Raw genomic sequence first — 72,089 nt, forward strand, 5'->3', positions numbered from 1 at the left:
TTCAGATAGTTAACTGCTCCATCTTTCACTTCCATCACAATGCTGTAATAGTAATGATTTTTGAAGCATATTTTTACATTGGTGTATACTTCTACACTGAGCTGAGCTGTGCGGACAAGCACAGCTCAGTGCTTAGAAACTTATCCAGATTCTGAGTATTTCAGATTAAAAACTTGTTACATTTCAATATTGAATGACTAGCTTTAGGATCCCCACACAGATCTCTGAAGCCAAAGAGGCTCTTTGGCTTCAGAGATCATTTCATCTCTAACATTTTGCCTTTTTCTTGTAGAACAATCTCCATTTATTTCCAGTCAGCACATGAATAAAACTTGAAATTAAGCGGCCAATGGATTCTAAGGCAATGGAAAACTGCATTTGAACTAATGATTAAATGTTAAACATATTTTATAAAAGCTACAGCTTTTTTTCGAGATGATAAACACCATTTAGGCTTGGTTTTGTTTCCATTTTTTTATTAAAATAAAGAAATTTAGTTTTTTATGATAGAACAGCACAAAACTTTTAAGATTAGGGTTTTAGTATATCCTTCAAAAACTCTTGTATTGCATTCTGTAACAGCAGAAAGAGCACATTTTCGCAGTTAGTTTACATATTATACACTTAGGAATTAATCTTAATGCAACAAAACCGCAAATTATGACAAACTCATTAATAGATCAAAGACCTTAGTAAATTCGCCGCCGAGATGCTATAGTGGTTAAAGGGCCCTACTGCGGTACCAAAGAGCCCGAGTTCGAATCCCAGAAAAGGCATGGTTGTAACTGTCCATTCCTTCATAGCAGGCAACGGTGGCCGCACTATTAAATGCCTCCACAAAAAAATGGCCACCACTTCTGGAGGTGTGGCCAATGTCTAATAGGTTGGGGGACCCTACTGTGGTACCAAAATTCCTGCGTTCGAATTCCGGAGAAGGCATGGTGGTAACTGTCCGCCCCTTATAGCAGGCAACGGTGGCCGCACTATTAAGTACCTCCACAAAAACATGGCCACCACTTCTGGCCTTAGGAGTGGCCAATGTGGAATAGGCAAGAGCCATTAGATTAAAAAAAGAAAAAAAAAAGAAGAAAAAAAAAAGGAAAAAAACCACTTCAGTAAATTCAATGTTGATTCATTTCCAGAGAAAGTTTTCGCAGAATTCACATAACTAACCCTAATCTTCGAATACCGACATAGAAGACAAAATTATTTATTAACTTGCTTTGTGAAAATGGCAAATTTTGATTCAATCCGAAAAAATACTTCAGGGTGTTTTCAAATATAAAATAACATCTTTTGCAAACACATTCTACTTTTTTCTAGTTTTGTAAAAAGTCTTAAGCCACTGTAACATTTCTTGTCATTATTTTGAACACGATTGTAGGGTTACCGATTTTAATAATATAGTTAATAGAAATTCTATTACATATCGCAGTAAATTTTAGTTACTCTGATAACTTCAGTTGTACAGTACATCAAATAACAAGATTTCAGATCCAAAATCAACAGCTTAAAACTTTTATTAAGCCAACCTGTTGTGAATAAAATACTTGCTAATCATCACATATCCTTTTTCATAATGAAGCAAAAGTTGATATTACTGAGGTCCAGAAACAATTCTGATTTTGCTTCATTAAAAAACCATTTTTATACTAAAAAATAATTCAAATCAATAATGTATACCCCATTTTCTCCATGACCATATGCCATCTTCCAGAGCGCTTCATAATTTCACTGTCATAGAACTTCTAATTTTCTCCTGGAGGGGGAGGGGTATCTAAAAGCGGTTCAGATTTTAACGTCGTACCAGGGGGTTCATACTTCGTTGAGCTCGCAGTTTACCTGTCTGCTCTTGAACTCACTCCTACTCACATGAATTTCTTTTAAACTTTTATTAATATTTTCTTCGCATACAATAAAATCACAAAATTTTGAAAAACATCCTATCTTTAGAATTCCCGATACAGATGAGATACTGCTAGATTTTTTAAAACAGAAGGGCTTATTATACCTATTACCTGAACTTTTACGTCGAATTACTACTTTTGATCACTGTTTCACTTTTCAAATAAATAACCGATGCCATGGCCAGGCGCCTAAAATTTATTATAAATAGTAAAAAATATATAATGCTTTTAATAAATCTAACCAGTCTAATTTCACAAATCCACCTGGTAATTAATAAGAAATCTAGAGAACTGCATTTATAACTTTAAAATCGCTTATTTTGTATTCAATAACAGGCAGATCAAATTTGAAAGAAAAATTAAATATCTTAGCTTCGCTAAATGGCAACAAACTGACGTGTGGAAGTTACAAAAGTGATGTATATTGACTCCGGATTGAAATGGTGCAGTCACCATTCTTGTAATTTTTTTTTCCCAATTATGTAAATTCAAAGAATGTCTATCATGGGGTGTCCGTTAAATTTAAAAAAAAGAAAAAGAAAAATAGAAGTTTCACAGAGTAGGCGTAAGTTATAAAAGCAAGGAAAACGACTCTAAATTGCTGAATTTAGACCACATTTACATTACAGATCACCCTGGAGAATTTTAGATTACAAACATAATGTATATTGTTGCCTTTCTACAGGTTCGTGGATTTGCAGTGATTAACGACAACACTTGTTGAAGAATGAAAACACATAGTTTATTAATCAGTATTACTCAGGACAGTTTCAAAAACACGTACAGTTGTCGAAAAACTAAGACAAGACCGCTGAAACAATCAGGAACACAGTCTTGAGGCTATAACGGTGAAGACTTCACAGCAAAGCACTAGAGTACAACTCCCAAATTCGTTTGGTCGTTCTCAGATCTCAACGTACTCTCAAGACACTCCACGCTACAACTCATGATGCACTCGATAGCCTCAACAATGCATCAGATCGTGATACACTCAAACACTAGACTGGCGATACTCATTCCTACTAAATTTACAGGCAGGGTTTATATAGCTTTTGGCCTGCCTTCGAGAACATTCTGGACAAAACCAGTAAGAATTCATTCTAGAATGTTCTTCATCCATCTATGGCTTATCGTCAATTTTGTGTCCGAATGGGTGATATTGTGGCAAATCTGGCAACCCCGCCTTCCCTTGCCATTTCTGGCAACCCTAAACATGCCTTGCGGGGGAAATTTTGTAACAATATTATAATCATGATCGCTAATACTTTTATTATTAATTAAGGAAAGTTTTTCAAACAATTTTTTGACTAGCTTACAGTATATACTTCTAAGCTGCCCAACATTTAATTCTTCATGTATTTTATTGTTATAATCATACTAAGATGCATTGCATATCTGTTGAAGAACAATATTTTGTGCAGTCTCTAATTGCTTCGAATTAGTGTTTCGCACATGCCCACGCAGGGAAGTTATAAGAAAACATGATATGCAAGATGGCTTTGGAAGGGGTAGTTTGTTAGAATGCTGTATCAGCAATTAGAAGGATAAGTGTTTGCTTTACGTGCTCAATACTTCCGAAAAATGGATGCAATGTATGGGGTCTATGTGAGAGTATTAGCAACGATCACCTCCAGATAAGACATTTTATATCAGATACCTTCAGAATTTCCAATAGCGTGTTAAATGTTGCCATATATTTTTTAGTATTCCCTATATTACTTCTTTAAAAATAATAAATGATAATATTTGGTGACAGAGTTCTTTTATATGTGTTGCCATACATTGTTTTATTCTTGTAATGTTATTTCTTGATAAATAATACATAAGCACAAAACAAATATTCTAATGGTTCAATTTTAAGGTATTGCACTATAACAGATATAACAACACAACCATGCTGCAGTAAATTGCAACTAAAGATTTCTGTGGTTTGCCATTATATTACAAACTACATTCATTTTCACAGTAACTAATTTATTTGTGATCAACAGTTATGAACCATTTTAAAAATGATCCTCAAAAGCAAATTAAGACATCTTATGGCAAATGAATTCCTTTAAGTTAACATGGGATCCAAATACCATTTTTTTTTTTTAAATTTGTTTGCAATGAAACTTTTTCAAATAATTTTTAGTGACCATCATGGATGAATTTAGACTATCAGAAAGCTTATATGGAGATATGATAATAGGCTTCAACTAGCACTTTTAATTTACGATCAAGAATCTTAGTCGATCACCACTAGAATGAAATTTTGCAAATGATTATGATGTGTGTACTCCTTTACTGCAACCTCACCCTGCACAACACATAATATTTTCATATCAATCTGCAACTCTTTCACATTTGTGAAAATAAATTTTAAAAAAAAAAATGACAAAAAGACTGATTTTTAAAATCCATCTTTCAACACAAACAACTACAAAAATGTTCCACAATTTTGTTACATTTTATGTAAAACACATAATATCTTATTCCTCACACATAATGATGTCACATTCCATGCGCTGCACCGAAGAATTGGGAGGACCTCTGACCACTGTTGAGGTTACCCGCAATCTGCACTAGATGAGATCGATATTTCAATCACTGTACTCCAGATTATAGAGAGATCCATTGAAGAAAGCAACTTTTTGCTACAGAGCAAGCCACGCACTCTGTTGCCATGTCCACTGAAGTCAGAGGTGTCTTTGATTCAGTGACAAAGAAATCCTGCAAAGAGGAGTCCTTGCATGCAGTTTATGCGACAGCAGATGGTGACGAAACGTGGACCTAGACAACAAAACACCTGTAACTTCGTTCCAATGTTGTGGTAACACGTGAGAGGATGCTGAACGATCCACCACAGCCGTGTGAACGAGGTGTCTGTTGTTCCATGCCGTTGTGCTATTTCTCGTTGTGTGTGTTTGGAAGAAATGGACCTTCCAAACACACATCAGTGTTGTGGCATTACTATGCACCCCTGTCCATTTCTTCCAAACATGCATCACTGTTGTGGCATTACACTGCATGTGGGCTCCAATTGCTCAATTTGAAAGTCCACGCTCTTGCATACCGATGATGCAGTCTCGTTCAAACTGTTAGTTGTTGGTATGGCACCCTCTGCAGTTGACAAAGCATACTTACCAATAATTAAACATTCACTGCACATAGAGGATGATAAACAGATTTTAATGCAAAGGTACAATCCTTTATATTAGCAACCAGGTCTCATCCCACGCATGCGCAATTGCGTTGTACTTCTAATCATTTGCATGTCTTACCTCACTTTACATTTCCTGTAAGTTTGGTTCAATTTCCATAATTCCTTCATGATGCTGCAATTTTCACAAACATTAGAGTAGATTAAAACAACATTATCATCTAACAAAGTTCTGAAAAGAAATTTGTTATATTTTTAATTATTAGAAATGTCAATGCTGCCCTCGATTCTGTAAACCTGTACAATTTACAAAAATTCCTTACATGAAAATATTCTAGCAAATTTATATCTTATTTATATCTTATCTGTAATTTAATCTATATCTTTATTTATATCTTATTATCAAAAGTAAAATTACTGTTTTCTCATGAAGCTAATATAAAGCAACAAAGTATTTTCATCATTTTCCCTTGCACAATTCTGCTTATCTAAAGTTTTGTAAAAGTATTATTAGAATCTAGTTTTAGTATCTATATTAACTTATGCTATTATATCTACGGATTTTCATTTTTTTTTTTTTTTTTTTTTGCTGTTTTTATTTGTTTTCAATGCATCTTCCTTGAAATAAAAATTTTGCAGATTTGTGGTTTGAACAAATAAGATTTTCGAGATAAAAAGAATAACTTAAGGTCATGTGCATATTCATTCAGTTTCAGAAATAAAATAAATAAATAATTGTATCACTTTAAAGCTAAAAGTAAATATCTTTCAAAGAACAAACAGCAAGTATTTTAAGAAACATTGTTGAAAAATTTCATTAACATACAAAGCACAACTAACAATTATAAACATTTCTCAGTTCGAAAAAAAGAAATATAACCATTTGTTCTCATACCCACATAAAGCATGGCTGGAAATGAAACTTAAATATTACATATTAAGTTGGATATATTAAATAACAAACAAAACCAATTTTTTAATCAAAAGATAAAATTATTTAAATAAATAAATAATTTGCTACATAAAATTGCATTAGATATACCAACAACCTATATTTCTATTGAGTAACAGCTGCAAAAATTAAAAGAAAAGATTTTGTAATGTAAGACCCTGGGCAAATTTGAATGCTTTTATTCATTTTTCCAATAAAACTGTTCTTGTGTATTTAAATTTGATGTCACTCAATCATTGTTGAAAGGGGAAAAAATTTATTTGCCTGACAGATAAACTTAGATGACAATCATTCCTTTCCCTTTCAAGTGACATAATCATACTTATTTACAATATTAAAATGCAATATTACAAAGAAGTAAAAATGCAATAATGCTAAACAGGAAAAAAAAATTTCTTGGAAAAAAATCAAGAAATTTTACATTAGGCTTTTAAAAAATCAAGACCTCAGAATTTGTTTAGTTTTGAATGATATCAAACTACTTGGACAACTATATAACTATATTTAAAAAGGAGTAAAATAATATTACATCTGAATTTTTAGCTCAAATAATTATACTAATAATTGAAACTTATATAACACTTTATTTTGATAGAAATATACAAAAGCAAGAAATAATATAAAAGATAATATTAATGATTTTTAAATAATTTAATTCCCATTAAACAAATGTTCTAAATAAATATCTACAAGCTTGAGAATATTTATTCTGCAAGCAAGTTATAACTGATCAGAACAAATGAACTTGTTAAAGTTAATGCAAAATACATATATCTTTACATTCATTAAAAACTTCATATAAAATACATAAATACAAATGTTTTATACGTACATATAAATGTTACAACATTTAGAAGTTACTTCATACATTTAACTAATTATCCCACTTTCTGCATAAAACTGTAACAATCGAAAATTTTGAGGAGATTTATTAAAAATATTTTCTGACTCAAATTTAAGAGAATTATCATCTAGGAGTTTAAATTGATATATAAGAACAAAATCAGTTAAAATGTTAATGAAGAGTATTAAAGCTGCATTGATTTAAAAAAAAGTGTAACATTTCATCTGGTGTTAAATTAACAGATGTACTTCAGCAATACATAAATTCTTAATTAGTACATTTATTTATATAATTAGACAGTTTTTGTGAATATGCATACACAATACATCTACATACACCTACAATATATGCAAAATACATAACAAGTTCCATACAAGTAATACTTTACAAATGGAAACTTTCAGAGTTCTCTGAACTAAATTTCAGTTCTTTCCATTATGCCTTTCATTATCCTGTTTTCGTTCATCTAATTTGTTCAGATATTTTTTCCACAATAATAAATAATTTCTTCTGAAGATTTTTCATTTGTCATTTAGGAACAGAAAAATAACAATTTCAATGAAAATAACACAAACATGAAAAAATATATTTAATTTATAAATGGCACATTGTAAATATTGTGCACCAACCTATATAATTAAACAGGAATTAAAAAACTATTTGCTGTGTATACTAAATTTTTATTAGTGAAAACAAATTTAATTTCAAAAACCCATTTTAAATATCTGACGCTTGTTGATTATTCTGCACATCCCCATTCACAATAATTCTTGCAAATTTGAGCAACCATAGAAACAATCGGATTCTTCTGTTTCCTTTTACTTTGTTTCCTTGTTAATGTTCTCTTTCTGTGGTTTTCTTTTGGCTACAAGACAATGGGTACAATCATTTTTTCTCCCTAATGTCAAGTTTGATTCCAAGAATGGCATCCATATGCAAACAATAAAATATAATTGGAAGATAGAAGAAAAGTGGTCACATGGTAGATCAGACTTCACACAGTGTTGGAAACAAGCTGCAGAGAATAATCTGTTTGATACCAATTTAAATATGATTACTACCCCCCCAAACAAAAACTGGAGGGGGAGGGGTTTCATTACCAGATGGCACTAATAGATTGTTCACTGTGCAGCAGTGAGTGCTGAATAACTAACAGGTAAAAATACTCTTTAAAAATTTAAGATTAGTCAACAGATGAAAATGGAAAACATAATATTATTTGAATTAACTATGTAAATAACTTATTTGTCATAATATTTTATTAAATTTAAATATTCAGAATATATGACTAGAATATTTCAGAAAATATTTTCTTTACATAAGTGTAAAGCCATACACACTTAGTATCTTGGAACTTTCCCTAAAACAAATATTAGCTCTGATGTAGCAGAAAGAAATATACCCAGAAGTTTTAAATTATTGAATATTCACAAAAAATTTCAAGTACCTAATGTTAAAAGAAATGTAGTGCAAATTTTATGAGATGGAAATTTTAAATACCCAATGACAAGATAAATGTCATCATACAATATATAAAAATACCTATTTGTACTTTAAATTAACAAATTCACTCTTAATCACAGAGTTTACCTGTTTCACACAATACATTTTGTCTTATCAGAAAAGGGTATGTATTTTGATAATGTTATTCAGAACATTTCTTGTCTTCACTATTTGTAGCCTCATCAAATGGTTTAGAAGGATTTTTGGAAGTAACTGGAAATTTTGCATTTCCAGAGGATATGGGACTCTGAGATGATTGCTCAGGGTTCGATGACAGCCATTTTGATAATGTCTCATCTTCGGTCACAGACAGATTTCTTACTGTAAAAGTATTAGCTGCAGATGAAGAATGATTTCCATTTGATGAAAATGATGCCAAATAATTAGCGGGAATGAGACCGGCTTCTTTATTTTTGTTGCAAGCAAGCAGCCATCCTCTTGCAACTGATGTCCTAATACCTGTTTCAAAAAAAAAAAGTGTTAAATTTGTAAATATTTACATTGCCAATTACCACTGAATACTGTTGTTGCAAATTTGTACATGTCTACATTTTGGATATAAGCACTCATTTGTTGTGTATTTGCATGGATTTAGTACATAAAATTTTATATGTATTTAACAGGCTTTGTGGTATTCTCTAAGTGCATAATTAGAAAGTATACCTAACCAATTGCAGCCTATAAATAATTCAGGAAAACTATATCTTTCAATTTAATGGACTTGATAACTTTCTATGGTGTGCAGTGTAAACACTGTGGGGAAAACAATGCACGAAGAAAACTTCAGCATACATCATAGAAAAAAGAAAACAAGAAAAAAACATCACAATTCTAAAACATACCGGTAGAAAAAAAAAAAGGGTTAAAAAACATTGCAGTTTTAAAATAAATGTATAAAACACTGCACATACAAATCATTGCATGTTGATAATATGACAGACATGTACTTAATAAATTAAAATTAGGCTTTAACTTTTAAATACCTGTTCACATAATGATATGTGAGCACAAAACGAAATGAAAAATATTTTTACCTCTATATTTCATATTTTTGAAAAAACTAACAAATTTTTACTTAAGAAGTAAGAAGGAAACTTAAGCACTTGAAATCTAAAAACGTGTAGAAATTAAAGTATACAGCAATTAATAGAATATTAAACTTATATAATTAACTATTAAAAGTAATTATTTGATTAATCTCTCTTACAAAGTTGTATTTTTAGATTTTCATAAAACATATATCATAAAATTGATTAGAAAAAGGGAAGTTGAATTACTGTAGGACTTTACCTATACTAAAACTGTTTAATTATCAAATTATCTAATATTATCATCCAACGATTCGTATGCCTTTATTTTTAATTATGATGTATTTTATGGAACCATGTTTTAAAACTATAAACTTTTTAATTGCTTTACTTTCTACAACAATGCTTTAAAACATGGGTGTTTAAAGTGCGGCCCAAATGCAAATTATGAAAGTATTTAAATTTACACATTTTTATTAAAAAAATAAATGTTTGAATTTGATTCATACATAATCGATTCATTGGCATTTACTTTAAAATAAAAATATCTTAGTATGCCATGATGGTCTTAACTGCAAAGTGACATTCAACTGAAAGAAAAATCTGAAAATGTTTCTTTACTGGAGTTTTATAAAGATTACCTACCCCCCACCCCCGATAAATATCCTAATTTTCACAATCATGCTTTATTAATGTCTTCAGCTTTTGGCAGTACCTATATTTGTGAACAATTATTTTCAAGAATGAAGCATACAAAAAGCAAAAATAGGACAAAGATCACTGACAAACATCTTGAAAATGCATTAAGAATTGCAACTTCGTCTATTGACCCTGATATCAATTTGCTTGTTCAACAAAAGCAAATTCATCCACCTCATTAATTTGAATTTTTTCAACTTTAACAAATTCAAACTTTTACAAATTAATAATAAATATGTACCTATACATATCTAATTCAAATTTAAAAAATGAATAATAAAAAGAAGTTAATTTATTTTAATAAAACAACATAAAGCTAATTTTTATTTCAATTTGATAAAAAATATTGTATGTGTGGCCCCACAAATATGTTTTCTTTGAAATTCTGCCTCGAAAATATTTTTCCTTTGCAATGCGGCCCCAAACGGTCATAGTTTAGACCCCCATGCTGTAAAATATGATGTTTTTTCATTGCTTTCTTTTCTCCCAGGATGTTTTGTATAATCATGTTTTCTTTGAATTCTTTTCTCCAAGACATTTTTGTCCTCATGTTATATAAGGATTAAAATCATGGCTTTTGATCAAAGCTCAATGAAACAATTTGCAGTTTTATTGCATATTTTGCCAAGTTGCATTTTTTGCATTGCATTCCAGAAAATTATAGAATTTATATTTGATGGGAATGTTTCATTAATACTGTTAGTATTTTTGAAGTTATATTCTTTATTAATTACACTTAGCATAGTAGTTTTCGGTTGAGTTTAAGGTCCTTACCACAATACTATTTATATGGCAATAAAACAGGCAACTACCATGCAATAATAAATTAATGAAATTTTGACTTGAAAAATATATATTTCAGCAATTTCTGAAATGAACTAATGTAATGGGAATTAATTTCATAAAGAACAAACAATATAAGCTAAAGTAAATGATAGATCAAACATTTAGAAAAATTCTACATTCTGATCCAAATTTTGAATAAACATGAATTTTATATACAAGAAACAATTTTACAAATGAAATAAAAATTCAATTTTAATTTTAGTCTCATTAATCTCATTTTTTTACTAAGAATTCTTCTTTCCATGTTTCTTCTATGTTTAGCATTTATAATATGCTGTTTTATTTCAGTCAAAATGAGCTGTGCAGCCATTAATTGGTGGCTTCTGGAAAATAATTAGTTATTAAAAATATTTTTAACATCAGCATCTCTCCTTAACAGTCTGGCTTTTAATGACAGAAATCCTAGACATAATGCCTTGATAGTAATCTTGGTTTCAGTGTAATATGCATGAAGTCTTGTGAAATCATCAAAAGACTTCATATTTTGGTGAAATGCATGCAAAGTGTATCGATGATCTTCATTAGTAGCTTGTCGCATGTTCTTAATGTTTTCCTCTCCATAGAATTCAAGTCAAGACAAACTCCATACGACATTCTTTCCATTTTTTAAACTGGAAAATCTCTCTTACACTTGTAGTTTACTCAAAGAATCATCTTTAAAGGTTTGCAAAGCACAATAATGCTCTCAGCTGCAGTTTTCTTCAATAAGAAATGAAATTTCACGCACACTCTTTGCTCTTTGTGATCACGTATCACAAAAATGGTTGAGCATTACCTAAGAAATTACACCTAAAATGAAGTCCGCCAGTCAAATTGGCACCACTTAGCAAATACATTTGAGAAATTCTAAGTTATTAAGTCCCACCAGTAATGTTTTACGTCCCAGCAGTACTGTTCACAATTATGAAATATCTACCTACAATACTCTCAATTTCAGCTATATTTCCATGCCCTAGGTACACTTTCCCAATTGTTGCAATAATTATATACCCAAAATCTACTTAAACATATACTCAAGTGTGTGTATTTGTAAGAACTGTCCACACTGCTGATCAAAAAGTAAAAGCATATTATTTTTTATAACCATGTACTTACTACCAGCAAAGAGAATAGTAACTACGTACTTACTTGGCTGATGAAAAAAAAGTTAGACTGATCAGAAGAAGGGGGAAAAAAAAGACAAAGAAATAAAAGGGAAAAAAACTGATTGTAAAGCAATCTAAATTTAAGGTACAAAGCATAGGCGGATAACCCTTAATGACAGTATTGAAATTTAAAACACACAAATATTAAAATATACATTTGAACATCTGTAGCTATTCTTTGCTAAAAAAATATGAAACATTAGTTAGTTTAAACTATAAGATTAACATGCTGTATATTGACTTAAAGTAAATTTTAAAAAATCTGATGTGGGCACCAAATAACTTCCTTGTACGGCCACACACATTATTAGCCAGCGGGCAGGATGACAGATTTTTTGGTACACAAGTTTGATAGCTTACTTTTGGTCCCACAAGGCAAAAAGGCACTGAAGTTAGTGCACAGACTTAAAATTCACTTTCCTTCTAGCAGCTTCAAATGTCAACAAAAGGCAGCTTCATTACATTTAATTCCACTTAACAACTTTAGATTAACTAAAGGCATAAAAATCTTAACTATACAACAAAAAACACTTAGTATTTTTTGCAGTTAAATGAAAGAAAATAACTTTACATATTGCTATTATTTTAAAATTTATACAACTGTAATTACAGTATAAAAACATTTAACATATAAATCTAGTACATAAGAAAATGCAGAAAAGCAATTTACATTGAAATTTCAAAATGATAATAGGATAAAAACACAAACACCTTACTTAATATTCTGAGCTGTACAACTACTTTTATCCATCCAAGAGGGTTCTTTTCAATTATTTTACATTACCTTGGCATTTAAAATAAATGGTTTTCTCGCTTTCTTTAATGATCTAATAAATCTCATCATAATGAATGGAATGTTATAAAAACAAAGAATAAAACAATGAATTAATTATTTAAATCTAGCTAATAAATGTTAGTTGAACACATACTTCATTAACAATAGAAAAAGCCATATCATTCAAAAGTTAAAAAAATATAGACTTGACAGCTAATGTATAAATGCAGTGATTCATTGAAAAAAAAATATGATTAAGAAAGGAGAAAATATCTAACCTTTAGGAGCTAAATATAATTTTTCTCCAGCAGAGAAAGATAATTCACCAGGTCTAGTTGCAGTGAAATCATATGCAGTCACTGCAAAAGCCAACTTGCCATCTTTAACCCAAGTACTTGGATCTGCAATTTAGTAAATACTCTTAGTGCATAAGGTATACATATATATCAAAATACAAATAAGATTCATGAAGCACCATTCCAGTCTATAATGTACACCCATAATTCCAAACTATATTTAAATTTTTTTTAGTATATTTGTCATATAATGCACACCTTTCTCTATATAAAGAAACTTGAAAGGTTTATCTGTGATGCTCTTATCTTTTGAAGTCATTCATTCTAAGATTTTCCCCAGGCTTTCAAACAATGGTATACTGAATTGACAAGTGATAAAGGGAACAATATGCACTTGGGGGGAATCCTTGAGGGAGTACAAAATTCTACCATGAGGGAGCATTATATTCAATGTAGGCATGCACAAGAACATTATTCTATGGTTTCAAGAAAAGGGGGACATAATTTGGGATAAGAATGCATTTCTGATACAAATGAATTTGTGGAATTGGGAGTCAGATGTTTTCTCTTTTTGTAGTCATTTGAAGCGTGATTTTTAAGTGAACATCAAAGGCTCATGTAAAGCAAAGTCATTCAATTTGGGGGAAAAATGGAAATTGTGCTGCGGTAAGGACGTTTGGTGTTGGTGAAAGCTCCATACATGAGTGGAAGAAAAATGAAATCACAATAACATGCCATAGAATAAATATGCTCTGTGTAAAGATGGGTTACACTAGAAGAAAATGCTGCAAACTGGATCCTAGAGAATCGTCAAAATGGAATTATTGTAGCAAGAAACTGTGTTCGTTTATTTGCTTTAAAGTGGGCAAAAAAGAATGTAAACAAAATTGAAAACATTAAACCACCTTCGAGTTGCTTCAGTTGATTTATAGCATGGATTAATTTAGTTCTATGAGAAAAAACAAAAGTTCCACAAATGCTTTTGGCAGATTAGGACACTAAACTGATAAGTTTCCAGAAGTAAGTTTATTGACCTATGAAGGCAAAAAATTACATACTATCCCATATTGGAAATATGGATGAAACTCTAGTAATGTTTCATATGACAGGAAATAAAACTATTGATGTGAAAGAAACAAAAACAATTCACATAATAATAGGTCACGAAAAATCTCACTTCACCATAGTGCTTTATTGCTTAGCAGATGGTAAAAATTTAAATGTATGGTTATTTTTAAAAGAAAGATTATGTTGAATGCAATTTTCCAAATGGTGTTTTTATTCATGCTCAAGAGAAAGGATGGATGGATGAATGTGGTATGAAGTGTTTGGCAAAAGCATCTTAAGAAACTGTTGAAAGAGTGTAATACAGACATAGCAGTTATTCCAGGCAGATTAACACTTAGTTCAGCTTAGAGGTAAGAATAAAAAAAAAAACAGTCAAAGAAAATTCAAAACGGCAGTGAAACGTTTCTTTCAAAAACTAAACGGCAGAATGTTAGAACATGAAAAAAAAATTTCAAACATACAAAAGGAGGCCAAATGCATCATTCCAAGCTAGATGAAATGGAAGATGATTATTTATTTATGGATCAAGGTAACAGTGATGGTGAATTTGATGGTATGCTTGAAGATATAACAGAAGACAAATATAACAAACGTTTCATGTTATGTGATAATGAAAATCTTAAAGTTCACAAGGTATGTCATTTCTTTTAAACACAGCATTTAGGTACATCTAGAAATCTAATTTTTGTATTCTCATCTCTTCCTTATTTTTAATCTATCATTTTTATATACGGTGTATAACGCATACCCATAAATTTGGGTTTTATTTTTTATCTTTGTTTGTTTAAAAAGGTACATTATATGCTGGGATATATGGTAATTACATCATCAATGTTTTTCCACTGCCAGAATTAAATCACAGAAGAGTTTGATGACACAAAAGGGTTATTTTTCCCTCAAAAGCTCGTTTTACATTTATATAAGACTATGACAAAATTATATGAAATACTTACTGCATGTAATACTGAAAAAGAACTTGCATACCAAATTCAAAAAGATATTTCGAACATGTTGAAAAATAAAATAAAATAAAATTAACTTATCAGCTTAAATATTAAAGACTATTTTTAAATAATATAAGAATACAATGTAATATTATTTTTGAAAGCAAAATTTATGTAATTCTGCACAAACTATATAAGTGTGTTTTAATTAGATGAGGTTACATTATAAAAAAAGTTCTGAAAAATAATTTTCTCCTCTTTTCCTAATACAGTTATTATAAAAAGAAATATATGTATACAATGATTATTTTAATGTGGCCAGTTGGTATAATTTCATAAAAATATTCAATGTTTTTAATTAGGTATAATATGAAATACCTGTAGTTTTAATTAAATCATTTAGATAAAATTTTTTTTTAAATATGATTAGGAACTGCATTTATTGCTTTCAAATTGCTTAGTTCATTATTCAATAATAGTTGGATCAAATTTTAAAATGGAAATGGAGTATGGTAAAATATATATACAATACAAAGCCCAAGAACCAGACGTCCAATATCCGGAATGATCTAAAATCCCGACCTAAAATCACCAACAACCTTTTTTTTAATCCCCCCATAATAAAACATGTGGAGAATCTTGATTCTTAATTTCACTTCCGCACTAAATAAATTTCTTATAAATATCTTGTTATTGAAGAAACAATAATTTAATATAAATTTGTATAAAAGATTTGGCTTGGTATCTGCGCATCTGCTTAGCATACATCTCAAACCAAAACATTCTACATAAAAATAATATTTTATATTCCTGACATCAACCTGGCAAATAAATTATTTATTACATTTTGCTTTCATCATCACATGACAACTTGAGTTATGACTCATTCAGTGATACGCAAACAATTTTTTTATATTAGTAATTTAATAACAAAGGGTACGGTAACCTTTTATGTCAACATTACGCTTTTGGAAAGCACTGGGATCCAAAATTTAGGGACAAAAATTTAGAACTCAGGCACTTGGTAGCAGAATTTAGGACCCACAGAGACTGCATCAGTTGGTAGGATATCTAGCACTGGACCTCGATGAGCCTTAAGTATATGTTGAAATTTATTCAGGACTCAGATAAGCCTTAAGCATGTGTAAGAAATAGATATAAGTATAATAAATAACTAATGCAATTCAGGCTTAACTGTCTCAGCACGCGATAGAAGCAAGACCAAATTTAGCTGAACAACTTGTCTTTTGGCACCAGTCTCATGACACATAGAAAATAATGTACAGCAGACACCATTAACCCTTTCAGGACGGGCGTCCCATATACGCATTCCCTAAGAACGTCTCTTACAGCCGGGCGTCCCATCCACGCATCCCTAGAGACTGCATTCAGAGGAGGGGTGATGCGTATATGCATTTTAAGCTGGAACGTTTTTCTGAAGGCCACTAGATGGCATTCTATGTCCATTACGTTTGAAATGAACACAGTTTTAGGTTCCTGACCATGAGTTTGATATATTCTGTCTGACTTTGGTATTTTACTCATCAACTGTTGTGAGGGTGGGGGGGAGCAAAAGCGTAAACAGAGGTGGGCTCTTTAATACCTCGCGTGCTAATGTAAACATTCGCGTGTCTGATTTATATCCAATTACTTTTTTAATTCTATTTTTTCCTCTACTATACACAGTCTTTTAGGGTTACTAGACAGCCCAGTCAGTTTTGCATTGACTTCAGATATATTCCCGTTTTTCCTCTTTTTATTTCTGGAAGTCTCGCTTCTTGTCTATTATGGGGCGAAGGCGCTATTTATCAGAGGAAGAATACCTTCGTATGGTTAATGAACCATTTACTAATGCAGATGAGAGTGATGATTCTTTTTCTAAAGATTTAAAAAGTGATACTTTTTCTAAGAGTTAGAAAGTGATACTACGATTTTGAGATTTACCACAGTCTTCATTTTAAATTTTGTTACTTCTTACTGCAAATAGACTTTATTGTGTTTTTTTATTAATTTTAGACTTTATTGATGGATTTTATCAATTAAAACTTTGGAATAATTTGAATAGTGCTTCCGAAAATTATTTTACAAGACAAGGAAATTTTTAAGTATATTTTCACGTAGAATAAAGAAAAAAACGTTATTAAGTGCTAATTTTAACATATATAAGACCGCAAGTAATAATCTAAAATGATACCAAAAATTACGAGGCTAGAAGCGAAATTTCTTTTTTTCTGATTTTTTTTATAAAATTAGGCTTAGCGATGCAAAACCTCCATCCTGTACGGTGACTGCATTCGATTCCCTTCAGTCCCGCAGGAGCATCTTAAACAAAGGTGCGCCGTCGTGAAAAGGTTAAGCTACGCTAAAATTATACTTTACTTTTTATTTCCAAAAAAATTTCAGTCAATATAGCAGTTTGTGCTGTTCCTTGTGCTGTTAATTTTCTGATTTCATCTAGCTTATTATTTTTTTGCAGACTGTTTTCATTACAGCAGTTTAAAAATTAAATTTAACTTTTGATTATGTCAAAAGAGTTTCTAATTCTAGAACTGCAACATGATCTACAAAGCAAAAGCATGTTTCGATGTCCATTAAACAAAAAGCGGAATTGCTGCAAAAAATGGATGAAGGCATATCTGTCGTCTCAAAATCATGCGAGGAGTATGGCATTGGAAAGTCAACTGTGTTTGACAGAAGAAAACAGAAAAAGGAACTTTTTGAATTTTTTGTGGATTTCAACACCCCACTTGCAATGAATAACAGAAAAATTATTCGTTATGCTAAAAGTGAAGATCATGACAAAGTGATGACTGAATGGGTCAGACAGTGTCTCAGCAAAGATGTGAAATTGACAGGTCCAATGCTAATGGCTCAAGCCAAAATATATCATGAAGAAATGAACTTAAAAACTAAGTGCACATATTCGACTGGTTGGTTAACCAAATTTGAAAATCGAAATAAGGCAATTAAAAGTTTCAGGTGAAAAAGCTTCAACTGATACTGAAGCTGATGAATTATTTTCAGATGAATTCACTGAACTCATTAACAGTGAAAAGTTATCTCCAAAACAAATTTATGATGCTGATGAAATTGGAATTTTCTGGCAATATGTAAGCAAAATACCTTGGCAATCTTTACAATAAAAGCTCCAACTGGTGTCAAAGGTTCCAAAACAAAAATAACAATTTTAGCAAATGCAAATGCTGCAGGAATGCACAAGTGTAAATATTTCGTAATCGGAAAAAATACACAACCTCAAGCACTTAAAGTTGTAAAGATATTCCCCGTTATATATCATGCAAATAAAACAGCATGGATGACACAAGTGTTACTGAATGATTGGTTTGAAAATCATTTCATACTCGAGGCTCGGACGAATTCGGTTGGTTTACTTGATGACACAAAAACTATCCCGATTGCAGACAACTGTTCGGCTCATACTTCACTTAAAGCTTTAATGAAGTATTATGTATCTGTATCCTTTCCTCCAAACTGTAAGTCTAAATCAGCCAGCCTATGGATATCAGAATAGTGTGCACATTGAAGTGCAAATATAAAGTAGAATTTTTTAAATCCATGTTAAATTTTTTGAATAATGACAAGAGTATTCAAGAATTGTTGAAATATTTTACCATAAAATCTGCTGTGTGGAGCATTGCAAGATCGTGGGAGGATGTATCTCCAGATACTTTAAAAAATACTTGGCATAATTTATGGCCAACTACCATATTTCATGGTGAGGAGGGCGAATATGATTGCCCCGAACTTGAAGGTTTTCAGATAGCGCAAACCAAAAGGGAAATTTTCCGGTTAATCGATTTTGCATAGAAATGTGGTGAACGGATAATAAATTATGATATAACTGAAGTTTTTCATTGCGGTCACAATGCCCCAATCATCAATCAATCACTGGACCACGAAATCTGTAGTATGGTTCTAGATCCAGAAAATACTGTTACCGATAATGAAAAGTGACAAAAAGGTTACTGAAAAAGAAAGCAATTACAGGACTTGAACAATGGAACTTTGTAAATGAACATGAAATTATGTCAGTCTACCATATTAAAGAGAAAATATTAGCACAAAAAAAGCAACTTAAACAACTTACATTGAAAGAAAAGTTTAATAAAGTAAATAAATAAATATTAAGCTTTTTTTGTAAATTTTGATACTCTTTAGATCAAGAATGTTCATTATTTCATTAATCATGATTTCATATTTTTAATTTTATAATTTCTACATGCCACCTTTTAACAGTTTTAAATTGTTAATCTAATATCCGGAAAAATCCGAAATCTGGAATCGCTGAAGTCCCGACGAGTCTGGATCCCGGACTTTGTACTGTATATATATTGGACAGTAACAATACATTTCTTTATCACTGAATCTTTTGATTAAATCTGAATGATAAATATTGACTTTGCCAAGTGACAATATATTTCTTTTAAATTTTTTAAGTTTTCTAATTAAATTTGAAGCATAAAAATCTTACACTTTATCGAATGGCAATACATTTTTATTACATAGCCAAGTTTGTTAATAATAATTCATAAAATTTACACAAAGTATGAAATAAATAGGAAACTAATTTTAAATTCAAAATTCACACTTTGAAGTGCATATGTTCAGGTGATGTGTGTTCAAAATTTGGTAGTTCTAATCTGATGGCTCTCATTTTCTACAATATAATGAGCATGCATACACACATCTAAAAATTCTTTATTATTTAACAATAGAGATAAAACACAATTCCATTTCTTGAATACTAGTAAGGAGCTAAAATTTCTAATTCCCAGCAAGAACACTGAATCAAGAAAATGGTATACTTCATGTAACAAGCAGATATACATAAAAAAAAGACAAAATTAACTCTTCTGAATCCACGATGATACAAAAACACAAATCCCATAAGACCACATTCTTACTACTGTGATATAGATGCAGTCTTTTTTTAGCTCTACTACCTAAGCAAATTTCTAAAAAATGTAACAAGACAAAGTATCAGATTTTTGTAAACTTTTAATTAGTTCACTCTTGGTCTTTGTTATTATAATCAAAAGTACAGCAAGTTCCTGATATGCTATCGAGTTTACATTTTGCACATAAACTGTATACATTGTAAGTAACGATTTAACGTGGTGAATTAATTTTTTAAAGCGAATGTTAGAATTATTATTAAGCATATCTTCATTTAATAAACAAAATTAAAATTTCATAAATTTACTGTATGCACCATCGAATAAAGTAGGAAAAATTCTTTTAAATAAAATTTGTATGATATTTATAATGTGATCTGATTTTTCGATTAATTTTCAAAAATTGTCCAGGATTTAAAAATTTTCAGCTCTTAAAAATGTATTGGTTACACAGTTTTGAAATTTCTGCAGATGATAAAACACACTCTTCACCCTCTTTTAAACAAAGTTGGGTGAATTTCTACATTTTTTTTTTTTTTTTGGTCAGGGGGGGAGAGATTTTCTACAATACTTTTTTATTAAGTATGCTACAATATGAAACAGGAAGGGAAATACTGGTTCTTGAATTTAAAGATTATGTTATTATATCATAAATTTTCTTGCTCTTACACAGAATTTTCTAAAATTCTGTCTATTTATTTATACATCAATTTCACTGTCTTTGCTGCACAGAATTACTTGTAAATAAATTAAGGTTACTTTAGAAGTCTTTAGATATTTTGATAAATACTGTATCTCTGCCCTTTTCTTACAGACAGATTTTGTATTTACGTTTCCTTTCATTTAATTAATCTAAAAAAACAACAGGACTGATTAGCATTTAAAATTATTTGCAATACATCATTTTACATTTTCCGTAACTTAATGTATATTTTTCTCAATATTTCTTTTTAAAAGCCGAATTTCTTAATTTTATTGTGATATATAATATTATATTTTTTAAGTGCCTTCAAAATTATAACATCCAAAAATACCTTTGTTATAAAGATTTAAAATTTTCAGGGTTATAAAGCAAACTCTTTAACCCCTTTTAAAACAAGAATAATAAATCAAGAATGATATTAATTATGTGACTTTCTAGAACTTTTTAAAATTAGTCTAATTTTAAGCTTTTATTTAACCTCCTGATGGTCATTAATGAGCTCAGCTCGCATTCCAGTTACACACTGCAGTGGACACAAACAACAAACCTCACTTTACAAATCTGGCGACTGACAGATAGCTTATGTATTGTAAAGAAACAGTTGCTTAATCTCGCAACCAACTCACTCATGGTATTTTTGTAAGTACAGTCAAAACTTTGTCTGAACTTAAAATTTTGCTTGCACACACTCATTGTGGATTATTATACAATGCAGCAACTTTTTCAAAATTTGATTTAGATTTTTAAAAATTTAATGCTTAAATGATTTTTCACACATATCTTCCTTTAATAAACAAGCTAAAACTCTGAGAATTTTACTGTTTGCACCTTCAGATACAGCAGAAAATATCTTTTAAATGAAGTTTACATATGAGATTTTACAATAAATTATGATTTTTTGATAAAACTGCTAGATTTTTTTGATCGAATCATTTGACTGATAATGTGTCATTGAGAGACTAAAAAGCTAATTAAAAAAAAAGTTTATAAGCTTTTATTTAAAATTCATAAAATCATTAACAAATTAAAAAGGAAAATGAATTTATCATACACTTTAATGGGAACAAGAAAATAATTATCTTTACAAAATTCATCAACAATTTTACATTGCAGATGAATTTTGTGAAGTAAATTATTTAATCTTTTCTTTGTATTATTATTCAAACTTATTTTCCCATTATTGCATGAATTTAGTTTTGATTAACTTACATTTCATTCTACATCTGAATAGGCTATATTGATTAAACTGCAAAAAATTAAGCAAATTATTTAATCTCTTCTTCATATTATTATTCAAACTTATTTTCACATTATTGTATGAACTCAGTTTTGATTAACTTATATTTCATTCTACATTTGAGTATGTTATATTCATTAAAACTATACAAAACATTATTGAATTGATTTCAAAACAAATCTACTATATATTACACTGCCAAAATATTAGAAGCAACCTTTTTTTTTTAATATAGACCTATCTGCCAATGACATTCAATAATATAACAGCCAGAAATTGCTTTATACGTTCTGCATTATATTAACACATATTATTAAATCGTAACAGAAGAAAAGATTACCATAGAATTTTACACTAAATTTATATTACTTTATACAAAATTTTAAGATTATAAAAAGCTCTTTCAAATAAATACTCACCAAAAGACTTTTTGGTAATACTCTTGGAGAGTAACTTGAACATAAGCCATGGAGCACCAACAACTAAGCCAATAAAAAACAGAAAAGGCCATGCACTTTTGTTTGTACCCTCAGTAAAAGGTGATGAATTGGAAACTGCTTCTGTTGCTGATCGCCAGGCAGCATCAACAGAGGGATTATCTTTTTTCAGTTCTAAAATGTGTTAAATTATATCACCATATTAAAGAAAAGTAAAATTTAAATTGAAGAATAATAATGTAGTAAAACAGTTTGCAAAATACACAATATTTTCAATCACGAAATTATAGAATGAATATAATGTAACAAATATTTAAAAAAAACTCACTGGCACGTGGATAAGAAAAACTGGCTTCAATGGATATTTGATCAACCAGATGAACAAAAATATATTCTAAAGACTGATGAAAAGTGTAAAATCACCATATAAATCAAACATTCTACACTATAACAAATGCATACTTACATTGGCAATTTCGTACTAATAACTCATCTGCTCAAACACCAACGCAAGGACAAAATTCTGGACTAGATGATCACGTGTGATGAAAAGTGGATTTACTTCAGCAACACACGCCAAAAAGGGATTGGGCTGCACTCAATGAGCCTGTTGGCAACATCGCAAAGTACAATTTGACTAACAAAAATATCATGCTTTGTTCCTGGTGGGATTGCCATGGTATTACCCACAAAGAGTATCTAGAAAAAGGTAAAACCCTCGACAGTAACGTGTACAGCGAGATGCTAGTCCGTGTTGACGCTGCTATCAAGGAAAAATGTTGAGCTGAGCTCTGAAGCAAAAAAGGTAATGTTCCATCAAGATCACGTGTCTGCATTCACCTGCTGGACTCTGCACACTCGATTGGGATCTTTTGCAACACCCATCATGTAGCCCCCCCTCCCACTGCTCCTTTGGACTTCTACATTTTGACACATTTGCAGCTACATTTTGCTGGTGCTATCTTCCATTCTGCATAGGACATCTGAAATGAGGTTTAATCTGTTTTTGGACTCGCAGCCACCACATTTCTGAACCAAAGGCTTTAAAAGACTACCAAAACGTTGGCAGAAAATCTTAGATTTGGGTGGTGACTATTACCTGCACTAAAGGTACTGCTGTATGATTTGGAACGAAAAGGAAAAAGTGCATTAATTGACTGGTTTGTAAATGAAGGTTTATTTAGTAGCAATTATAAGTGTCCTGTTTGTAGGAAGGAAATGCGTATGGTTGAACGTCGGAGGATATGTTTTACTCTTATTTTTGTGAATTTATGCGACGCCACCAATATACACAGATAGTCTTAGGAAGTTTTTGAATGCTGTTAAGGAATTTTGTGTGCCACAGTTTGAAGGACTCTGAAATTTCTAAATTTCTAATGAAGGTACGTGGATATTTGCTTTGTGTAGTGCTTAGATGCATAAGATGAATTTCCTTTTTTATGTTATTTTATTGTTTGATTTTAAATGCAGTTTATTGAGATTATGTATTTTTTGTTTGGCTCTACTGTAGAACTGGGTGCTACTTTGACTTAAGTGAAAATACCCCTTGACTTCGATGCATAAGAAATCAAGGAAGTGCAAAATGCCAAGTTTTTGCAATTCTCTGTTTTTTTTTTTTTTTTTTTTTTTTTTAAGTGAAAATAGGTCGATGTGTACATGGATAAAGAGAGTGCTCAATGCCAAGTTTGTGCAATTCTCTGATTTTTTTTTAAGTGAAAATAGGTCGATGTATACATGGATACTGGAGCTTGTGCAATTCTTTGATTTGTTATTTTGTCTTTGTGTAGCAGTGATTTTTGGCACAAAAATCGGTGCTACACGAAGCCAAAATAACAAGTTAAAGAATTGCACAAAGTCATTATCCATGTGTTGCCAAAAATCGCCAATTTTTGCTAAGGGGCACCCGTAAATATATTTTTATGGAAAGCTAAGATTACACATCTTTATAGGAGGCAATGGTGGCCGCCTATTAGGTGCTTCCATAATGAAATGCCCACCACTTTCGGCACCTGTAGTAATGCAAGGGTAATGGCTATTAAATAAAGTGTCTGGCCATAAAAAAAAAGGGAAAAAAAATCTGAACGCTTTCAGATTACACCTAAAGAGGTGTTTTTGGATGTTTTGTACGTTACCTTTACTTATTAAGCATCATATTCTTTGGACTTGAACCATAAAATTAAGTTTAATAGCATTATCACAAAATATTTAAAAGAACACATCTTTAGAATTTCCAATACACAGTCTTGTGTTCTGGAGATAAAGATTTCCCCCCCCCTGTACTGTTTTGCCTTTGCTCGCTTTGTTATGTATGAGTTAGTAATAAAAAATTCTTTAATGTTTGACAAAATATGAAATAGATAATAAAACAAATTCCAAATTTGAGCTTCCAGATGTTCATATTTGAACGAAGAACTACGCTATTCAAAATTGATTTTTCTATGTATCGTTGGTTTTTCACTGTGCGAGTAAAGTACACATATTCATGCAAATTCTTCATTATTTAATTTCTTTAAACATAATGGAATTTTATATTAACATACTTGCCAACTTATGACATTAAAAAATCGGAAGAATTCTTTTTAAGAAATCAGGAGATTTTTCACAATGTTAAAAAGACTTTTTAAATTAAACTATAGATCTTAATAATGAATTAACTTTAAATAGTTACTAATTTTTAAATGCAAACAACACAAAAATACCTTATATATAAAAAACATTTTTATTACTTGCATCATTTAAGAAAACAAACAAACAAAAACAAAAAAAGACACTTTAATAAGTTTTCATACAAATGTTATGAACAGTGGCAGATTTTGCTTTCATTACAAAAGAAACTTCATAGTTTTGTTCACAGCAACTGCCACATAGGCCTGCTTTCACTAATAAAAGTTTTTCTAATGTGTCATCACTAATATTAGATCTAAATTTAGTCCTCGTTTTCGCAACAACACTGAAAATCCTCACACTCTGCATTACTATGGGGAACTGTCCAGATGGCCAACATAAATTGCGACTGCAATATATCAGTGGCAACGTCAATATCATCATCTTTCATGACTAAATGAAGAAACACAGGAAATCTGTTCAAAAAGTACCTTATATCAGAAAAAGATGCATTTGCTAGAGCAGAACCATCAGCAACTTTAGCATGCAAAATCACTTCAACGTTGACTGGAAATGTATGTAGTATGTAATCACATACTCGACAGAAGTAACTTTTAACATTAAGATAAAACTTATTTTTGTCTTCTTCTGAAAGTTCTTCAACTACTTTTGTCGTTGCAGTTCCTATTACCAAATCTTCATCTTTCTTCTGTTTTTCTATTTCACCATAAATCACATCATGTATAGAATTACAAGACAAAACACAGACTGGTTTTACAAACTTTGATAAAATGTCTTTAAACATATCATAAATCATTGATTGCAAAACATGAATTAATGGCATTCTGCTTTGTAGAACTGTGTTAAGAACATCGAATGATGGCAAAATGAATTGTAAAAAAAAAGCAAAAAGCTTTGCTAAGGTCCGAAGAAAAAAAACATAAATATTCGTTCTTCACAAGATAAACTTGCAGTAATCGGAAAATGTTTCATGTGTTGAGCAATTTTTTTATTTTGAGAGAAATTTGTATCAGCTTTACGCTTATATTTTGCAGTATTATTTTGAGAACTGCCAGTTGAATTGCTGAATGGTGCAGAAATTACTTCATTTTTCTCAAACCTATTTTTAACAATGGAAATAGAAACTACATCTCCATTTACTTTATTTATTCATCTCCATTTAGGTATTTTATAACTTTCAATAGAGCCTTTTATTTTAACTCTCGAAGCATTTACTTCTTTAAAAAATGCAAGAAATGGGTTCCATTGATCGAGGATTCTAAATACAGGGTTGCCACTCAAACAGGAGAATGAAATTCCCTGACTTTTCCAGGTTTTCCAGGTATGTTTCGAGAAAATTCCAGTCTATCCGCATAATGTACGTTGGCTGTGCTAAGAGGTAAATTAATTATGGTATTACTTGTACTGTGTAGCAAATTCACTTAATTATTCAATAAATCCCAGAGAACATTTATTCTTAATTATTTTTGGTACACTTTGTTTGATAATTTTGTTTACTTTTCCGCTTAAAAAACTTAATAAAATTTAAGATATATACATTGGATAACAACTGTACGTTTTATTTAATTATTACTCATGATCATCCCCAGTTCAACACAAGGCTAATCCGGTTCTTATAAATCACAACGCAATGCTGTTAGGTTAGATTTTAGGTAAATTTAATTTGTGTGAGGTGTATTCTTAAAAGGCACCTTAACACTTGAAAACACAAATATAATTATAATAGGAATTGTTTTCTCCACTGAAGATTGAGATTAGAATCTGCCCAATCTGGAATAAAATAAGGCTTTTTTTGCAGACATTCTGCAGCTAAACGAAAGAAAGAAATCTATTTAATGATATTTTTTTACTAAATTGAGGTATTTTATATTTATTTTGCAGCATATATAAGGAAAAAATATGTGCATTCAATTTCGAGATGTCATCATACTGCTAGAATTAATTTCAGGATTATGCCAGAGAAAAAAATTTCCTGAAATTTGGAAATATTATTTACTAATGATAAATAAATTTAGAGGGAAGAAGCAACATTAAATGATATGAATAACATAAAAATAAAGATAATTACTTAAAAATTTAATTAGAATAATCAACATTATTTTAGCGAATATAGTTATATTACATGGTTATCCTACATGATTGATTACTATTTTTTTATTTTACTGCAAAATGACAAGGTATTTATTAAAAAGAAAAGAAAAAAAAAATTGTGGTAAAATCCTAGTACAGTCAAAAGTCGTTAATCCGGACTCGTCGGGACTTCGGCGATTCCGGATTATCGATTTTTCCGGATTATAGATCATCAGTTTAAATCTCGTAAGATGGCATGCAGAAATTATAAAAGTAAAAATATGAAACCATAATTTATGAAATAAAGAACAATTATGATCTAAAGGGTATCAAAATTTACAAAAAAAAAAGCTTAATATATATTTGTTTACTTTATTAAACATTTCTTTCAATGTAAGTTGTTTCAGTTGCTTTGTTTTTTATGTGATAATACATTCTCTTTAATTCTATAAACAGATATAATTTCTTGTCCAGTTACAAAGTTCCGCTGTTCAAGTCCTATAATTGCTGTGTCGAGAATACCGACTAATTTGTCAATCAAAATTTTTTTCGTTTTCAATAACCTATGTCACTTTCTTCGCTATCGAAAGCGAATTATAATGACGAGGCATTTGATTTAAATCGTATCAAAGACGGAGTACATCGAGATGAAATACTACATTGAGTAAGCAATTATAAGTCAAATAAAATAAAAACATCTGCCCTTAAGATAAGGGTAGTGCCGACAAATCAACTTCCAATTCATTGCACGCCGCCGGGGCGTTAAAGATAAACAAAGTTTAGATAAACAAACGTTAAAGTTTAGATAAACAAAGAATATGCCTTTATCCATTTTTTGCAGCAATTCCATTTTTGTTTAATGGACTCCGAAAGATACTTTCGCTTTGTATATCCTTTACATATTAGTAAATATGTATCGGAAATTCTATTTGACATAATTGAAAGTTCAAGCTTACTTTTATAAAATTGCTCTTACAGTCTGCAAAAAATAATAAGCCGGATCCAATTCGAAAATTAAGGAACAACGCAATCATCAACATTAACTGAAATAGATAATTAGACAATTTTAGCTTATACGTCCATTATAATAAAACGCGCATGCGAAAACGTATTCTGCACTTGCGCACACTCATATGCGCAGTTGTAAAGGGTCTTACGCACACGCGTAAACGCCTATGCGCATGTGTCAACACGGCGCATGCGCAGAAAGTTTTTAGTTTTGATGTCCGGATTATAGATCATTCCGAATTATGGGTGTCCGAATTAACGACTTTTGACTGTATACGATACGACCTTCGCATGATTTTGAAAATTGTCGCCAAGAACAAAATGACCCGTTTACTGCTCATCATCATTTTGCCAAATCCCACTGTACCATACATGGTGATTATTCTAACCAAAGAACGTCTATGTAAAAAGCGGAGGGAAAATTTGCTAAGGGATTTGGCGACGGAACCTGGCGGCCAGAATTTCCCTCTCCGCGATGTGTACAGGAAATTGAGAAACACGTGTTAAGAAGAAACGTTCTTTGACAAAAAAGAAAACTACGAAATTTTTTTTAAAAATTATTGCGAAAAATCCTAGAAGAAACGTTTTATCAAAGAACGTTTTTTCTTGGATTTTTCGCAATAATTTTAAAAACGGATTTTCGTAGATTTTTCCTTCCCCTAAAAATAACTAATCCATGAATTAATTTACCTGAGCCAAAAAATATTTTCTTTTTCTTTAGAGTTTAAAGAAATTTTAAACGATATTCATTTTATGAACTCTTGATAACGTGACCTTCGAACTTGACACCGGTTTCAAGCTTTGGCTACAGATATATCGCGCATGCACAGCTGTTTCCCGCTATGATGGAACAGAGCCACGTCTGTTGCAGAGAGGTTTTTCTTCTTTACACTACATATTTTTTTATTCTAACCTTCATGGTACCGTATACTAGGATTAAACCCATTTTGTTTTATACGAGAACATATAATTTCTTTAGTTCATGCACTGCACATGCGATTCTCAAGGTTACTGGAAACCAAAAGTTGCGGGAAACTTGCTTTGCCTTTCTTAAAAAGACAATCAAATTGGAGCTGCGAAAATTGGCTCTATGCCAGCTGCCCGAATGACACTCACGTGATACACAATTCGCCAAAAAAGTGATCTCTTCTGACGTCGGCGCAAAACTCGCCTTTTTTGGCGGGATCGTTAAATGAAATTCCCCGACTTTTCCAGATTTTGACTAAAACACTTAAAATTCCCTGACTTTTCCTTGAATTTTTTTGGTCAATTTCCGAATTCCCTGACTTTTTCCGGTTTTCCAGGTAGCGTGGCAACCCTGTAAATAGGCATTTCTTTAAAGACGGCCATCGTGTACACACGTTTGAAAATTTTTCATTTTTATTATGCAGCTGTTGGAACTGTTTCAAATTTTCCTTCCTTTTAGAACTCCTTTCAAGATAATAATAAATAATGGAAGTAGAAACTACATCTCCATTTACTTCATGCACTGCACATGCGATTCTCAAGGTTACTGGAAACCAAAAGTTGCGGGAAACTTGCTTTGCCTTTCTTAAAAAGACAATCAAATTGGAGCTGCGAAAATTGGCTCTATGCCAGCTGCCCGAATGACACTCACGTGATACACAATTCGCCAAAAAAGTGATCTCTTCTGACGTCGACGCAAAACTCGCCTTTTTTGGCGGGATCGTTAAATGAAATTCCCCGACTTTTCCAGATTTTGACTAAAACACTTAAAATTCCCTGACTTTTCCTTGAATTTTTTTGGTCAATTTCCGAATTCCCCGACTTTTTCCGGTTTTCCAGGTAGCGTAGCAACCCTGTAAATAAGCATTTCTTTAAAGATGGCCATCGTGTACACACGTTTGAAAATTTTTCATTTTTATTATGCAGCTGTTGGAACTGTTTCAAATTTTCCTTCCTTTTAGAACTCCTTTCAAGATAATAATAAATAATGGAAGTAGAAACTACATCTCCATTTACTTTAGGTATTTTATAACTTTCAATAAAGCCTTTTATCTTAACTCTCGAAGCATTTACTTCTTTAAAAAATGCAAGAAATGGGTTCCATGAATCGAGGATTCTAGATAAGCATTTCTTTAAAGACGGCCATCGTATACACAAGTTTGAAAATTTTTCTTTTCAGTATTATGCAGCTGTTGGAACTGTTTCAAATTTTCCTTCCTTTTAGAACTCCTTTCAAGATAATAATAAATATCAACAATGTGTTCATACACATTTATTGGTAAAGAAGCTGCTCCTTTTCCAGCTGCTAAATTTAAGAGGTGACAGGTGCACCTCATAATCTGCAAATCTGAATTTTCTTTTCTTAAGATGCCTGCAACACCAGTCTTCAAGCCTACCATTACTGGTGCATTATTGGCACCAAGTGCTAAGCAATTATCCAGAGGGATTGCATTTTCTTTTAAAGTTTTAATAATTAGCTGTGCTATATTAAAGCCTGTCGAATGTCTTTCTAAAGTGGGGACAGAAAGAAAACTGTACTCAATTTCTGAAGACTTTGGATTAAAGAAACAACAATTGGACGCAGTTTTGAATCGGTATTATTGCTTCCATCCGTAGAGAGGCAGAACGGAGCTGTTTCAATGCAATGAATAACTGAAGATTTATTTTTCAAACCCATTTCTTTAACAACTGCACCTGTTTTGGTCCTTGCACTTGAGTATTTCTTAGCGATTTCACAATCAGGAAACATTTTTCGAAATAAAGCTGCAGCGTGATCCGATGCATTCAGTGGCAGGTTGTGCTCCAGTAAAAAGGCAGAGAACAGACATTCTGCATTAATAACTTTGTTGGTCTTTTGTTTCCGAAGAAAATTTTAATTTTTCGTTTTTTCAAAACAACACATGTTGTCCTTGTGTTTTTGTGTACGCACGCTCATGTTTGGGAACATCCGCCCTTCCACCATGCGAAATCAAAAAATCGCAATGACAGACGGTACATATCGCAAATTTATTACATTTCCTTGTGGAAATAATGGAAGAAAATTCAACTGTGTATGATTTTTGAAACGTACATGAGTATTTCACCTTTCTCGCAGACATAACAAAAGATAATTTCTAAAACTATTTCCCGAAGGCAAATGTACTCACACTACTCAGGACAAGATGAACGAAATAACTAAAGAACATCCAAATAACAGCCTTGAGCTTGCTTTGTGCTCATTGTCTAATACATGCCAGATAACATACAGTGGAGCTCGATGCCCACTGGAGAACTGGAGAAAGACATTTCTGGATACATATGCTCTCACTCACAAAGCAAAAATTCTCATCTGATTCGCAACATTTTGTTTTAGATATAATCTAGAGAAAATTATATACTTTCAGACGTCCGAAATCACTTTTTTTTTTTTTTTTTTTTTTTTTTTTTGTGTGTGTTCATATAACGAAGTATTAAGCCAAGTTTCATAAAAATCATGAGAAATTTTAAGAATAAGAAAAAGTCGGGAGAAATATATTGTTAATCGAGTTGGCGGGAAAGCGGACGAAAATCGGGAGTCTCCCACCAAAATTGCGCGAGTTGGCAACTCTGTATTAATTATTAATATTTGGTGGTAACAATCTGAAAAGTGAACTAACATTTATTGTGAATCAACGCAAAATGCCAAAACAAAATTAATAGCTCTTCTGGGCAAACTGTCCCTTTGGGCTTAAAAAAAAAAAATATATCTTCATGCTATGGTGGCTTGAAAATCACAACTCCCCTTCCCTCTGACAAGTGCAGCAAAGTTTAAATTCAAAATTTGGAGGATGAGAACAATGTCTCTCTGAACATTTCAACTTCAAAATTAAGTGAGAAAATTTTAGTTTTCAGGTTTGTTACAATGTTTCATATCTCCCTGTTGCCACTATTTATTTCTTTTATTATATTTATTTCTTTTTAAGAAACTATGTTTAATTTCCCATCAAATTAAATCTTTATCATTTGAGGTGAGTAAAAGAATGAAGGTCTGTACCTGAAGGTATAATGCTATCATCTCGAAGTTTATTTATCACAACTAATTTTACAAGGAAGCACTAAATATAATAAACAATGCAGCATTTTCACGGTAATTTTGTAAAGAATTAACTTTACATAGTTAAAACACAATACTAAAAGTTTAAACAAATAAAACAAAAGTGGGTCACAATTATTACAGGATTCTTTATAATAAGCCACAAATATTTTCTCTCCGTTCTCACATTTTATAACATTTGCACATCCCTTCTCCTAGGAATAGTTTGTACATGACACAGAAAAAACATATAGTTAAATCTCATACATTTATATAAAGATAAATAGAAGATCTACACAGGTTTAAATATAGCTCAGAGATTTAAAGAGTATAAAATTGAAAAAAACTTACTCAAAATATAAAGTATTTTTAAACAAAGCCAACGCAAAGCCCGAAGCAAAGCCATCATGGATAACACTTCAGCCAAGCGATCTTTCAGTCGAGAAAACTGATCTACAACTCCAAGTATTGCACTGTAGGAACTGTGTACTGCAAAATAACATGACTCCAACATCATACTGATGGAACTCACCACTTCTACCAAAGATTCAACAGATTCAAAAGCTGGTCTAGTACTTTCTTCTGCTAATTGTATGAAACTGTTAGATGAATTGTCAATGGCACCGTATCGGCTATAAGGATATTGATGATATCCTCCAAAACCAGAATACAATCCTGAAGAGTATCGTGAAAAGGGACTATGGTAACTGCCATATCCTGACAGACCACCATACCTGGGTGAATATACAGGATCAGATCTCGGAGGAAGAGGTGGCGGCATACTTGAAAATTGATTGTTTGATCCTGTTGGATTCAAATAATGAGATGATAAAGGAACAGACTGATTTCTTCTTGTATGATTTATTGAAGACAAATTTCCAAGGGCATTAAGATTTCTCACTCCATCATTTGTAATATTACTCCTGAAATTAAATTTTAAAATTTTAACCACTTCTTTATATAAATAAAACAACAACATAAAGAAAAAGAACTTGAAACATAAAATAATTATAAGCTGAATATTCTCAAAATAAATACACACAAATAAATGAATTTCACATATAATATAATAATTTCATTTAAGGCTCTTCTACCATGACCTTTATCAAACCATCATCAAAGTTCTTCCAGATCGATGGCATATACTATAAAATAAGATAGTTGTACAAAGAAGTAGCATTGTTAATCGCTTTTACATAAATAATCATCAAAATTGTAAAATTTCCTGTGGTTTAAAAGTCAGTCAATGTACGTGTCAATGCATTAGTGGGCTTCATTCAATATTTTTGACAATTAGTTCTTACCTGGCCAGCTTATTTTAATACAAAAATAAGCTAAAACTTTTGTCACTAGAAAAGTTGCCACCTTAATGAACTTTATAAAACAATATTTGATTTCCATGCAAGCCTTGAAAAAGAGGTCTGCTATTGCATTCTGTTGCTTTTCCTTCCTTCCCAGGCTTTTATTCCAAAGCCTTTAACTTAAAAAAAAAATAAATAAATAAAAAAAATAAAAAACTTTTCTCTAACAAATTTCATTTAAATTCTATACAGTCAAAAGTCTTTAATTCGGACTCGTCGGGACTTCGACGATTCCGGATTATCGATTTTTCCGGATTATAGATCATAAGTTTAAATCTGGTAAGATGGCATGCAGAAATTATAAAATTAAAAATATGAAACTGTAATTTATAAAATAATGAGCAATTATGATCTAAAGGGTATCAAAATTTACAAAAAAAAGAAGCTTAATATTTATTTGTTTACTTTATTAAACATTTCTTTCAACGTGCGCATGCGTAAAGCATACCCTACGCATAGCCGGAATTAGAAAATTGCAACCAGAAAACTATTTGATTTGTATTCGTGATATTTATAATGACGAGAAATTTGATTTAAATCATATCAAAGACGGAGTACATCGAGATTAAATACTACATTTAATAAGGAATTATAAGCCGAATAAAATAAAAACATCTGCCCTAAAGATAACGATAGTGCTGACAGATCAACTTCCAGTTCATAGTGCGCCGCGAAACAAAGAATATGCCTTTATCCATTTTTTATAGCAATTCGTTTTTTTTTTTTTTTTTTTTTGATGGACATCGAAGCATACTTTCGTTTTATAGATCCTTTGGGAGCTCCAGCATCCTAAATTCTATTTGACAACAACGAAAGTTCAAGCTTACTTTTATAAAATTGCTCTTACAGTCTGCAAAAAATAATAAGCCGGATCCAATTCGAAGATTAAGGAACAACACAATCATCAACATTAACTGAAATAGATAATTAGATAATTTTAGCTTATACCGTTCGTTTTACATTAAACGCGCAAGCGAAAACGTATTCTGCGCTTGCGCAGACACATATACGCAGTCGTAAATGTCTTGCGCGCACGCCTAAAACGCTTATGCGCATGCGTCAACGCGGCGCCTGCGCAGAAAGATTTTAGCTTTGAGGTCCGGATTATAGATCATTCCGGATTATGGGTGTCCGAATTAACGACTTTTGACTGTATAACTATTGAGGATTTTAAAGTGAAGAGTGAGAGAGAGAGTACCTATCAAAAATAAATGAGGAAAACTGAAGATGAAAGTTCTAAGTACTATTCAGATTATCTGAATTCCCCTCTTACCAGCGAACATTCCTATCCTAACGCAGAAGCGCAAATAACCTAATTCAAAAATCAGAAACTTATTTTTTAGAAATCAGGACAATTTGCAACAATTTCACATACATACATCTTAGCAATTTTTACATTTAGTATGGAATTATAAGCCAAATAAAATAAAAACATCTGCCCTGAAGATAAGGATAGTGCTGACAGAATTCATAGCGTGCTGCGACGTTCGCCCCCCCCCCCAGAGCAGCGTGAAATTGATAAACAGATTTCGGAATGGTTAGAGAAACAATGGATATACCTTTATCCATTTTTTGCAGCAATTCCACTTTATGTTTGATGAACATCGAAACATGGTAGATCCTTTGTTAGCTCCAGCATCGGAAATTATATTTGACATAATCGAAAGTTCAAGCTTACTTTTATAAAATTGCTCTAACAGTCTTCAAAAAATAATAAGCCAGATCCAATTCTAAAGATTAAGGAACAACACAATCTGCAACATTAACTGAAATAGATAATTAGATAATTTTAGCTTAGCTTATACCATCCGTTATACATTAAACGTGCATGCGTAAACGTATTATATGCATGCGCATGCGCAAAAGTATTACGCTCATGCGTAAACGCCTATGCGCATGCATGAACGCATTATGTGTTGACGCATGCGCAAAAAGTTTGCAGCTTTGAGGTCCGGATTAACGACTTTTGACTGTATACTCTTCTGTTATCAGGACTGGATTAAGAAATGTATATATGTATGAATGTATACAGGGTGTATCAGTACAGCGGTGACACACTTTCAGGAGAAATCGAGTACATCCAGACGATGGGAAATTACATAGCAATGCATTGTTGGAAATGCTTTCCTGGCGCGGTAGTGACAACACGAAACGCAAAAAAAGAAAGCCACAAACATGTTTTGGTAAAATTTTACAGTTGAGTGCCCCTAGTTTTTTTGGCAAGTCTTTTTTGACAGCAAGATAGGTGGCAGGAAGGAACGATTTCAAGATGTCTGCTACACAAAACCAAAATAAGAAGTCAAAGAATTCAATAAACTCGGTGTCAATGCACACAATGATCTATTTTCACTTAAAAAAACGGCTAATCTTTGGAATATGGTAACAGGTAGTTTGGTGACATTTTGGTAAGGCGATAAAGGTTACTAGCTAGGACTTTAGCAGTGTACATACATGGATAAAGACAAGAGTGTGCGCAATGCCTTTTTTGTGCAATTCTGGGATTTTTTTTAAGTGAAAATACGTCGACATATACATGGATGGCACCATGTATGTGCAATTCTTAAAAACACGGGCAAGCAGTGGGCGATTCTGCATTTTCTCCCAATTTTGCACCTAATCTTCGTCATGATTAAGCACTTTTGTTCCATAAAAGTTCTAGCATAAGCGTAATTCGGCTGGCAGATTGTTAGGAAAAATGTTGAGTTAAAAAAAAAAAAAAATGCCTTTACTTCGTGAAAACAAAATGGCATCCAAAAAAAACTAGCAGGTTGCTGTAGCAGGGTTGGTCACCAACTTTTTGCCAAAAAATCGCCAAGTTACCATAATCCGAAGATTAACCAAAAAAACATTAGAGAATTGCACAAACTAGGAACTGTCCATTGCTTTAACTATGCCCATGTACACATCAATCTATTTTCATTTTAAAAAAATTAGGAAGCTAAAGCAAAGTTAAATCTATCATGGTAACTAGAAATGGGGTACTTCGGCAAAATGAACAAAATTTGTCACTTATCAAAGGGGCACCTAATTCTACAACAGAACCCCCATTTTATCATGTTTAGTACAGCTGAAACCTCCAAATAAGGGCAAAAACAAACGATTGTCATTAAAGAAGGTGTTCGAAATTACGACCCCCCGATCATGATGCAAGCCTCATTTCTCTGGAGCATGGAAGATGCATGACGCACGTTTCCTGCATCCTGGTTCAAGACGTAATTTCAAACACTTTCTTTGATGATGATTGTTGTATCTTATGTTGTTTTTTCTTTGTTTTTATTGTACTCCCAATAATAAACATGTTTTCTCATTCCTTCCGTGTCCTTCCTTTCTTGAGTTTTGTGTCCATCACTACAGTGCCAGGAAAGCGTTTCCGACCATGCATTCCTATGCGATTTCCTATCATCTAAGTGTATTCTATCTCTTCTGAAAGTTTGTCACTGATGTACTGATACACCCTGTATATGGATGTATGCATGTATGTATGTATGTGTATATATATATATATATATATATATTTCCTAAACAGTATTGATTAATTGATTATATTATCTCCTAAGTTTAATTAAAGTAGAATTATTTTAAAAGTGTGCATCCATACTGGTAAGTTATATTTTGAAAGATGTTTTGAAGTAATTTGAAAGCAAAATGTTAATAATGTTTTAACGGGGACTGGAGTTAAATCATCACAAAGAATAATATTTCAATTGTAAAAGGAAAAATTCAAACATGTAATTATTGTCATTGATCGGAAATTAGTTGACTTTTCAAGGGGAACAAACCAACTCCCGTTCAATGAACAATAATTGATAAAAATACGTAAATACGAAAGTGTTTCGTCTTTACTCGAGTTATAAGTTAAAGCCAAACCGGCAATTCTAGTCAGGCCAAATATTTCCGTGAATAGTAGGAATTATGAACCAATGCTGATACTCAAAGAACTTATTCTCATGAAGCATTTTAGTCAATTCAATTTGGAGTAAAAATCAATTACTGTAGAGAAATCCTGTAAAACTCGAGTAATCGTCCCCGACACTTTCATCTTTATGCATTTGATTACTATATTATTTGTAGAAATTAAACATTGGAAATTGTCATTATGAAATCGAATTCAAAGTAAAGTCGAAATAAACATAGAAGATTATAAAAAAGATAAATAATGCAAACTTTGTAAAAACAAATCAAAGAAAATACAAAAATAATATAAAAATAATATAGAAAATAATATAAATAAGATCAGTGAATGTACATGAAGATATAAAGGCCAGAAAGGCCTAAATGGTGGATTTAAGATCATACAACATTATATATATATATGTACATACATATGGTATGTGTGTGTACATATATATGCACATACATACAAACATTTCTAATTACGGTCCGGAAATAACAGAAGAATACCTACCTAAGGTACTTACATATTACCCCATTGCAGTCATTACTATGGAATCCTAAAGAATACAGTCATAACTGGTGCTAAATCGCACTATTTGGTGGGTCGATAGGCTAATACATAAGTACCCTACCGATAATAACTATTGGTATTTTTAGGGCAGCATGAAAAATAACAACTAAAAATGGCACTTAAGAAGCTATTATGAATTAAAGTTAGAATTTTATCTTATACAGTCCTTATCTTACACACATGCCTCCTTTTTGGGGGTCACACTTTTTTTTTTTTTGTGTGTGTGTGTGTGTGTGTGTGTGTGTGAGACCAAGTGGGTCTAAGTGTAACCCCAATGTATTACATATGCCTCCTTTAAGAAAGTGGAGGGGGCTTGTTAAAAGCATTAAAACATAAAATAAAACGGAAAACTTAAACAATGAAAATTACAAATTAAAACGGAAATATAATTTCCAAAAGTTGTTGTTTCTTATGGCTTTCTTCAGAAATCAATCCATTTACATCGGACCACTTGTCGCCGTCCCTCCAAAAGAAAACAATAAATTTCAAATTGCATCATGCAAATGTTAAAAACACTTAAGAATCACAACACTAAAATCTTTAAAATACCAAAAAAATTAAGACAAAAATTTCACAATTAAAATCTTAAAAAGTCTTCAGTGATTACATTACAGATGAAGGCCGATCTTTACTGTACGGTACCCCTTGCTTTTTGTCTGAAAACATCGCCAAGTGGTATTGGTTGATCGTGAAATCCGGAAGCCTGCTGCATGAAACAGGTTTTTCGGTAATACTAATGTTGATAATGTTGACGAAACTAGCCTTGGGAAAAAATGGTCCCCCCCCCCATTAAAAAGGGTTTATTTCTGCTAATATCGCCAAATGTGCAATGATAAATTTAGATTTCGGCTATTTTAAGTAATAGTAACTCTTTCGTATGGACCCAGGTTTTTGGTTCTTATTATTCTTTTCATTTGCTATATTTGGTTGCACGTACGTGGCATGGTCTTGTATTTTGAAGTTGCTATTGTTTTGCTGTGGATACCATCATTTTAGTATTGTCTGAGGTGACTAAGAGAATGAATGTTGATGGGTTGGATTATAATAAAATTGTGAATTTGAGTTTTTGTATGTGTTGAATGATGGACGAAACACGTTTAATTTTTGTATGAAAGCTGGTTCAATTGGTGACAGATAAGAATGAGCCAATACGACAAAAAATTTATTTGAATTGCTTACCTGAAGGATGGAGGAGATGGTGGGAAGCCTAAACGTATGCATGTGAAAAAAAGGTATGTTAAAAAAAATTGACATTTCATTTACTTATTTGTCTCTGTGTGTTATTTTTTTTTAAAGATTTAATGTTTTTATGTTGTGAAATATGTATTTTTGGTTATTTATTCCTCTCTGTTAGTGTATTTTTGGTTATTTGTTCGTGTCTATATGTTAAGACAGCGGAGAATTTTTTCTGGTTTTCATGATAGTTGTTAACTTCATTTTAGCTTCCTGACTTTGTTTAAGTGAAAAGAGATCGATGTGTACATGTACAAAGTAAGACAGTGTGCAATGCCTAGTTTGTTCAATTTTCTGATTTTTTTAAGTTACAATAGGTCGATGCATACATGGACACTGAGTTTGTATAAGCCTTTTACTTCTTATCTTGGTTTTGTGTAACGGCCATCTTGAAATTGGTGCGAATCCTTCTTGGCACGCAGTGACGTAGCTAGGGTGGGGCAAATGGGGGCATCCGTCCTCGGGCGCAGCATCCAGGGGCGCCAAATTGATGATACACATTACAGAATGAAATGTTTTGCATTCTTGGAACACAGAAAAGGGTATAAAATCTTTAGATGTCCCCGGGTGCTGAAAACCTTAGCTACGCCACTGCTGGCACGAAAACAGAAATGAATTGCCAAGAAGTACCGTAAATTTTTAACGAGACGAAAGTAACCCTGTGCTTGGGACATAAGATCCCTGGCCATCTAATACAACTGCAGAGCATCACCATTATTTTTTCTAAAAGTATGAAATAAAATTTTGAGCATTATATTTTCTAAGAACAAACACAGTTCTTAAGAGTTCCCAGCATAATTTCAAGCGTCAGTACAATTAAGTAAGTCCTCATTTGTTCAAATCACTTAAACCAATAGGATTTCATCTTAATTATAGAGATTTCTTAGAATTCTTCTTTCTTTCTTAGACTTTGAGGAAAAAAAATTTAATTGCAGAATACTACAAACATCTAAAGGTTTACATATTCGTAACTTACTATTATAAACTACAAAAATCAGATAAAAATTACAACTTACCTTTTAACATCAAAAGTATTTAATACATTAAAATTATTGTGCAAGAAACAGGTATATCAGTACATTGTATATCAGTGGTCCATTCCGTTTTCTTACTAATTTTATATACATGTTTTCAATAAAATTTTACATTACCCTGAATGCTCAGTTTAAAATATCTATTTGCTAATATCTACATAAGCATTTTTTTTTTTTTTTTAATTTGGCAATTTAAAGAAGAATATGTAATTTTCCAAAGATATTTTGCAACTATATTAAGAACTGTATTAAAAGGTTAAATACAATGTGCATGAATAGAAAATGTTCTTTTATCACCAAACAATATATTTTATACACATAACAACTAAATGCAAGTAAGTAAAACTGCACTGAAACAACAAATGTAGATTTTATGCACATCAAAATCCATAAAAAACAATTTGAAGAATTCTTATATTAAACTATTTACCAACTTAGTTAAGTAATCACAGTATCATTTTATTAAATAAGTTTATTTGAATGAATTTTTTATCAGATAATTAAAATACTCTAACGAATAACTTTTCCCACTAATGAATTTGCATTGGCTTCTGACTTTCGTAAATAACATAACGAATTATTTTTAGTTCTAAACAGAAGAAATTACAGAATAGAAGTATTTGGATATATTAAATGCACGTAATGCATGAATATATTTCTGAGTGTTATGCACAGACGTTTTTATACCTGTGAAAAGATGAATGTATTTCAAGTACACTAATTAACAATTTTAAAAATCAAAACTTATACTTCGTATACGGTTGATGCAAAAATCTTATAAATTTTACTTAACAGTACCTTAAATGCAATTAGAATACATTTCTTGGAAAACTGTCGTCAACATCAAGAAATTTAAAAGTTTTCTAAATAGTCGCAGCTAAAATGGACTTAGAAAACAATCGCTTGCGCAAAACAAAACTAGAACAGTTGCGTAAGGATTACCAGTTAAAGTCTTACTTACCTACCATCAAAAATTTTTGTTTAGGGAATTAATAGCGAATTTAATATACTCCCTTAGGCAAATAATTAACATTAAATGCATTAACAAGGAAAATTCATACTTTTCCTTGTTAATGCATTTTCTATAAAGATAATATACGAATTAGCTTACATTCGACACAGCTGATCGGAACAGCAAACACTTCCTCTATAATTAGGTGTTTTTGCAGCCATTAAATAAACATATCATAAAACATTATTTTCAAAATAACACCTTCTCATCCTAAATTACGCACAAGATTGCCGAGATGAATATCAATTGTAGCAATCTTGCTAAGCAAAGAGAAAGGAGATGAGGACTGTGGCGAACGCCGTTTCCTCCAGTCCGTGAGGCTTGGTAAGTTAAGACGTTGGCGAGTAAACGACCGAACTTCGGAATGAGATACATTCAGCAAGAGAAGAAGAGGAAAAATGTGGCACGTGGTTAACATCCGCATGTGCTAGTCGATAGCAGATATTTCGCTGATATTCAATGATTTTACGAATTAAGAAATTTATAGCTATTGCAAGAAATTAAAAAATACGCTCGCTTAAATGATTTCTCTTTCCTTGATGTCAACAAGAACGGTTATTTGTTATTCAAGGAAAAACATGTGAAAAATATTTGTTTCAAAGTAATGCCAGATAGCACGGTACGCATTTTTCACAAGTGCACATCAGCGTAGCCACTAAGGGAGGGGTTTCGAAAATGGACCATTGAGCTGCTATTGCTCTTATGACGCTAAATCTTGCATGTGAGCGTATGTTGTTTACGTTTTAATTTGCATTTGTTTCGTACTTATAAATATATGTCGTAAGAGTAGAAAATATTGTAGTGGTTTCATTTTCTGAGTTTGATTAATCGCTGACATTTCACTTTCGCTTTTTTTATGACGAATTAATATTAGGATTGATGTTCACGGCATATTATGTGGATTAAGAGAATTCAAGTGTATATTTTTTTTAAACTGAGCTGAGATTGACTGGAAGTGTTACAATGATTCTTCTGTTTTCTTATTTCAGTGCTTGCATTCTTTTGATTTCTAAAGTGAAAGATTCAGAACACATATAATCTGATTATATCCATTGTTAACATTAAAAATTATATGTGAATAAATTGAATATACTCGTTGTGAATACGATAAATTCACTCTGTTTGATAAGTATTTCTTGTATAGACAGTACATTTAAGAGTGAGCATTTATTAAATGTGAAATTTAACGCACTAAATGTACACGAACGTAAATTAGTAAAGTTTACTTTGAATATTTTTTTGGTATATTTAATTATGGCAAAGCACACGAGGGCGAATATACTCGTTGTGAATACGATAAATTCACTCTGTTTGATAAGTATTTCTTGTATAGACAGTACATTTAAGAGTGAGCATTTATTAAATGTGAAATTTAACGCACTAAATGTACACGAACGTAAATTAGTAAAGTTTACTTTGAATATTTTTTTGGTATATTTAATTATGGCAAAGCACACGAGGGCTATCTGCCTAAAGGGAGGGATGCCTTTCGTGGAGGACTTTCTAAGGGAAACTGGCTCGTATACACGTTACACATGGGGAAAACCACGAAAACGCCCATGCAGCCAGCCCGTTCGCGGGATTCGAACCTCAGACCGAACTACCAGTGTTCAGCGTCTTTACCGCTCGGCCGCTGGTGGGCCCCCCCTTACTTTGAATAAAATTTTGCATTGGTTATTATTATAGAACATCTTTTTCATATAGACTGCAATAAAAAGTGCTGACTTTTATTTACATATATAATTGGTGCAAATATTTTTCTCATACGCATACTTTTATGTAAAGATTGCATTTGGGCTCAGATGTTTATCACATATTTCTTTCTTCATCTTATTTACCACTTATTACGTAATATTTCACATCAATATTTTTGCCAAGTATCCAACATGTGTCTGTATTTATTTCAACCAGGTAGTGAAAACTTCATAATTGCCTATATTTGATCTAACTTAGCAATGAAAAGTTTCAGAAGCAATCGACGATCTGTAATTATTTTGTACAGAAAATTGCGCGGCAGAATATTTTCAACAATCTTCCTAAAAACACGCGAAAGGTCATGTGACATGACAGAAATATTACTGGATGCTCATTGGTTCATCCTAGAAACCACTCCCTCGGTGGCTACACAGATGTGCCCTTGTGAAATACGCGCACGGTACTTATAACAAGCTGTGTTAAGGCCGAAATGAAGAAATGAATTTTACAGATAACTGAGTCCCTGATACCGGAAGTTTACCGAAAAATGTGTACTTTTTCCCATGATGCCTTTCGAAATCGCTGATGCAATGTAAGGTTACCAGAATAAATTTTAGAGCCAAGTGCATTGTTCAAAAGTAGCCAAGCTTTTGTTCAATCTGTCTTTGTTCGTAGTCGTATTATTAATATTAGGCCCAAGGCCCAAGGCGATATTTTCCGGAGTACCTTTGCAACTTAATGCAATTACCTCCACAACTTCGTTAAGGAGAAAACTGAGGTGATTAAGACAAAGCACTGGCTGAAGGGTAATGAAGGAGACCATTATGGGCTGACGGGGAAGGAAGTGAATAAGGAGTCCTATTCTATGGACGATAAATTCTTTCTGCTTTCAACCTGTTTTACTAGGTTGAAAGAGAGAGAGGTGACGGATAAGGGCATTAATATTAGGTCGTTCGCGTCGTGAATACGAATTGGAAGTTTACCACAAAGTTGACCCTTTTAAAATAGAAAAATTAAAAGTTGAGATGTATAGAAAGGCCAATAGGTTCGTAGGCATAATTATTCCTATTATGTAAAAGAGCTGCTTTGAGGAAAACTGTGAGAGAAAAAAAATTTTAAATTGATGATGCTTAGTGAATTGAAACTAGTGCCATATTTATTCTCATTATTCAAAACTGCTTTAGGAAAGATTTTAAATGAAGTATGCTATAAAATTAAATATGTTATTAATATGTTGCTTTAATAGTTCATTAATACTCTTAATTCAGTTTTGTTCATCAGGCTTTTGTAATATTTAAATTAAACTGTATATTTTTATTAAACCAAATAAATATATATTAATATCTTAAAACTGTTAAAAAATAAACTTAAAAAAGTTACAATAACATTTTTTTTTAATATCATTTGTTAATTTGTTGTCCCAAGTAAAACTGAGAATGACTAAGAACTTTAAAATGTTCTGGTTATAAACCCATTTTATACCGTAAATCAAAATATTGTATTAAGAAAATACAAAATTTGAGAACAACCTTTAACAGAAAATTTAAATAAAACTCTACTTTTGAACATTGCTGTCTAAAAAAATTTTTTTCGGGGGGGGGGGGGGCTCCTGTGTCAGATTCCCAAAAAATTAATAGTTTTATTTAAAATCTCTGCCGATTTATGCATTGTCATAAGAGTTATCATAAAGTCATGCATAATTTTGCATAACATCTGTCTATATGCACAGAATAAACGACTTCTTTTCCAAAAGGAATTTTTTCAATGATTTCTGTACATACATATGTATTTATCTCACATAACTAAAAAAGATTATCCGTAGAATGTTTATTGTATATGGGACTGCTATAGTTGTGCATCTCTCTTTTTATTGTAATTGCCAGAACCAAATGTGTATATATACACACACACACCTTTACCTAGCCTTAATTTTCACAATCATTGGCCCTAGTCTATACTCCCAATTATCATTGAAATGCTTTAAATGATGAAAATAGTTGTGTTTTATCAATGTAAAACTTTTTTTTAAAATTATTTTGACAAATAACGAAATCTATTTTAATGCGATCTCCAGCTTCCTTATGTCTGCAAAAATATCTGGGACATTTTTATACTCATTATAAAAAATGAAATTATGAGAAGTTTGACTCCCATGTGACAAAGACTGAGCAGTGTTTGAAATTTCAAAATCTGCAGTTTTTGTATAATTTAATAAGTAATGTGATGTGCACATCAGATTTTGCATATGTATTTTAGAATTTTATACTCTTTAATTTACATCTAGTAATAATGTATTAGATTGAATTAAATTTTATAATATATGTTTCTGGTGTTATTTTTATTTTAATGTTTGAATTTGTGTTGAGTCAGAATACATACGTGTGAGCATCTCAGTTAAAGGATGAAAATATGACTTTTTAAGTAAATTCAAAATAGTTTCATTCAAATAATTTTGAAACTGATAAAAAGCTTTCAGAGATTTGTAAAATAATAATAATTTGTAATTGTCTCCCGAATCCTTCTCTTGTAAACATTGTATGGTAAAAAAATCTGAAAATATTAGTATATATGATGTTTGAATATATTCAAATCAAATAGATATTTATTGAAATTGTTTTGTTCTAAAGAGTTTATGTTCATAATGTATATTTTAGCATCTATAATCAGAATTACCTAAATCAAACTTATGTTTGTTTGTCCCTTCATAATAACTGATGGGCAACAAAAATAAGCTTGTTTTAGTAACTGACAGATTGAAGGAAAACCAGCACCTGTATATCTAAGTGGGTAGGTATTGCTGGGCCTTGCTAAGTACTAAGCCTCCACCAAAATGGAATTTTGAAGAAGAATGCTCTGAATGTGGTCAGAAAGTCTCCTACCACCAACCTCTCAAGGATTTCGCCTCACCTTCTGCTTTTAATGCTCCTTGCTAAACAACCATTACACACTTACATTACAACATCCATGCCTTCTTTGGGATTTGAACTCGAACCTTTTGGTATGGTAGGCAGCGTCATTAAGTACTATCCTGTCTGGGTGCTACAGCATAGTGTTGCTATAATGGAAGATGTCTTGTTCTGTGAAGACATGAAAACAATCACAAAAGAAAAAGATGCCTTTCTGCATGTGAAGGAATTCTTTGTGAAGTATGCTCTTTTGTCAATCAAAACAAAATTCAGAAATCGCTTGGATGCTCAAGCAGATATGCGAATTGCTATTAACAATAAAGTGCCACAATTTGAAAAAAAATATCCAATACAGAGGAATAGAAATAGTTATTAATTATTGTTTTGAAAAATTTATGCAAATATTAAATTTTGTAATATTTTAGTTCCATGTTTTATTTTTGTTTATTATTAAAATTTGATTACATAACTGTTTTCTTTTTCCTCACCCTCTTTAGAAACTTTGTTAGGGGCTGCAAGAATATAATTTTTTAGAACTGCTAGACATGGAAAAGTTTTGGAACCTGTGTCTTAGAAGATGATATTGTGAAGTTCAGTTTTGAACTAATAAAGAATACTGTATATGTACATATAAAAAAAATCTAATATCTATGTGAATATGTTTCAAACCTGTTTCTGAATATATATATATTTATTTATATTTACATAATACACTTAAAAAAAAGGGAAAATAACTAAAGTTTTCATTTAATAAACTAAATATACATGCAGGAGTAGTATTTGACCTACTCCACTCTCATGTAGACATTACTCATGCAGGAGTAGTGTTTGAGCCCAATACTGGCATATGTATATATATATAGGAGTGAAATCATTAAGCAACTGGGAAACAAAATAATTTTGCCCTTTACAACATTAAATTTTTTCCATACATCTAAAGCATTCTTAGTTACATTGCTGTCATAAAATCTGGTCTAAATTTTTGTGAAATGTAAGTTAGTACATTGCTTATACCACATGTCCATCAGAGTTCTTATGCAATCATTGGTTGTATGCATATATTGGAGTTTAAAAAATGATTTAAAAAAACATGTAACTTCAAGTTGCGTAAGTCAGGTATAACTCTACTTGATATGGGATTAAGACCAGGAAATTAGCTAGATGCTTTTAAACATGGACTGTTTATTGTATGACATTCTAACTCGATGAAAAGGAGATTATCATTTGCTTATATTATACATTATACATATCAATAAGTGTGGTGTTAACTTATTCTGAGTCTTTACATGCGGAAAGATCTTGAATATTCATAATAGTGCAACTTTATACCTGTTACTTGTGGTGTTTATGTTGCAGCAGTATAGGTAATTATTTCTTAGATTCGATACATAAAACCCGAAAAGACAGATTCCTGTGGTTTACACCTTTTGTTTGTTTTCTATCATCCACATCAGAGCACTTGTGGACTGACAGATTTCAAGTGTCCTTAATGTACTTAAGCATAACAGTAAAAAAGTAGCTTATTTGAAGTTCGAATATTGGCACAAGTGAGTCGGTTCTTCTGAACCATATTGATCAAGTTGCTGCATAGCAATGAATTATCTAGCTTAATATTTCAGAAAACACAAACAGTTCATTGTTTCTGGTAAAAAAAAGGGGATGCAATGTCACAAAATAAGCGAAATGTAATCACAGAAAAACGCAATGAAGTTCATTCACTATAACATAAATCAACAGTGCTATGTATTAAATCGATGAAGAATTAGCAATTTAAAAAAGACTGGAAGAAAAATAATAGATCAAATAAGAAGCAGACTACATTACTTAAAATGAATGACTCGTAAAATTTCTGGGCTGGCGTAAACATTCAGGAAATGTAGTGTTAGAAGAATTAATGTGCAATTTGAGAATACAGTCAATGCGTGGGAAGGTGCAGAAAAAACGTCTATGCATACAACATCGAATATATAATCTTTGTTTGATCAGTTGACTTATGCGAAAGCCGGTTCTTTGGAGAAATCAAACGAGAAACAGTGCTTCAAACGAAACATTTTCGTTTAAGTATAAAATTATCTCGCTAGCTAGGCGAGACGCAGTTTTCAACGAAACATGTTTCAGTTAGAAACACTTCAGTAGTACACTGTTGGCCATTAAAATAGCAACACTGTGAAGAAAAGCAAATACAAAAAAGATATTTATTGCAAAAAGATATGTATGGCATACGACGTGCAGTCTCCTCGCTGCCTCCAGACACATATACGGCCATCAGAATATCACACGCTGAACAGGGACATGTCTGAGAAGACAACATTGTGACATTCTTTTATCCAGCTTTGTCGTTTGGTGCACCAGAATCACTGTCTCTCTCTATGCTGCATTTTCAAGGGAAGCCAAAGTAGCAGTCATCGTGTTGATAGTTCACTCCGCTGCAGGGCTTAAATTTTAAAATTATAAGTGCCGGAGCCCTATGGAAGACCGCCAGCAAAGAGCAATAAAAGTAAATAAATAAATTAAATGACTATTAAACTCATTAATAATTTTAAAATTAAACAGTTAATTAAATTAATTAATAGCTATTTAATTAAAGTTTATAGATTTTATTCAATTAACAATTATTATATAATTCATTATAATTTAATTGATAATTATTAGATAATTAATTATTATTTATTGAAATAATTAAAACTAAAATAATTGTAAAGCGACAAATTAAAATGTCATAAACGATTTTTAATATAATTTTATTGCTAAAAATAAAATTTTCGAGTTAAAATTTCTACGGAAATTGTTATTCAGTTACATAAAAGAATTGCCGCAGCCTTCTTATTTAGGGCTCCGGTGCACTCCGGCTAGAATTGTAATTTATCTTGAAAACTGAGAAGTACCAGAGCTGGGCTCCGGTGCAATTTAAGCACTGCTCTGCTGCAAATGTCGAAGCACCGTACGAGCGGATACTCGGCGTACTGCAAACATACCCATTTCCTAACTAATGGTTCGTTATGTGTTTGTGCGGTTTTTTTTCAAGGCTAACCTCACAATATGTCTGTCCTCTCGAGCGTTAGTCAGGAGACGGCGTTGAGATCCTGCATGCCGTTCAGTATGACCCTCAGCAACCCATTGATTATATATTCGCATGACAGTGATTGGATGTCGAGCAGTGCGACGGGCGATATCGCGGAACGATAATCCACACTCTCTATGGGAAACAATCCTGCCTCTACCATATTCCGACTCTTGCTGGTAAGAATTTCGTCTTAATATTTGAGGCATAACACGATATTCTGAGAAAACTCTGGCCGTACGAAGCGCGTTCCGAATGAGAAATCCACTATGCAACTTTTTTTATGCAATACGTCAGATGTCTTTTCTCCCTCCTTGCATGCGCTTAAATTCTAATCCATTTGCATACCAAATCTCTTCTTCCTTTCACGTGCTTTTACCGTTCGTCGCATCATTCCTTCCTGGTGTTGCAATTTTAATGGCCAGCAGTGTAGGTGAGGACAAGCTCATTTCCCGAAAAAACAGTGTGCTTATATAAGCCTTCTCTTGTCTTACTTAAAACTGCCTGAGCAAGATTTATTCAGTTAAGCATATCGACTAACGTGTCAACGTTCTATAACTTTGACTACTTATTTCACAGTTTTGTTTGCATTAGCTAATGAGAATGTATCCGAATACTCAAATCCGAATACTCATACGAAAAGTTCAGTTTTGAACTAATAAAGAATACTGTATATGTACATATAAAAAAAATCTAATATCTATGTGAATATGTTTCAAACCTGTTTCTGAATATATATATATTTATTTATATTTACATAATACACTTAAAAAAAAGGGGAATAATAAAAAAGGGGAACTCAATATAATCCAAATGAATAAATTCGACAGTGACTGCATTACCACTTTCATGGGAACGGACTGATCTTACTGATGCATCGTCTGACCTGAGAACCAGAATTCTGACAAGAGTGTAATACAGTTAGAACTCTATTGTTACTAAGTATTACAATAAGGCATTCAGAATCACCAAAAGGACAGACGCAGAGCTAGAATGGCAGTTTCTGGGAAGGATCGTGGGATAGCAAGTGTTACTGCAAATTAGTTGAAAGCTTCTACCATTCAGCATCACTTACCTACATACTCTAGACGTGTAGTTTTAAAAAACAGTGTTGTAAGGAAAGGTGGTTTGAATTTTCGGCGTCTGTTGCAATATCCATAACTCCTAGGCATGGAGAGCAGAACAGAACACTGGAGACGAGCTCCTGCCCTGTATTAACTTTCAGAAAAAATCCTCAGATCTGCAGGAGACCATTCAGGCGGACGTAACTCACGCGGTCTCCTACGGACTTTATATATATAACATTGGACGAAAGATAACGCTCAGTCAATAAAAGTTCCAGCTGGGTACCAGTCCTGTTTCAATGATTATATTTGATGTGTTGTTCCATCTACTAAGTGCACCAGAGGACCGAAGAGCCAATGACCCAATGAAAACGCCTCATATCTAATCATGTTGCGACCTACAGTCAATAGGCAGACAAGACAGTGCCATATGGTCCCTGCAGGTTCTGAATGGTGCCATATGGTCCCTGCAGGTCCTGAATGATGCCATATGGTCCTGAAACATTCTCTGAATGAACGTAGGTTCTAGTCCTGTAATGACTGATTATACGTGGCCGAAACTGCTTATGTATAGATCTTAGACAGTAGCTTCCCGATTTTCCGACGTAGATCCCCGGAGAGGGGGCATTGAGAGCAACGTTTATTCTGGTGTTGCGGCTGATAATTTTCGAATGTATCGGGTTAGAACTGGATCATGTTCTGCGATGAATTATGATTTTCGTTAGCTTGGGATTCATACGTGAAAGAAGATTGGCTTACCTTAATTCAGCATAGAAGTCCCAGTGAGCTGTGTACCCTTTGTCAACGTAAAACAACCATACCTCTGTATATACTGGCATTATTATCTAGGCAGCCAAATTCTATAATAACCAAATTTGTACTGATCTTTCGCAGCACTTTAAGAGCCCAATGATTTATGGACAAGATCCTGCCAACTTCTGTATTGCCAAAACTATGGCATTTGTCAGCGATCATCCTTGAGCAAGATAATAGCCAGCTGCATGCGGCCAACGCCTCCAAGGAATGTCTGTTTAATATTACAACGTCCCTTTTGCTTGCCAGATCTTCAGTTTTTTCCCAAAAGTGATATGCATGAGGCGTGTTAGGACGACAGTTACAACCATTTGAAAACGCGCATAAACCTGATCAACAATTAAAAACTCTTGTCATCAAGTTTCGAAATTATGTTTCAATTTTGTTTCTGAAAGTGCTTATAGGATTGAAACCAAAGAATTGAGTTGGCACTATTTATGTTCGGAAATATGCTCTTCAGCCAATATGAGATCAATTATGCACGGTGACTATCGTTCTCTTGAAAGTTAACATTAGCATCTGGTGGATAGCATCAATGAAGGAGTGTACGCAGGGCCAATGGTAGGTTCTTTGCCCCACGGTGCAGTCTTTGCTGTCTTAACTTCTGCCGCCCAGTGCCTCCCTAAATTCTAAAAAATTTGTCTTCCCTAAGTGCTACCGCCCGGTACGGCTGCACAGGCTCCGAACCTGGTCCTGAGTGAATGTGATCGGCAGCGATATTGTGGTAAGCTGTAGTGCTAATAGCTGTTTTCTGAGAGCATAATTTCATTGCCGTCAGTGAATAGTTGTCTCTTTTACAGTTGTCTTTTTTTCAATCGTCAGGAGTTCACTTTTAGGGATCTTGGGCCATGTTTATCAGTCCCTCTCCGTGGGTCCTTCGTCGACGTAGGGAAGAGACGGCAATGCATGAGTTGGCTGCTCTACTTATGCGAGTTAATCGGACCTGACCTCGCCCACGCTGCTCACTTATTCTGCGCATACGTTGGGAGTGGAATATGGAGAAAATTAGCGGCCTTCACAGAACTATAAGCACCGTTCTGTTCAGTGCGCGCTCAGGCGCGGTAGGGATTCGTAATGATACTACCAAGGTCTGACTCGGGCTGAGTGATCGCTAAATAGTTTTTAGACACCCTTTGGTGTCACAGCATTCAATGCTGTATGGCTTATTGCCGGGTCGGAACTATTTTAATCTTTATGGCATGGTAGGCCGCCAGATTCGGGCAGAACAAAATATCGCAGATCTGTAGCGACAACTGATGAATGCTTGGCAGAATGTGTCGCAGGATGACATTAGGAACCTCTACCATTCCTTGCCTCGACGAATTAAAGCATGCATTGCCGCCAGAGGCGGTTCGACCAACTACTAACTTGAACACTCAGTGGGTGATTGTGAGCCATGAACAGGTACTATAACTTTGACCTTTTAATCAGTTTATTACCTGTGTATGAGTCATACATATATTCAATTTCATCAAAAACAACCACTTCCTTCATGGTGCTTGGATTTTTTGCAAAAGAGTGTAGTTTGTGTTCCGAAGTATGCTCTTCAATCAATTTGAGACCAATTATGCATGGTGACTAAGCGTAGACTCATAGGCTTCCATCGTATTTTCATTTCTGTATTCTCATTCCTCTTGCATGTTTCATGATGATCATATAATTTTTCTAAATGCACACAGCTGATGGTTAAAGTACTCTGCTTTTGGGCGTTAAAATTGCTACACTTCCATATATGGATACGTCCATCATGATGGCTGACGCAGAACCGAGTTTCATCATGATGTTGAAGCAGAACCTCTACAAAGAGGATGTGGTGGTACTCTTGTGTCCAATATCGTCGTTCGTCAATCTACTGGTACGTACGCCTGTCTCTGCTGCGTCATCAATTGAAAACCGCAATAACGGTCGCAGTCCTAACAGTTCGTGGTGCTGCAGACGTCATAGCGCGGTCTGTGCAGACACTCGTAGTCCTGAACATGAGGAGCCAAATTCCTGACTCAGGGCACGTGAAGTCATTGTACAATCCCGCAAAAGCCGAGACGAAATGGCTGTCCTCTAGGCGCTAGTGGACCGATAAACCCTCCAATCCTGGAGCAGTCGATTTCTGACAGGTGCTGGTAGGAGTTTTTCGTTTATAATAGTATGTAGGCGTAATACTCAAACGACCGATGTTCAGTTGTGATTTCTGAATGAAAATCGCGGTGTGACTTTACAATTATACACAATACAGATGTTATTCATACCTGCTTTGTGTGCATGCGCTAGAATGCTCATCATTAACTATTTGCACATCCCACCATGTAGTACTTTAGGCAAATTTGACATTTGTTGCATGCCGCAGTCATGGTATAGCAAGTTTAGCAGCTAGCAGTATAATACCAATTTCAAGGAAGAAAGCAAAGTATGACAGTAGGGACTCAAATAGGTGGGAAATATAGTCCTCAAATATGTACTTTGTAGGTTATGTAACCATCAGATCCTGACTAAGGCAAGGGCATACGGGGCAGTTGCCCCAGGCCCCCACATCACAGAAGGGCCCTTAATCGACTAGAAAGTTTATTACTATAAAAATTTAAATATATCTAAAAAGTTCGCATGTTTGAAGCAGTAAAGCATAGGAGGGTCCCAAAAAAGTTTTTGGTAAAGTCCCCATTTAGGCTAAGTTGGGCACTGGCAATCATGCTTCTTATATCATTGCTTCTCATTTTAGTTTGACAACAGCTTGGATTTTTTTCTGAAGTCACATACGGAACATTATATAAATATTAGGACCAAGCAAAGGAAACAGTGTGTTTTAATTAATGCCAAGGTAATCAAGAGTTACATAGCACTAATAATTTATTATTAAAATTTAGAGGTACCAAAAGATATAGCATTGATCAAGAAACCAAGCTGCAGTGTTCTCATATGCTAGCATCCTTAAACCAAGAATTGTGTTCTTTCCTAATAAATAATGCTGTATGATACATGATATCTCTAAATATTTATTACAAATATTACTGTTATGTGTAAAAAATTTGAATATTGACAAAACACTGCCTTCGAAGAACTTAAATTACATACCACGGTAGATTTTGTTTCAATTAACTTAAAGCAAAGTGTGTAAGGAACATCTGCTAAGAGAACGGATGCTTTTCTGGACGATTTTTGAGATACAGACTTCTATTCATGTTACAATATTTCATTTGCTTGTCAGGACGAAAAGGGGAAGTTCGTTTTTTACCGAAGACTTCTACATATTTGTTAACATTCCAGGTTTCAATTGATTAGAATCTCCTGAGAAGTTAGAACAACTTCTATGAATTTAGGATAAATAGGAAAAAGTAGGGGGAAAAATAAACCTACTCAAAATTCATTTTGATTGAATTGAAATCAAATTGAAAATTTGATTGAAATTTTGATTACAGCACCCAACGAAATTTGACTTATTAAGAAAAGTTAGTATCCATTTTTGATAAAACTTTTAAGGTATTTCTCCGACTTTCTTGGCATGCCTTCATGATGTAATGGTCTACACATTGGGCACGTATTCCAGAGGTCCGTTGTTGGATTCCCGGCGAGAGCATTGCTCATTTTTCATCTTTTCTGCTTCCAAAAAAATACATAATGTCTCTAAAGTGGCATTCAAACTAAAAGAGTGGTGGATGATGATTCTCCACACCCAGGATTTGGCGAGTGGGTCCCATAAAACCTCAGTCACCTTTTAAAAGGGTAAGTGTATAAGGTAATTCTCCCAGCTTCTTAGCATGCTTTCGTAGCGTAGTGGTCAGCACGCTGGGCACGTATTCCAGAGGTCCGTGGTTCGATTCCCTGTGAAGGCGTCGCTAATTTTTTACTTCTACTTCATTTAAAAAAAAAAAAAAAAAAAAGAAGAAGAAGAAGAAGAAAGAAACAATATCTCTATAGTGCCGCCTGAACTAAAAATGATGGTTGATGACGATTCTCCACCACTAGAGTTTGGTGATTAATCAACAGTGCCCTTTAAAAGGGGGAGTATATAACATATTTCTCCCACCTTCTTAGCGTGCCTTCGTGGTGTATTGGTCTGCATGCTTGGCGGGTCTTCGAGAGGTCCGTGGTTCGATTCCCGGAGAGGGCATTGCTCATTTTTCATGTCTCTTGTTTTAAAATAACTTAATGCCTCTACAAACTCATTAGGGAAAGAGGAATTTAAATTATCACAAATTTTGAATTATCAAAGTTATGTTTGATTTATGAAGAAAAGTTAGTATACATTTTTAAAACAACTCATCAGGGAAAGAGATATCTAAATTTAAATTATCACAAATTTTGAATTAACAAAGTTCTATTGTCTTTTCAAACTATTAGATATTAGAAATAGTATTAGTAAGTCTGAATACTATTATCAGAAGCTCTATGCTAACAGGAATAATTTTTTAATGCCATAACTTCATATCAGTGAAATCTCCCATCTGTTAGGTACAATTTTATCTTTATTTCCAACATTAGCAATGAGATTCATTACATTAAAAACAAGAATTTTTATTTTAAAAAAAGTTAAAAATTTCCATAATTTTTAAATATTAAATCTGAGAACTTTTTTTATGAGATCATGCATTGACAAATTATGTATGAATAAAAAATTCAGGATGTTTATTTCATTAACACATCATGATGCTAAGTTTTTTTTTCCCCCTTGAGAAAGTAAATAAAAATTCCATATTAAACATTTCTGAAATGTGAAAAAAATGTAATAATATATACTATTGGATTAAAATTATAAATTTTTATTAAACATATTTCTGAAAATCTTTTAAGCATCATGCATATAGTTTATGTGAGAGAGCAGAAGCAAATAATGAGTAATGAAATAGCAATAACTAAATATCTACACAGTGAAATCTCTGCAAGAAGGGCATCCATGGCTCTTATCTTTCATGGAATCCATCATCTTATAGAGATATTTAAAGCTTAATATTTAAAAACGAATTCTGTGAAGTTTGATTTATGATCTCAGAAACATTACTCATTTTCAGGAAGTGGTTGCCCCAATGATTTCACTGTAACTGCTAAAAATGATCAATAATTATAAATAAGTAAGCAGTAAAATCAAAACTTCTGCCCATTTCACAAACCACTGCATTTAATAATTGTTATTGACAACTTATGTTAGCACACAGTGATGAAATAGCACATATACATATATAAATAGTAAACTATTACATAAGTTATATTAAATGTAATAAAATCTCCCTAAGATGACCATATATGATTCCTGATGATTTTTCAATTTCTGTTTCTTTTAATAGCTTTTAGATTGCTCAAACAAGAAAATAACTATTACTAATGCCCAATAATAAAGCTTTTTTATGTTCTCAGAATTACTATTAACTTTCAGAAGTTTCCAAAATTGTTTTACCAAAGATTTTGTACAATACTAATTCAGAAATCAAACAACAAAAATCAGCGTTATACCTACAAAATTTTCACAGGACTAGTTTCGATGGTTTTACCGAACCATCATCTTCAGCTGCAAAACCGCAAATGATGGTTTTACCGAACCATCATCTTCAGCTGCAAAACCGCAAATGAACAAGATAGGAAATTTCCTATCTTGTTCATTTGCGGTTTTGCAGCTGAAGATGATGGTTCGGTAAAATATCGGAACTAGTTCGGTAACCATCGAAACTATTCCTGTGAAAATTTTGTAGGTATAACGCTGATTTTTGTTGTTTGACTTCTGAATTAGTATTTATTCGGCGTGTTATTGTGTCTTAATTTTGTACAATAATAAAATTTCATATGTGTTATATGTTAACTTTTGTTATACTTATTATAAGTAATGTACAGATCATAATTAAATTGCCAGATTAATTTTTCAAACTGCAGATTGGTATTTTTGCTTTCATTGAAAACATCAAAATGGATGTACGTGTAAAATTTGAATTTGTTTGGCAAAGTGAAATTCCAATAGTATGTGGATTTGTGCCTTTATGCAAACAAAAGCAAGCTCTTATGATATAAGTCAGTTGCATTTAAGAAATATATAACTTACAATCGTTACACAAAATACAATAAATATCAAACATCTTTAACATGACTCATCCTTGCCATTTTAGGTCAATACTATTTCTTACTGCTGGATAGAAATTTCTATTAAAATTTTACATGCTGGATATGAAGGTTTATATATTCAGGAAAAACATGATTATTGATTTGACCATTTGTCATTTTTTATGGAAATTTTTTTCTATGTAATTTTATTCCATAGTACTGTTTTGTTTTTAAAACAGTAATTTATTCCTCTATTATAAATAAAATGACAAAATAATCATATTTATCACAATATGGTTTATTTTAAATCCTTTTTTTATTATTATTACTTATTTTTATTTTTCGCCTTTTAGGGGTTTCATTCTGTCCATCAGAATATATAAGTGAATAGTAAAAACTGATGTTGAGAGGATGAAGGATAATTGAATTTCTGTTAAATTATATTTAACAGTACATATCTAAAAAAATAGAAATTTAATACAGATCTCCACTTTGCAAAAGAACAGCACTGCTGTAAAATCTTTAATAAGACAAAACGGTAAAAAGTAATGAAGCAGCTAAGGTGAATTTATATAGAAAAACTAACCTTTATTAAAGGATATTATATAGAATACTTTTTTTTTTTTTTTTTTTTTTTTTTAAGGACAGCTATTAAATCATCATTGGCATTTATTTCTGTATGGTTAGCTTCTGTGCTTATGTTTCAGAATATGATGCTAATGTCTGAAATGTTGACTCATACCTGATACTCTGAAGAAACTTATGGAAATGATTCACGGCGAAAATTTTATCCAAATGAAATCATGAATGTTTAGGAATACGCAGAGCTAAAATGTCTTACAACTAGTCCGAAGACAGTATGAGAATTATAATAATCTGCCTGGGGAAAATCTTAAAGCTGATAATGTAACCAAAGTCATAGGTAAGGTTTTCAGTGCCCAGCTGAAGTTTTCGCACCCCCTTTTGTTTGCTAAGAACGGAAAATATTTAATTTTAAAATTTAGTAACATCAGTTTGGCTCCCCTTGGGGGGGGGGGCAAGGGACAGATGTCCACCCTCACTCCCCTCTAGCTATGCCCCAGGAGGTAACAATGAAAAGAATGTTACATGTGAACCACCATGCAAGGAGACCAATTGTCCTCATTTGGTAGACTCTGTCCTTCTTCAAGAAGTGTCCTCCCAACTGTCTTCCTTTTCAATATTTTACAACTAATCTGTTTATCTCTGTATTAGTTAAAGATGCTGCTTCGAAATGTTACACGTCAATGGTCATGTGATGGTGCAGTTCGAAGAAACATGATTATAAAATGCACAGACTACACATTCTGGCCATATCAATACATCACGCAGCCACACTTGTCATGCACCTCACACTTTTGCGCACTTTACTTTGTTTATTTTAATGTGTCTATAATATTATAGTTCGCATTTACATCTGATGCAAATACAAATTTCCTTTCACTGTATAATTATTATACTCTGAGTATAATAATTGTGACAATATACTTGCAGAAGACTTGAAAAATGCAGTATTTGTAACAGTTTTATCTGAGGCATCGAATCATAATGAAACAAAATTGTATCCAATAATAGTAAGATATTATAATGTTAACAATGGCACTCACATAAAAATTTTTAAAGTCTATTGAGGGCGAAGAAATTTTGGTGAACCATCTATACAGAGTAATAAATGAAAACAATTTGAAATATAAAGTTGTTGCACTAACAGCAGATAATGCAAATACAAATTTTGGTGGGAAAAGATGCAAAAGGAGTAAATAATGTCTATGAAAAATTACCAGATTTACTCTAAAAGAAAACACTAGGCATAGGTTGTAATACACATATTTTGTCAAATGCAATAAACATGGTATCATCTGCCATGCCAATTGATGTAGAAGTAATAATAACAACAATTTATTTGTATTTTAGTCGTTTTACGGTTCGTGTGACTGCTTTAAAAAAATTTTGTAAAGACGCAAATGTCCTGCTTTGTTCGCTTTTTGTCCTCTTTTTCACTGTAAAAAGAAAAGGGTCACCTTCATTAAATCATTTTCTTATAATATAAATGTTGTCCTTTTTTAAAATCATATCAATTTCTTAAGAAATAAAACATAAATAAAAGAAACAATCATATGATGAATACATAGATTATGTAGATAGAAGTACATGTATATTCGGTGTAAAAAAATGAGTCCATTGGAAACTGTAAAGGAGATGGCAGTGAAAATGTAAAGTGAGTTGTGAAATATCTGGTTGTGCAAGATATAGGAGACAGGTTGAAGACCACTTATTAATATCTAATTATTTGAATCTATAAGATCACTATGTCTATAATTTAGGTGCCCAAATGGGTCAAAAAGTTAAAAATTTGTTACACTTTGACTAATGTTTAGGATACTAGCTGTTAAAATTGATATCTGCAGATACTTCCTTAAAACTGTTTGTTTCCTTGTTTTTCCTGTTACATCATAATTGGTCCTACTTTTCAGCAGGCATTATATGAAATAAATGTTGCACCATAATTCTGCTTTCCAACTTTCTTCATAAAAGTGAAAGGATGTAAAAAAGAACAAATTTTTAAACAGAAACAGTAAATTTTACATAAGCTGCAATAATAAGTGTAGTTAAATATAGTAATAAGCAATAAAATCTATATCTAAAATTATCTAACATTCTTGCATTCAAAATTCTTTAGTTTTTAGTCATCTAAATTTTCTCAGTAATTTGCCGATTACGCCCTAATTTTTAAATAAAGATAAAACAATTGATATCTAAGACACTACTTAACAGTCTTACTTTTATTTTTAAAGAAAATATATCTATACTTTTTGCAAATATGCAGTTTTACGATTGCAAGGACAAATATTGTAGAAATCAATAAGGAATCTCTGCATTGATGAACTCACATAATTGTTCATTATATATAAAAACAAATTCTGTTAACATGAAAATATATATGTGGACAAGTTTTTTTACATACACAATTCTTTTGACCTAAATATTTATTTTTGATTGATTTCAAAGGTTGCAATCATAAATATTCCACATTCATTACATAATATATAAAAACAAATATTTGAGAAAATGAATAATAATTGCCTTCCTTAAATCTTTTAGGGAAATATGTTTTTAATACAATGTCAGGTTTCTTTTCATAATACAGTGGACATATTCAACAAAGAGTTAACAGAGCGTAATGTTCGGAAAAAACTTGCTTAGCAAAACAATCCATTATACAGTTTTTATAATATTTCAAAGATTACTCCACTTGACAATAAAAACGTATCTCTCCATTAAATCAGTAATAAATAAGTATCTCTCCATTAAATAGATAATAAAATATAACACAGATTTCAATCTGATTTCATAAATTTCATGCATTTTAAAAACTACTGCACACTCCAAATATTATATACATATATGCCAGAAATATATATTTCTATTTGTGTATGTACGAAGAAATAATGCATGAGTAAAATCACATATCTAATGCATTTTTTGAGCAGACTGATTAGTTTTAATGCACGCGTATATATAATGATAATCTTAAGTTCTTGCTACAAACTATACCACTAAAGAGAAGAGTCGTAAATATTTTATAAAAACTTCCCCAAACCCATTCACATGGCAATTACAACATACGTAAAAGTATGATAACAAAAAATAACCAGTACGGCGATAAATAGCCAATTACAATAACCCTTCATTCGTCAATAGCACTCGTGTGTCGAGAGTATTTGCCCTGAGGCCGGTAAATATCCGGGTAAGCCTCCTTCGTCAGGTCTCAGATATCAGACAGATTCATGAAGAAATCAATTCATTATGAAACATCTGTGCAAATTTCGGATAAGGTTCGGAGAAAAGCCTTAACTCCAAAACGGGGAGAAACAGCTTATTATGGTATGCCAAGTTATGGTTGTTATCCGATGACGTACTAGGAGAACAGCGTGATACTTTTTCCCTGCTAAGGGATTATCCGTAGCAGCAGATCGGGATACATATTCCGAAAATATTATTATGTATGCTGTTTGCTTATAAAGCAAAGAGTATTAAATTATAAATAGCACATAATTGAATAAAATATAAAATATTGATAATATATGTAAAAATAAGTGTCTTAAACCTGTAAATATTTATTTAATGCTTTATTTTCTGTTTTCATTTGCTTTGTTATGCTTCCCTGTACTCATCGATGTTCAAACATGGTTTATTCTATAGCTTTTTATGTGCATTGATTGCAAGTAATCTATAAACATTTTCTTGTACTTTCTTTCTTGCAATGTGTGCTTTCATATCGTAGTGCAATAAAACAAGTCAATGTGTGCTCTCATATTGTACTATGATTCTAAACTAATAAGTGGACTGTATAGCAAAAGAACTAACTAAGGGCCCTATTCACGACAAGGAGCGTAACTAACGATCTTCTCTTAACGGACGACCGCTAAATTTCACGGCTCCAGTAACCGTAAGGACTGTTGGTTAAATTGGCATTCGTGACAACGACCGTCGGAGGAATCCTTACGGTAAGCAACCTTCGTTCGAGAGTTGGGAAACTTCGTTAAAATAAGCCAATCATATTGCAGCTACTAGAGACACAGGTTGACTCATCAGCCATGTTCAACCGTGGGCCTCGTATTGTAGCCACGCTTTAGGGTTGTATTTAAGGTTTGGGGTGCCATTTTTGGCTCTTTAGCGGTGTTCGCTAAAATGTTATTATTTAACATTCTAGGGTATCCAAACTTCCGATTTTTTGCATTCATATAAAGATGTGTGGCTTTTTTCCCTCTTCTTTTCTCTGCAGTTCAGCTTTTTTCTTGTATTTTTTTTTAAACTGCCAAATTTCTCATGTGATTTAAGTTATTTTGAATATTTCTAAAACATTTTCATATAGTATATTTCACATTTGTATATTAGTTAAAAATACTTTCTTTATTGAATTTTCAATTTTTACTTTTAAATACATGCATAATGTTAAGCATCTCAAAATCTATTTTTTGACAATAAATTCCTCGCAGCTGTATGTTTAAATTTTTATGAGGTTGTACTGGATTTATAATCATACTTTCATAGTTATTTAACTTTTTTCCTTTTAGAATTCAAGGTAATTTCATGTGTCATATAAAAATTATACATCTCTCAATGCTCTATTTGTATGATAATTCTTAATTTCTCAGCTATGGCATTTCAGTACTGAATGGAGTTAAGCATATTACTTTTATTAACATTACATGTTAAACTATTTAGAGGTCATTAAAGCTGTGGGTACAAATTGGTATGAATACAACTTCAGTAATTTTTAAGTTTCTAAAGCTTTCCTGAATCAACAGATAATTTTCTTAAATTGTCAATAAATTTTTACATGATGAATACATAAGTGCATGCTGGTGCTTTAATATATCTAGCAAGTTCACAGTTTAAACTTCTGAAAAAAATTAATAGCATGTCTGCATATAATGCATGTTTTTTATTTTAAATCTGCTATTTGAAGTTTACTTACATGGAATTTAACATCTATTATTGTAGAAAACTGGTTAAAAATGTTATTTTGCATGTGTTTTCAGAAAAGGCTTTATGATTTTAAATACTGGTTCAAGACATGCACCTTTAAATTATATAATGCTCAGATTGAAGTGCAAAATGCTGTAAAAAATACTTCAGTTCTCTGATGGCAAAAAAAAATTAAATTTTTATATGTAGTAGAGTAAAAATTCCACATCAAAAACATTTTTTCACCCTTATTTAGGTAAAACGAAATTAAAAAATAATACGTACATAAATAAATAAAAATAATACTTTTACATACGGAATTTGCAGATATTATTTACTAATCAATTATTTGTTATTGATAGCTACTTTTTATAACACATAGAAAAAATACTGATAAATTTGTAAGAATTTAGATGCATTAAATGATGAAAAAAACATACATATGCTGTTAATAGTACACTTAGCTGAATATTTAATGATAATTCCATAACCTATATAAGATTCAATCTATACCACTGCAAGGGCAATACTTAAATCACAGTTCTTCTTATTAGTTAATTTCCATATGTAAAAACATAAAAATATCATTTAGCTACAGATCTATAGATTATGGCCTCTTGTAACAAGCATATGCAAAACACAGATAGTGAAAATAATGCAAAAACAGAATTTTTTTCACTTTTTTTTTTTTTTTTTTTTTTCTTAATGTAGTGCAATTCATTCCATTATATTGAAATCTTATTAAAATACAGCAGTAATTTTATATGTTTTTCTATTATAAATCAACAGCTTTATATAGAATGATTTTACTTTACTGGATTCTTATTTAAATGAATGTATATGGAAATATCAAAATAAATGAAAAAAAAAAAAAAGGTCTGAATAAATCTTAGCCAACACTGCTAAGATATTCTTATTTTCAATAAAATGTTTCAAGGTATATTATTTTAGTTTAGTTCTTTTTCTATTAAAGAAGCTAACCTAAAACATATATATCATTAATTTGTTAAAAATATAGCTTAAGTAAGTTTTATGTGCATACTGAGTAGGCAGAAAAAAATAGCCTTGATTTAAAACCTGTTTTAAAGCAACAAGTAAATAAAATACACTGGTTCTATTAGCATGTCAAAAAAAAAAAAAAATACTGTTATGTACTCTAAAAAAAATCCCAAGTATCACATTATGATATATTACACTCTTACAAAAGAAGAAATATCAGATTAGGAATATACTCTTTTATGTATTTGATAACAAAGAAGAGCACGTATGCAACATCACATTGTGAAAAATCCTCCAAGTCATTACAATAATAAGGTAAAAATCAGTTGATCATTCTTTTACACTAGCACTAAGTTTTCCAATCAAAATTATGAATATGCCAAAACAAATTCACTATCGGTGGCCAAATTTAAGGTCACACAAAAGTAAATTTGATTTAGCTGAACATGAGATCTTCCACGACAAATTTATGAACAAATTGATTTTCTTTAAAATGTACTTGCAAATTTAACAAAAGCATGCATGAAATTTAACATTAAAATCTAAAGCACTAGTATTTAAGAACAGTTACATGTATTAAATGAATTTAATCACACTTTTAAGAATGCAATTTTCTGATAAATTTTAATTTTTATACGAAAATAGGATTAATTTTGTAAAGCTACTTAAAAAATATTTCCTGTTCACACATTTAAGTAAATTTAAAGTAAGTATACTTAAAAGTGCAACATGAAGATCTACTACTAGATGCATTATAATGGGCTCAAAACAATTTGTCGAATATTTAAATTAATACTTAACGTCTTCAAAATTCCTAAAAAATACATAATATAGCATACTATAAAGAAAAAAAACAAAATTATTTATAATTTAAATCACACTATCAAGTTTTTAACACTGGCGCCAACTAACAGATTTGGCGACAATATATTAGAATCAAAATAAAATGCTACTTTAAATTATCAGTCGTACAGTAAAATTAAATAAAAATAAGGCACATCACATTTTTAACCTTTGTGATAACTCAGCACAAAGTTTACATGAAATGTAGGATACAATTTTACAAACAGCATAAACTATTTGCGATAATAAAAGAAACATCACAAACAGTATTGGCGATAATTTTACTGCACAAACACATGCACATTCCGCAATTCATTTTGTATTTATACAATCAGTTGATCGTCAATAAGTGACAGTGAAATAAAAATACACATTCTGAAGAAATACGAAGAGTAATTTTTCTAACATTCTATGGAAAAATACGAAGCTGAACTTACCTCACCAACGACACTCTCCTGGGCCCGGAATTCATTAATCTTGACAATAATTAATTATCCATTGTCTATATTGTATGTAAATCGAACGCATTGCTTCGATCACGGAAAATTCGCTGCTGACGCAGTTTCATCCAAATACGCTTCAGCTAAAACTGACGCAAAACCTTCCGCCATGTTTATTGCCGGAAATATAATCATCTGTTTATTTAACACGAAGGGTCAGACCTGTCCTAACTTTAACAGCCGTCTCGTCAATTTAAACGCTAGCTTTGATGAGAATCCTAATACTTGCGATTTAACTACTTGTGACGTCAGAGTACCACGTGATTCCGTAAAAATCACTTAACGCTGTGGTTAAAAAATCATGAATCGGGCCCTAATTTATTTACAGTAATTAACTATTCAGATCTAATACATGCTCTGGCATGTTGCTTAGCCGAATCCAGATGGCCAAGTGAGAGTTTCTCTCCTTATCCAATAGGTGGCGCTGTATTCTAACTTAACACATATCATATTCATAGTTATGTACAGTAATCTGAATTCAGAGGAACTTAAAATTTCCCTATAGAGTTTTACTTCACAATCGCTAGAAATATTTGGCTTAAACAGACCTAAGTTCTCAGACTAAACATATTTGCAATATATTTGTTCTGGGACATTTGTAGCTTCAGTCTGATATTTACCTTGATACTAAGCATTTTAACACTGTCATTTTTTTCCAGTATCACATATATTCAACATAACCAAACACACTCACTACACACACACCTGTGAGTCACTGTTTACTGTAAATGAAGACAACTTTACTACACTCATCGACACAATCGTATGTTAGGACATTTTCTACTTCTTTTCCTTTTCTTTCTATAGTTCCTTTTTTTTCCCCCCTCTATTAATTTTTGGGCTATTTATTTTAAATTTTATTTTGTGCCATCTTTTCTTCCTGGCCTTTCGAACTCGTACAGAATGTACGAAGTTCCTTTTTACTCTCCTCTGAAATACGAAATTGCCCCTTTTTCTATATACCTTTCCTAAGGCTAAGGCTCCTATATACCAGGCTGAATCATCAGGCATTCGCGCTCCCAAGTGGGAGATTTAATGGCGGCTGTGTAGTTACGGTGCAACAATTTTTTGTGTTTTTTGTGTAAAATGGGGGAATGTACAGCTGTTAATTGTTCAAATCATTCACGGAAAGGTCATACATTGGTAAAATTTCCTAAAAATGAAGAAAGAAGAAAAATATGGGTAAATAATTGCCGAAGAGACAATTGGAAACCTGGTCCAGGCGCTGAACTTTGCTTAGTAAGTATAATGTTAATTACGCCTTCATTTAGAGTTTATATCTTCTCTGATGTTTATAATGTGCAAGTAAAGTGAAATTTTTGTGTACAATAACCTGAGTATCTGCTAATTTCTGTAATAATAGCTATAATTAAATTAGTCTAGGGTTAATGTACCCGTCGCCAAACATCGCCAATGTAGATGTTTTGAATGTGGAAAAGAAATTTCTCTTCTAATATAAAGCGCGGATTTTGTTTTCCTGTGCTAATTGTGGAATTTATACTAATGTAACATGAAAATCATTAGCATATTGAAATTTATTAAAAAATAAATAATAATTTGGAAAGTCAAGATAAAATCTGAATGTTTGCTAAAGATATATGTAACATTATACTATAGTTGCAATATCGTTGGAATGATATACAATTTTTTTCTTTGTTTTATAATCACTATTGTTAAAAAGTTAGATGAGTTGTTTATGCACGGTTCCCACTACTGTTTCTTGGTTAAAATAACTTCCAGAATTTTAACATTGACATCTGAAGTCAATAGAATAAATTGAATAGTGTGAGACAAAATATATATAATCTGACTTCAATAATTGCAAGGATTGTGCAAGTTTATTTATAATCACAGTATTATACAATTTGGCAATGGAGTAGAGATTTAGAATGAATGCAGAACATTCAAATTAGTATTTTCTTGTTTCTAATATATAGAAATATAGTCTATTTTCCAGTATAAAAGTTTTACTTAAAAGTATGGGTAAGCAGATTTGTTTCATCCATGATCTTTATAATACTGGTATGAAATGAATGAATTTTAATCTGTAAACAATTTTTTGTTAATATTGAAATGCATTTCTTTGGGTACATTTTTAGGCACTTGTGGATCATGTCAGACAACATGCAATAGAAAAAAGATGTCCGTGTGCATAAATTTTCCCATTGTGTTACTTCATTTTATCTAAATTTCAAGGATAATTCTTTTCATTTTTATATGGCATGTTATCAGTATAAAGGCTAGTGAAAATAAATTGGTATGTGTATCTGTTTTTGAAGTGTAATGCTTAAATAAAAAGATGGTGTGTGTTTCTTCATTTAAACAAAATTTCAAGGATAGTATTTTTCAGTGTTTGTTATTTCTCAATGTAAAGGGTAACAAGGGAAAAAAAACTGGTATGGTATATCTGTTTTTTAAGCATGATAATTTTATTTATTTCTTTAGTGATGCATATATATAGAGAGAAGGTGTTTGGTCCAACTGAAGTTATAATAAATCTAATTTTACTAGATCTCTCCCTCCCCTCAGGTGTAGAAAATTTTCAAGTGCAGAAAGTTTATTTGCAGAATTAATTCATTTCTGATAAACTTATTATCATTAATATTTTATATAACATGTTATTAAGTTACACATTTGACTGCTGTGTAATAAAATTGTATTTAGGGCAAAAAATTAACTATAATTTTGCATCTGGTGACTAATATCATATGCTTCTAAGAATATTACTTTAACTTTTTCCATAATTTTTGTATTTCAGGAACATGAAACTGTTATTTTGATATACTTAAATAATAAAAGTGTGTATCTGAATCAATAAATGGATACAAATATTTTACAGTTATTTTTAGAAGATATTTGCCATATTGCTTCTAATAATTCATAAAGTATGTTAAAATATAGGTAAATAATTTGGTGCAGAATTCAAATTTAGGGTTTAAAATATAGTGAATCATAAGACTAAATGATTTTTATTGTCATGATTTGCCTGGGCTTAAGAATGTACTTTTCACCCGGTGGAAATTGTCATCAAACTGTCCTGAACAGGCTTTTTGTCGATAATAACTTCCAGGCTTATCAGTACCTCCTTTTGAGTGGAAGGTATGCAAATATAGTACCCAATTTAAATTACATTGTGATTGTAATAATATTGTGTTATTAAATAAGTGATTATAATTACAATTAAGTAATTGCATTGTAATTATATTACATTGTATCTGTGAACTCTTAATTTCATTACTTTATGCAATTATGTTGTAAGTGCATAATCTAATTGCAATAATATAATCTATTCGCAATTACAAAATAATTATAAATGCAGTTACATCTTAAATAGAGGCCATTTTAATACTTTTAAATTTTCGCAAGATAACTTCCCATTAAGGTTCATTTGGAGAAAACTATGCAAATACTAAAAAAGAAGTTATGCAATTTACATATTTTGTACAGTACTTTCTTGTTATAATGCTGTTCAATATATCTTCAATACTTTTGTAAATTTAACGACATTCTTTGCAATCACTGTGGTGCTTTAAAAAGAAGTTTCTTAGTTATGCTTTCTAATAAGAATGGGTTTAAAATTAAGTATTATGTATAATAACTAGCAGTTAAAAAAACTTGACTGCATGAAAATGCTGTTGCTGTGTAAAATAAAAAAATAAGCTTTCTTTTATGCTTTGAAATGAATTACATGTGGTTAAGTCGTCCTTTTACAATTTAAGAATGTGGTTAACACACATTCTTAAATTGGACAGGTTTTATCTAAATTATTAGTATAAAATATATAAACTATGAATTATTTTGTAACATAACTCAAATTACAAAATTCATTCTATATACTTTCAAAGTTATTATCTTTTATGGAATAACGTGTTTTTTAATTTAGGTAAAAATTGGATTTTTAGAAGTATTACAAATACAATGCAACACAAAGGTGATCTGATTGAAGAGTAAGGACTTTTTATTACGGTTTCTAGTTCGTATTTATATTACATTTGATGAAAAGCATCCAAAACACAGAATGCTGTACTTTCTTCTTCCATATATGTTATGAAATATTTCACACATTTAAAAGAAAGTGTTTCTTCAGAATCTTGCACAATTATTTCCATATACTTCAGACTTAAATGACAACATATTCTTAAGTTATTTTTTTAGTATGAATTTACAGTGTTTTTATGAAAATTTTTGTTAAAATGTCATTAAGATAAATTTATTTGCACACTCTACGCTTTAACTATTTCCCCATTTGACACTATTGAAAGTTTTTATTCATATCTTATTTATTTTAGTCTGCTAACGAAACTGAAACATCTAAAGTTATTTTGAATATGTTTACAAAATATTCGCGAAATTTTTATTTAAGTGAAAACGTCTATATACTATTCGAGAATTAATAAATTATCCGAAAAGTTTATATGCGCTGAATGCCGCGCGTCTATAAAATAAATCTTTAAAAAAACAGCAGACATTCAGCCAGCGTGTGCGATAAACTTTTCTCTCTTGGCGAGGGAGTGAACGCGCTGCCAATTTTGGCGCGTTTATCGCACACACGTCTGCTGTTTTTTTAAAGATTTATTTTATAGACGCGCGGCATTCAGCGCATATAAACTTTTCGGATAATTTATTAATTCTCGAATAGTATATAGACGTTTTCACTTAAATAAAAATTTCGCGTATATTTTGTAAACATATTCAAAATAACTTATTCTTTAGATGTTTCAGTTTCGTTAGCAGACTAAAATAAATAAGATATGAATAAAAACTTTCAATAGTGTCAAATGGGGAAATAGTTAAAGCGTAGAGTGTGAAAATAAATTTATCTTAATGACATTTTAACACAAATTTCCATAAAAACACTGTAAATTCATACTAAAAAAATATGTTGTCATTTAAGTCTGAGGTATATGGAAATAATTGTGCAAGATTCTGAAGAAACACTTTCTTTTAAATGTGTGAAATATTTCATAACATATATGGAAGAAGAAAGTACAGCATTCTCTGTTTTGGATGCTTTTCATCAAATGTAATATAAATACGAACTAGAAACCGTAATAAAAAGTCCTTCCTCTTCAATCAGATCACCTTTGTGTTGCATTGTATTTGTAATACTTCTAAAAATCCAATTTTTACCTAAATTAAAAAACAGTTATTCCATAAAAGATAATAACTTTGAACGTATATAGAATGAATTTTGTAATTTGAGTTATGTTACAAAATAATTCATAGTTTATATATTTTATACTAATAATTTAGATAAAACCTGTCCAATTTAAGAATGTGTGTTAACCACATTCTTAAATTGTAAAAGGACGACTTAATCAAATGTAATTCATTTCAAAGCATAAAAGAAAGCTTATTTTTTATTTTACACAGCAACAGCATTTTCATGCAGTCAAGTTTTTTTAACTGCTAGTTATTATACATAATACTTAATTTTAAACCCATTCTTATTAGAAAGCATAACTAAGAAACTTCTTTTTAAAGCACCACAGTGATTGCAAAGAATGTCGTTAAATTTACAAAAGTATTGAAGATATATTGAACAGCATTATAACAAGAAAGTACTGTACAAAATATGTAAATTTAGCATAACTTCTTTTTTAGTATTTGTATAGTTTCCTCCAAATGAACCTTAATGGGAAGTTATCTTGCGAAAATTTAAAAGTATTAAAATGGCCTCTATTTAAGATGTAACTGCATTTATAATTATTTTGTAATTGCGAATAGATTATATTATTGCAATTAGATTATGCACTTACAACATAATTGCATAAAGTAATGAAATTAAGAGTTCACAGACACAATGTAATATAATTACAATGCAATTATCTAAATTGTAATTATAGTCACTTATTTAATACCACAATATTATTACAATCACAATGTAATTTAAATTGGGTACTATATTTGCATACCCTCCACTCAAAAGGAGGTACTGATAAGCCTGGAAGTTATTATCAACAAAAAGCCTGTTCAGGACAGTTTGATGACAATTTCCACCGGGCGAAAAGTACATTCTTAAGCCCAGGCAAATCATGACAATAAAAATCATTTAGTCTTATGATTCACTATATTTTAAACCCTAAATTTGAATTCTGCACCAAATTATTTACCTATATTTTAACATATTTTATGAATTATTAGAAGCGATATGGCAAATATCTTCTAAAAATAACTGTAAAATATTTGTATCCATTAATTGATTCAGATACACACTTTTATTATTTAAGTATATCAAAATAACAGTTTCATGTTCCTGAAATACAAAAATTATGGAAAAAGTTAAAGTAATATTCTTAGAAGCATATGATATTAGTCACCAGATGCAAAATTATAGTTAATTTTTTGCCCTAAATACAATTTTATTACACAGTAGTCAAATGTGTAACTTAATAACATGTTATATAAAAAATTAATGATAATAAGTTTATCAGAAATGAATTAATTCTGCAAATAAACTTTCTGCACTTGAAAATTTTCTACACCTAAGGGGAGGGAGAGATCTAGTAAAATTAGATTTATTATAACTTTAGTTGGACCAAACACCTTCTCTCTATATATATGCATCACTAAAGAAATAAATAAAATTATCATGCTTAAAAAACAGATATACCATACCAGTTTTTTTCCCCTTGTTACCCTTTACATTGAGAAATAACAAACACTGAAAAATACTATCCTTGAAATTTTGTTTAAATGAAGAAACACACACCATCTTTTTATTTAAGCATTACACTTCAAAAACAGATACACATACCAATTTATTTTCACTAGCCTTTATACTGATAACATGCCATATAAAAATGAAAAGAATTACCCTTGAAATTTAGATAAAATGAAGTAACACAATGGGAAAATTTATGCACACGGACATCTTTTTTCTATTGCATATTGTCTGACATGATCCACAAGTGCCTTAAAAATGTACCCAAAGAAACGCATTTCAATATTAACAAAAAATTATTTACAGATTAAAATTCATTCATTTCATACCAGTATTATAAAGATCATGCATGAAACAAATCTGCTTTCCCATACTTTTAAGTAAAAGTTTTATACTGGAAAATAGACTATATTTCTATATATTAGAAACAAGAAAATACTAATTTGAATGTTCTGCATTCATTTCTAAATCTTTACTCCATTGCCAAATTGTATAATACTGTGATTATAAATAAACTTGCACAATCCTTGCAATTATTGAAGTCAGATTATATATATTTTGTCTCACACTATTCAATTTATTCTATTGACTTCAGATGTCAATGTCAAAATTCTGGAAGTTATTTTAACCAAGAAACAGTAGTGGGTTCCGTGCATAAACAATTCATCTAACTTTTTAACAATAGTGATTATAAAATAAAGGAAAAAATTATATATCATTCCAACGATATTGCAACTATAGTGTAATGTTACATATATCTTTAGCAAACAT

General features: G+C 31.5%; 1 protein-coding gene across 2 annotated transcripts; it reads right to left on the minus strand.

Annotated features, from left to right (window-relative positions):
- Positions 1 to 6,164: 6,164 nt before the first annotated feature.
- Positions 6,165 to 41,608, minus strand: Pex13 (peroxisomal biogenesis factor 13). 2 transcript variants are annotated; one of them, XM_035370681.2, is made up of 5 exons: positions 41,368 to 41,608; positions 32,515 to 33,086; positions 22,425 to 22,616; positions 13,120 to 13,242; positions 6,165 to 8,807 (listed from the first exon to the last, which is right to left on the minus strand). In XM_035370681.2, the coding sequence occupies exons 1-5, from the start codon at positions 41,427 to 41,429 to the stop codon at positions 8,491 to 8,493; spliced, it is 1,266 nt and encodes a 421-aa protein (XP_035226572.1). In that variant the 5' UTR covers positions 41,430 to 41,608; the 3' UTR covers positions 6,165 to 8,490. The 2 variants fall into 2 exon arrangements, with proteins under 2 accessions (XP_035226572.1, XP_085679585.1); XM_085823459.1 differs by lacking the exon at positions 41,368 to 41,608 and adding an exon at positions 41,055 to 41,176.
- Between the last annotated feature and the right edge of the window lie 30,481 nt (positions 41,609 to 72,089).

This window comes from Stegodyphus dumicola, chromosome 1 (genome assembly GCF_044657685.1).
Source record: "Stegodyphus dumicola isolate Sdum_Otavi_A_Nest chromosome 1, ASM4465768v1".
In the NCBI taxonomy this organism is placed as follows: domain Eukaryota; kingdom Metazoa; phylum Arthropoda; class Arachnida; order Araneae; family Eresidae; genus Stegodyphus; species Stegodyphus dumicola.

What these genes read in the sequence shown, in the direction of transcription:
- Pex13 (XM_035370681.2), bottom strand. Translation starts at nt 41,429, where the DNA reads ATGGCTGCAAAAACACCTAATTATAGAGGAAGTGTTTGCTGTTCCGAT. An exon ending in AAAAATACTTTATATTTTGA is followed by an intron (nt 22,617 to 32,514) that starts GTAAGTTTTTTT and finishes AACACATTTTAG; the next exon opens with AACTGAAAAAAGATAATCCC. An exon ending in TATTACCAAAAAGTCTTTTG is followed by an intron (nt 13,243 to 22,424) that starts GTGAGTATTTAT and finishes ACTAAATTGCAG; the next exon opens with ATCCAAGTACTTGGGTTAAA.